General features: G+C 37.2%; 2 protein-coding genes and 1 long non-coding RNA gene across 10 annotated transcripts in view; 1 reads left to right on the top strand and 2 right to left on the bottom strand.

Annotated features, from left to right (window-relative positions):
* Nucleotides 1-24,175, bottom strand: part of LOC127443402 (probable C-mannosyltransferase DPY19L3) — a 57,166-nt gene extending 32,991 nt beyond the window's left edge. For 2 of the 7 annotated variants that reach the window (XM_051701982.1, XM_051702024.1), the window contains exons 1-13: nucleotides 14,645-15,131; nucleotides 13,977-14,067; nucleotides 9,884-10,005; nucleotides 9,634-9,779; nucleotides 9,148-9,271; nucleotides 8,130-8,264; nucleotides 7,913-8,044; nucleotides 5,474-5,575; nucleotides 5,195-5,268; nucleotides 3,110-3,268; nucleotides 2,378-2,500; nucleotides 664-775; nucleotides 1-28 (exon numbers count right to left, since the gene is read on the bottom strand). The exon at nucleotides 1-28 is cut by the window's left edge and continues 29 nt beyond it. In XM_051701982.1, coding sequence (XP_051557942.1) covers nucleotides 1-28; nucleotides 664-775; nucleotides 2,378-2,500; nucleotides 3,110-3,268; nucleotides 5,195-5,268; nucleotides 5,474-5,575; nucleotides 7,913-8,044; nucleotides 8,130-8,264; nucleotides 9,148-9,271; nucleotides 9,634-9,779; nucleotides 9,884-10,005; nucleotides 13,977-14,067; nucleotides 14,645-14,935 — 1,639 coding nt within the window. In that variant the 5' untranslated portion in view covers nucleotides 14,936-15,131. Of the gene's footprint in view, nucleotides 29-663; nucleotides 776-2,377; nucleotides 2,501-3,109; nucleotides 3,269-5,194; nucleotides 5,269-5,473; nucleotides 5,576-7,912; nucleotides 8,045-8,129; nucleotides 8,265-9,147; nucleotides 9,272-9,633; nucleotides 9,780-9,883; nucleotides 10,006-13,976; nucleotides 14,068-14,644; nucleotides 15,136-21,035; nucleotides 21,152-21,558; nucleotides 21,690-23,588; nucleotides 23,839-23,900 lie in introns of those variants that run through there. The other 5 variants (XM_051702009.1, XM_051702000.1, XM_051701992.1 and 2 more) reach the window with 5 other exon arrangements.
* A 5,284-nt stretch (nucleotides 24,176-29,459) lies between these two features.
* On the top strand, nucleotides 29,460-35,049 carry LOC127443623 (uncharacterized). Its single transcript, XR_007897683.1, has 3 exons — nucleotides 29,460-29,975; nucleotides 30,554-30,632; nucleotides 32,378-35,049. It is a non-coding gene; the product is annotated as an uncharacterized LOC127443623 (long non-coding RNA).
* Nucleotides 35,050-35,168: 119 nt separating this feature from the next.
* Nucleotides 35,169-58,819, bottom strand: LOC127443366 (zinc finger protein 507-like). Of its 2 annotated transcripts, none has more exons than XM_051701894.1 (7): nucleotides 58,692-58,819; nucleotides 51,025-53,165; nucleotides 49,310-49,427; nucleotides 48,179-48,299; nucleotides 47,376-47,480; nucleotides 42,359-42,493; nucleotides 35,169-39,025 (listed from the first exon to the last, which is right to left on the bottom strand). In XM_051701894.1, the coding sequence occupies exons 2-7, from the start codon at nucleotides 53,161-53,163 to the stop codon at nucleotides 38,635-38,637; spliced, it is 3,009 nt and encodes a 1,002-aa protein (XP_051557854.1). In that variant the 5' UTR covers nucleotides 53,164-53,165; nucleotides 58,692-58,819; the 3' UTR covers nucleotides 35,169-38,634. The 2 variants fall into 2 exon arrangements, with proteins under 2 accessions (XP_051557854.1, XP_051557858.1); XM_051701898.1 differs by having other exon boundaries at nucleotides 47,376-47,482; nucleotides 48,190-48,299.
* Between the last annotated feature and the right edge of the window lie 13,270 nt (nucleotides 58,820-72,089).

Here is a 72,089-nt window from a genome sequence, read left to right as displayed (position 1 = left end):
TGGGAACTGAGTACCTGATCAGTCTCATCTGTAGAAACAGATTAATAACATAAATAGATAAATAGCACAAATGGGAAGAAACAGGATGTAAATTGTTAGGGTCTAGGGCTGTAACTACACTACCACCTAGTGGGGAAAAATAAATAATCAACTGTGAGAAACACAGTGCTAGGAAACTTAATATCCATTATTAATATTGAGCATTATTGCTTTCAAATTACACGTGATATCTATCCTTGTTCTGAGGTCTTCTATGATTATTTATTGGATTCTATTTCTGTGAAACAGACTCATGTCTCTTGCCATTGCTTGTATACAGTGTCTCTGTGTGTATACGCACTAATGAACCAATGAACCAAAGGAGGTTTTGCAGACATGTGTCCCTACAAATAAAACCTGAAATCTCTGACATTGTGGGGAGCAGCCAAAGGTTCCCAAGAGAAAAACAGCTTGATAAACATACGTAAAAAAATAAAATAAAAATAAAATAAAAATCGTCTTAATTATAATCTAAAAATGCAAAAAGGTTTTCCAAACACTAGGTTTAAGAGTAGGGTTTGGGGATAGAAAATATCATCAGCTCAGTATGAAAACAATAGCAATCAATGGGAAGTCCCCACCATGATAGAAAAACAAATGTGTAAAGCACGTCTCTCATCTCACCGTGGTTTTAGTGTTGCAGTGGAGGACTCTCAGAGACAACGTCCACACTTCTTTGCCACATACCCCAAAGGCAGCAAATGCACACATGTGGCCTGTCCACAAATATTTCATCCTGCCAGCAGCAAAGAGAGAAACCTATTGGTGCATTCTATTTTATGATACAGCTCAGACAACACGCCATCTGCAAATGCAATCCTCAGATAGCATTCATTTTCAACTCCATTACTATTCAAACACCAGACTAAACTTTATGAAGCGATATCGCAATTTTCCACCATAATTCACTCATCATTAAAATTTCGACTGAACCGTCCACTTGGGATATGGACTAATAAGATGAAGAAGATCACAAATCAGAAGCAGCGTGGAGGACAGGAAATGAAAGCGATAGCTGAGAAGAGGTTGAAATTGAGATGCACCTTAGTGGCAGGGAATGAAATTACAGACAGCAAGTGAGGAAAATATAGAAGGAGAAAGTGATATACAGCAATATATACAGAATGTTTGCTTATCAGTGTTTTTGTCTTGTTTTCCAGTAAAATGTCTAAAACTCCTGTGTGATTTCTGTGCCAATAGCAAAACCAAAAAAGAATCACTGTTTTCAAACAAATTCCTGAAAAATCCCCCGGTCTTTCATTGGTTGTGCAAAAAGATAGTCCCGCCCAAAACTCACACCATTGGTTGAGTCAGTGTTGCTGTGTGGGCTGGCTGATATGCTTAAACAAACAGAGGAATGTTTTGGGTAACACTATACAAAAAGATTCCATTTGTTAACATTTGTTAACATGAACTAACAATGAACAATAATTTTCCTGCATTGATTAATCTTAGTTAAAGTTCATTTCAACTAAAACAATTTTAAATCAAAAGTTGGATATGTTAACTTAGTTAATGCACTATTAACTAACATTAACTAACAATGAACAATTGCATTTTTATTAATCAACATTAACAAAGATTAATGCTGTAAAAATATATATTTTTACTTGTTTGTTCAGATACCCAATGGATTAACATAACGAATGGAATCTTATTGTAAAGTGTTACCATGTTTGGATAGCACCACAAAGCCAGTCAACTTATAAATGACTTTTTAATAGTTGGCTCTGCATATTAGGCTGGGATCTAATAATTGTAATTATAATTATAATCTAACATTGTATATGTTAACATCAGTTAATGCATTATGAACTAACATGAAATAACAATGAACAATTGCATTTTTTATAAGCCAAGATGACTAAATACTGTAATCTTATATTGTTCATTTGTTAGTCCATGATATCTTATGCATTAACTAATGTTAACTAATGGAAGCTTATAGTAAACAAGAAACATTTATAAAAAAACAAAATTGCATAAGATATTAAGACTGTCAGTTGTCAGAGAATGTATCATGAATTTAGTTAATGTCTTAAGCCATTGGCAAATTGTTTTTTTCTTGCTTTAATCTTGTTTATACTTCATATAAAGTTAATACTTAAAAAAAAAAAAAAGGCAATGGGGAAAGAAAAGTAATCTCAAGATAAATTCCCTGAAAACAAATCTTATTATCATATGCAATCAGCTTCTCAAGAAAATCTTTCTTGTTTTAAGGATTTTTACATATTTTCTACTGGAAATTAAGGAAAAATACTGATTAAGATAAGTATGTTTTTGCAATGAAAAAATACAGGCTTAAACAACCAAACTTTCAAAATGACAAGTTGTTCACCTCATAGTAGAAAAGGCGAGTAGGCCAAAGAAGACGGTGTGCAATAAATTGTAAGCGACATCTGGCCGCATCCTAAAGGTCCACTCCTCTCTCTCCCTGCTTATTTGTCTTGACCCATTCGCACTGGAATGAAGAATTAGGAATCAAACAAAAGGGAAAAACGAAATAAACATGCATAAAACATAAAGAGGAGCAAGGATCAGTGACATGATGATTATTATTAGGTTTTTTTAATGCACAGAAAGGTGAACAGCCAATCTGATTAGTGTGTGTTTATGTGTGTGGTGCAAACCCTCTGGGTGTTTGTGCGCTACGATGATTCTGATAAGAGGAATGCAAGCAGAACAGAAGAGAGGGCCACAGCAGCCCTAAAGCAACAGTAAATCTGCTTTGAACGGAACATAATAATACATATTCAGAAGCCCTAATAGAAAAAAATATCTAGAGTCCAATTATTATGCACCACATCTAATAAAGACTAATAACTCCAATTATAAGTAGCTATTATGGTCTGTAACATCAAGGTGGTTATTTAACTAAATAAATTAATTGCTCTAGTGGTCATTTTTAGCCCATTTCTGTGCTCTATGGGAGCATTCTAATTAGAAAAATGAACATGAGATAATCTAGCACTAAAATCGTATAAATTCCTAAGTTTGTCTTGCTATAATGTGAAATTCAGTAGTGAAGATGTATCGTTCTTCCAGAGAAGAAGTGATGCGGTAATTTCACCTGAGATTAGAGAGTGCCACCAGAAGCAGTAAAATGAAGAGCACGCTGAGGGTGCACAAGTACGGATAGAGCAGCACTGTGCCAGCCAGCCGCTCATATGTAACCAATGGCAACAAGCCAAAGGCCTCCTCACACAGATATAGACTGGCATCAAAGTCTCTGAAAGGGAGAGAGAGGGAGTGTGTGTGTAAGAGAGAGAGAAAGGGGTGGATATATATATATATATATACAGGTGCATCTCAATAAATTAGAATGTCATGGAAAAGTTCATTTATTTCAGTAATTCAACTCAAATTGTGAAACTCGTGTATTAAATAAATTCAATGCACATAGACTGAAGTAGTTTAAGTCTTTGGTTATTTTAATTGTGATGATTTTGGCTCACATTTAACAAAAACCCACCAATTCACGATCTCAAAAAATTAGAATATGGTGACATGCCAATCAGCTAATCAACTCAAACACCTGCAAAGGTTTCCTGAGCCTTCAAAATGGTCTCTCAGTTTGGTTCACTAGGCTACACAATCATGGGGAAGACTGCTGATCTGACAGTTGTCCAGAAGACAATCATTTACACCCTTCACAAGGAGGGTAAGCCACAAACATTCATTGCCAAAGAAGCTGGCTGTTCACAGAGTGCTGTATCCAAGCATGTTAACAGAAAGTTGAGTGGAAGGAAAAAGTGTGGAAGAAAAAGATGCACAACCGAGAGAACCGCAGCCTTATGAGGATTGTCAAGCAAAATCGATTCAAGAATTTGGGTGAACTTCACAAGGAATGGACTGAGGCTGGGGTCAAGGCATCAAGAGCCACCACACACAGACGTGTCAAGGAATTTGGCTACAGTTGTCATATTCCTCTTGTTAAGCCACTCCTGAACCACAGACAACGTCAGAGGCGTCTTACCTGGGCTAAGGAGAAGAAGAACTGGACTGTTGCCCACTGGTCCAAAGTCCTCTTTTCAGATGAGAGCAAGTTTTGTATTTCATTTGGAAACCAAGGTTCTAGAGTCTGGAGGAAGGGTGGAGAAGCTCATAGCCCAAGTTGCTTGAAGTCCAGTGTTAAGTTTCCACAGTCTGTGATGATTTGGGGTGCAATGTCATCTGCTGGTGTTGGTCCATTGTGTTTTTTGAAAACCAAAGTCACTGCACCCGTTTACCAAGAAATTTTGGAGCACTTCAGGCTTCCTTCTGCTGACCAGCTTTTTAAAGATGCTGATTTCATTTTCCAGCAGGATTTGGCACCTGCCCACACTGCCAAAAGCACCAAAAGTTGGTTAAATGACCATGGTGTTGGTGTGCTTGACTGGCCAGCAAACTCACCAGACCTGAACCCCATAGAGAATCTATGGGGTATTGTCAAGAGGAAAATGAGAAACAAGAGACCAAAAAATGCAGATGAGCTGAAGGCCACTGTCAAAGAAACCTGGGCTTCCATACCACCTCAGCAGTGCCATAAACCGATCACCTCCATGCCACGCCGAATTGAGGCAGTAATTAAAGCAAAAGGAGCCCCTACCAAGTATTGAGTACATATACAGTAAATGAACATACTTTCCAGAAGGCCAACAATTCACTAAAAATGTTTTTTTTATTGGTCTTATGATGTATTCTAATTTTTTGAGATAGTGAATTGGTGGGTTTTGTTAAATGTGAGCCAAAATCATCACAATTAAAAGAACCAAAGACTTAAACTACTTCAGTCTGTGTGCATTGAATTTATTTAATACACGAGTTTCACAATTTGAGTTGAATTACTGAAATAAATGAACTTTTCCTCAACATTCTAATTTATTGAGATGCACCTGTATATATATATATATATATATATATATATATATATATATATATATTATACAGGTAATTGTGGGCAGAAATTCATCTGATTATCTGAAATGGCTTCCTAAACATCTAGTGGATGAGCAAATTTTATTCCATGCCAGATGTTATTTTCCCACCAGTTAATTACACTGGATTAATGGCTCTAGTCTAAAAGTAGATCACACTTCTGAATAAGACACCACGTTATGGCCTTTGACTATTGATAAAAAGGCTTAGATCTAGGAGCTCAGGACCAAAGACTTACCTTGTTGCCCTGAAGCCAAACTTGGCCTTTATGAACTTAAAGATGTGCTCGTCCGATTTCAGCTGCAGAATTTGCTGTAAATTAAAATAGAGAGAGTGAGCGATAAGGCCATTCATTCAGGTGTCTCTGCAGATTGCGGATGTGGGATTTTTATGAGTGGGAGATAAGAAAGAGAATGAGAGGGAAAGTAAAGCTAGTGTCTAGGGAGGACCATGTAAAGAAGCTCTATTTTATCAGTAATGACAGGGCGAAGGATGTAGAATATGATCTATAGCTCACCTTGGCTGAATAATTGATGATGAAAGTTAATGTGAGGACTAGGAGTGTGTGAAGAGCCAGTTTTCCTACTCGTGTAACAAAGCCGCCCGTCTTTAGCCTTGTCTGAAAACCACACACACATAAAGTAGATATTAATAAATCAATTACTACCACATTCGAAGATTCTGTTTTTAAAGGAAACACAGAACTGAGCTTAAGGTAACACAGGTAAAGTAAGGACGGGAAAACAAAAGTGATGAAGTACTTCATATAAACAATTCTTTAGACTTTGCCTTTTTTTTAATGTTTAATTTTTATTTTTTATTTATGTGTTGTATTTATTCTATTGAGTAATTCAGAATACATTTAGAGGTAGCATCCAAGTACATAAATATCCCAATATGTAAGTAAATCAGTTAGACATGTCTTTAAAAAAGGGTTAATTAAATAAAAAGCATCATGCTCTTTTTAAACATTTTTGAGTACAAACATCTGATAATCATCTTTAAAAGAGCAATGCCATGTATCATAAAAGAAAGTTGAACAAATTCAGAATTCCAGGATTGGTTTTAGTTTGACAAAACCCATCGAATCCAATCAGACTTCATTAGGGTTAAGTGGTGTCAAGATGCTTGTTATCAACTTTATCTATCAAATCCTGAGTTTATGATTAGTTTACGAGCGCATTCACATGAATGAAGTGAACAGCCAATCGCATGCAACATGAAAAAGAATTTAAACACAGTTACACAGCACAAAAGGAGATTATAAAAATATGATCAATGAAATACATTTACACAACAGGAATGACAACTATGAAATCATGAAGAATTATAATACATTTACTCAGCACAGAGAATCACTATTAAATGATGATGTAATTAAAGACATTTCCACAGCAAGAAGAAATATCGCTGCTGCTGCTAGAGCATGATGGGGCTCTGAATGAAAAAAAAATCTGAATGTGATAAAAAAATATAAAAACAGATGATATATCGATGTGAAAGTAACTTTAGGGTCCACAAGAAGAACACTCAGGCTTATTAATTTTAAAAGTTTCATTTCTTGATTTGAAATAATAAAAAAGTTTTAGTATTAATTTAAATTATACATTTTATATAATTTAATAATATAAGAAATCAATACACTATTGAATAATAAAAACGTGAGCAATAGGAAAATGAGTAGATAGGATGTACTAATAAGACTTATTTGTCCTTTATTTCTAGCAACATGACACACAAAAAGGCATACTTGGTGTGCAAGTGTGCTTTTACTAAACTTCAAGTAAAATAAATCTTTTCATGTTATCTTTGTCAGCAAATCCATGAAATGAGTTTGTGTGGCATTCACACTTTCTGACAGATCTATATTGGGGAATGTTTAAGTTTTCTATGTTAAACTCGATCGATCATTAATGATATGCATTATATTAATCCATCTTACTTGCAATTATTTTAGGTTTATTTTTTTTCATAGATATTTTATGTCCAGTGTGGGAAAATGTGGTTCGTTCTCAGTGGGGCGCGTTGTGAGTTGAGCGCGGATGCCGCGGTGGATGGCGTGAAGCCTCCACACGCGCTATGTCTCCGTGGCAACGCGCTCAACAAGCCACGTGATAAGATGCTCGGGTTGATGGTCTCAGACGCAGAGGCAACTGGGATTCGTCCTCTGCCACCCGGATTGAGGCGAATCACTAAGCGACCACGAGGACTTAAAAGCACACTAGGAATTGGGCATTCCAAATTGGGTGAAAAAGGGGAAAAATCCACACACACAAAAAAGACTGAAGAAAATGTATTTCTCGCAAATAAATAACTATCATAAACAACTGTTTTGTGGAGTGACTTGTCACTTTGCTCAGAGCCAACTTTTTCAGAATCTGTTTAAGATCTCTGATCTAGAACATAACCTGCGAAGCATAAACCTGAGAAGATTTGCCATTTAGCGTAAGTTACTATGGTAATGAACCTAGCTGAAAAACAATCCATTGTACTCATACTGCAAATTCAATTTACCAAGCTAGAAGCTTAATCCTGCTTTGGGACAAAGGTCAGAGATCATCATAGTTTCTAAACAATAAACGTCACAAAAAAGTATGCTAAATGCTGTCCTAGCATATGACGGTTATTTGAAAGTCTGTCTATACAGTAACTCTGCGAACACAGACAACTAGAATGTTAAAAACAGTAAAATGTCTTGGTGCTGTTATACTAAATATTAGCACTCTAGGAATGGGCTTGCCCAATAACATTAGATGACTGGAAGTAACTGGAACTAACTGTATAATAAATAGCCACATATGTGTGCTGTCAGGGATTTCTGAATTGATGACTATCCATTTCATCATCAACATGCAACATACAAGATAAAAGCAGTGATGATGTGTTATGTGCAGTCATGTTTGCTAATTGATATCTAAGTCAAAGACTGTTTGATAGTACTGAGGTGGACACTGACCTGGAAGTGTTTAATGAAGAGAGCAGACACAATGAAGCTGAGAACCAGAGAGCCCAGAATCATGGAATTACAGAACTGCAGTAACCACACCAATAAAAGACTCAACACCTGTATGAGGTACAAAGAAACCACCTACAGAGAGAGAGTGTTAAATATCCAACCTTGAATGAACTCAGAAAGGTGGAAGGTCTTCAATATTTATTTATTTGTGTGGTACCTGCTCTGATGTGAAGAAGTCCAGGCAGTCCAGTGTAAAGATTATAAGGGCTTGAACCAGCAGGACAAACTGATTGAATTGCCATGTCAAACAGAAGCTGAAGGTTGAGACGAACACTAGCCACAGAACCACCCTCTGTGGTTCAGATCACACACACACAGAAAAAATTATGTTCAATACCAACAGCCCAGAAAACCAAAACCAAGAAAAACAAGTTTGTTTTTTTTTAACTTTTTTTTTTTTCTTCAGAGCTCATACAATGAGAGGTTTTCCAGTGAAGAACCATATGTCAGAAAAGGTATTATACTCTGTGCTGTTCACATACTGAGAGAGAACAAATATGTGCTCAGAAGAGTAAATATTTCATATATTTCACTGGCAAACTGCTAACCTCTGCTCATTATTTCACAAAAGTGTTGCGTAAAAGCAACAAACAGTGAAAAATCACTTCACAACTTTACTCTCTTTTAGATTCTCTGTCTTGTCAGACATGTAAATTGTTCCTTATTTAGTCTGAAAGTAACTGAAAGTGATGAGTTTTTAGACTTGATTACACTTATAAATAAAAGAATACTTTTCAAATTTTGCAGGTCTAACTTTGTTTGTTTTTGACTGTCTCATAACCAAACATAATGACATCAAACATGCACCATATGCGCAAGATTTGATTTGAGAACTGCAGCAGAGGTGAATGTGAATAATGACTTATGACCTAATGTTCGGTCACTTAATCACACAAAGTATTGAATTTAGCGTACTAGTCATATGGACTATTTTTTATGGTGCTTTTTGTCCATTTTGGAGTTCGACAGCTTGTGGTCATTATGAACTGGCATTGTATAAAAAATATCCAAGTAATTCAACATAATGGAGAATAAATGGCAGATTTGAAGAACTAAAACAAATGGCTATGGCTTATAAATGTCTAGGACTGATGTCAGATGATGAAGCATATCTAAAACAATTGATACTGGCAACTAAATAGACAACATCTAAATTTGACAGGGCAGAGAAGTACCTGGTGAATGGGTTTTAGATGTGGCCTCAGGTAGCAAGTTATGGCTGCTACCTGAAGAGCGAAGAAAGGTATAGACCAGTTCTCCCTTAAAGAGATGGTAAACTCCACACGTGTGGTGTCCACTCTGCACACAAACATTTACAACACAATCAAACACATAACACAGTCTTTTGCTGTGAGAAAATATATAAAACTTTGTTTCAATTTTCAAAGATAGCTACTTAAAAAATTGAGGTGGCTCGAAGGGGAACGTCCCATGAATTGGCTGCGGCATGTTGCATTGGATAGAACAGCCCTCTAAATGATGACACATTTAATTTCATTTCATTCTGCCCTTAAGAGACTGAATTCATATTTTGAGCTTTCACACTTATCTGAATTCAGATGACCACTGCATAACAATGACCGTTTGCATTTGCTTACTTCTAGATGGATGAACTGCAAAGGTTAGTTTTGTTTGTATGAATGCTTATAATCTCTTTATACCTGTTGAGAATATACCAGACTCCAGTGAGGGCACCAGCCAGCCAGGAGTCACTGAGTAGCCAGCTAGTGATAAAGAGGGCGATGACATAAACTGTCTGCAAAGAAAACACTGTGTAGATGTAGAAATAAACTGGCTCCAAGTAGGCCTGCAAAACACACACATGCACAGAATGAAGGTAAAAAGGTGGATTCTGCAAAAAGTTAAAGAGAATCTACACATCTCACAAAGAAAATTGAAGTGATTAAATACCTGGATGGGTAGTATTTTGTACAAAATGCTAAGGAACACTTCTTGGTAGATATTCATACGCTGTAGAATGTTTATTGTCCTCTTGGATTCAGTAGTGTTGTCATGAATAAGCTCATACAGACCTGGGCACACACACAAACCTTTCGATAAACTTGTTCAAATATCTCAAACTTTCCACAGACATTACTGGGTGATTCTCTCGAAATCCATCAAGGAAATGTCCTCATCCTATTTTACTCTGAAATAAAACAAGATTATTTATTTATGTATTTATTTGGTATTGATTATGACCAAGGCATTTTCTTGACAGGTTTTATAAGAATCACCCTATTACATATTTAGAAGACTTTGACATAAAGCTCAGGGACAATAAACATACAATATACATGTTCAATGCTAACATGCATTGGATAAAAGATACAACATGTCCTATACTAGGTGAGGAAGCTTGTGAACCTTAATATTCTTGATAGCCAATTTTTACATATCAATCTATGATATGTAAAAGGCTAAAATGAAAAGGACTAGATTAAGCAAATAAAACTGAGATTAGAAAAAAAAACAGCCCCCGGTCTTTACTAAACACCAGTCTTCACTGTCTGTGTTGGAAAAAGCATGTAAACTTATAGGATAATCAGTTATATTTGGATGATTGTGTATATAAAACAAACAAACTTTGACTGTTGCCTCTCTGATTTAACTCAACAAAATTGGTTGATGGACTTAATCATGTCCATTCCATAGTACTGTGACTTTCATAAAACGGCAAGTTGTATAATTCTTTGGAGGTCACTTATAAACAAGTGGCAAATGGCTGAATCCCAAATTTGTTATTTAAGAATAGTCAAGTTAAGAGTACACTTAATCCAGATATTAATTTATATAACTTATTCCAGGAGGTTTTGAAAAAAGGGGCAACAACATCATCAGACCCGCCTAACACAAAGCAATATGTGGAACTGATTTCCATATATAGTCTGCTGTGCCACTAGTCATAAGGATATAAGGTATATGTACTTTTACCTACAAAGGAAATATTAGGAAATACATATCAGTAAATACCAATAAAGACAAGTAATATTTCCATAGTAATTAGGACTTAAAATAATAATAATAAATATAGCTGCAAGCAGCGATTAAGGGCCAAGCACAATTTATGAAATTTAGACCATTATGCAATGACCTGGGGCTACATTATAAAAACAAATGGGGGTTATGGGGCAACCTCTAATCAGTGCCAAATTTAAAAAAAACTTTAATTCAAATGGCTCATGGGGCTGCAATAGTAACCAAGTTAAAACTTGTTTTGCCGATATTTCAGAAAAGAACCCACATACTTTCTTCACTGTAAACCATATAATTTCCATTATAATAACTTTTATTAACATTAAAATACATTTTTACATTCTATTAAGCTTAAAAGATTATTTAAACTGCAGCGCTGCCTATTTCCACCATTGAAATCTGCTGCTCGTAAGAACCCGGAAACGGGGTTTCCTGCGGTGTGACATCAGAGTAATTTCATCAATAGCCAATGTTAACATGAGTATGAAACTAACATAAGTAGGTGAGCTGGGACTCAAACTGGGGACCTTCTTGCTGAGAGGCAATAGTGCTACATACTGAGCAACCAGGCCACCCTAAACTTTAGATTCAGCTCACAAAATAATTTCTGAGTTAATGCAGTTCCTAAGAAAACAAAAATGCAATTACACAGTAAGGTATAAATTGCATGCATGATAAAGTAAGCACAACATGCAGATTCAAAGGTCAATACACGTATAATTTTCAAAAGCACTCTAACTAGCAGTATTAAAATAAAGATCCTTTGGTGTAGTGGGCCAGTGCTTGGCACACTAAGCCATTCAGATGACATGGCTGAAGGATGTTTCAACTGATTTCATTGGAATAGTTTGTTAAGGTAGGCAGGGCAAATTATTTTATAGAAGCTGGATTGGAAAAACATACGATTAGTGCCCTGGCTTGCATCCTTTACCTTTAAACTTAATTAAATTAAAAGAGCACACTTCATCAAAGGGCAGCATGCATCCCACACTAAACACAACTGCAAGTAAGCATAGAGTGGATATAATGTACGATGCAAACTCTCAATGATCCACAAGTTGCCCCAAGCTGGGCTTGAACCAGTAACCTTTCAATCTCCAGAGCACATAGGTATTTCTCACCTACCTCTGCGCCACACTGCCACAAGTTTGACAGGTGCTAAAGAGACATACCAAGCTAAGAGTCAGCACACAAAATTGTTGCTGAGATACTATGGTTGTTCATGCAGTTTTTGTAAAATAATAATAATGACAATAATAATAATAATAATAAAAACATTTTCACTACCATTTTCTGAAGACTTAGAATAAGGAAACAATGATAGATAAAAAGTTTTTGCTTAAATTGACTGAGCATTTTGACCACTATGTAGCACTGTACCCAAACTCTTGAAGTGATCTCGAAGACACATACCACTTTTCTTTCAAATCCAACAAAGTGTTCAAAAGATTCATTACTTTGTAATAAAATTCAAAATGGTGGAGACGCCAGAGAGCCGACGCAGCCGATATCAGGTTCGTAAATACTGGTATCCTTGAAATCCTCATGACCTAAGAAATCCATAGACATTAACCTCATAATTTTCGGACAGACTGTTCAAAAGTTATTGGCAGAAAAAGCCATTTGTGAGATTTTTTTTTTTTTTTTTCATAGGTGGCACTGTCTCCAAACTTTGCATGTACCATCAGATCATGGCCAAATGAAGCATATTAAATTTTGCTTTGATAGAACAAAGCTTTGCTGAGATACAACTTCACTTCCAGTATTACACCAACCTCGTTAACTTCGTAACATTGTAATTCGGTAAAGGTTCCATAAGTCAAAAAGAGTTTGATAAATCTTGTGCAGCTCAGTCTAAAGATCATCTGAGAAAATATTTTTGATAATCGGACAAGATTTGTAGATGAAGAATTTTGTTTCTAGACAAAACCGTTCAAAATTTATGCGCAATATAAAAGTGAATTTTTGACTGGCGGTAGAGCTATAGAGTTTGTCCTAGAGACTCAACATTTTGTGTGGAGGGTAGACTTACCCACCCCTATCATTGTGCCAGAATTCATAACTTTCCTTCAAACTGTTCATGGGGCTGCCATACACTCTCAGCCAAAGGAAAATTAATAATAAGAAGAAACTGAACAGATACAATAGGGGCTTACACCTTCAGTGCTTGGCCCTAATAAGCCCATATGCAGATAATAATGCAGAATTTAAAGGGTTCAGTTGTTGTAGGATGGGCCAAAATGGACTAAATTGCCACTAAAACATATAATACAAGTGGTTCTCGGATTTACACAACATCAACTTTCTTTATACAATTGCAGATATGCCATGACATTTGCTATAAAGTTTTATGGTAATCTATTTCCATGATTACTAAGTAGAAAAGCAATGCTCGGAACATGCTTTTACTCTACTAAAGTACAAAGGCCAAACTGTAGTGGTGTCTAGAGAACAGCGGTTGGCATAGCTGCAGTTCTAACCATTTCAGTCTTAATTGGTAATGACCTAATTGTGATGCTTTTCAGTGTAGAAGCACAAAAGGAATTATTTCCAAATGGAGCTTTTAAGGGAATTAGCTTGTCAGAGACCACTTAGAGCAAAGTTGTGCATTTCCTCTTTTTCCTCTATTTTTTGAGACTGGTCACACTCATATGGTTAGATTACGTAATAAAGCATTCCTTCGATTACTCTCGTATTACATAAGTGATAACAGAAAGCAGACAGAGCAGTTCAAGAAACCTGCCATTACTAAATGGACTGATCTAAATAAATAAAGGAAAGAACAAAAATGAGATAAAAAGTATTTAAGGAAGTAATTGGATATCTCTTACATTGTAAAACATTATAAAAACAGAAAGATCCCATTCTCAGGGCTATATTTTCTTTTTTTAACATAAAAAAGATGAGCCATCGTCAGTGGTCCTTAAGAAAGATGACAGGCAGCAAGAGGGATCATATAACCAGTAAATCTGTCTTTCCAGTTTGTGGGAATCAGCTGCACATACAGTATGTGTGTAAATATCTATACCTTGCTGTATAGAAGGGGCCTTCAACATCTGTTTGTAGTAGGAGTAATAAAGGCCACACTCTGTCCGGAAGGAGATTTCACGCTCGACTTCCTAACAGGCAAAAAGAAAGGGGAAAATTCTGTTAAAATTAAGTAGGCCAAGAAACCCAACATGAGTACACAGTGTTAAAATGAAATGCATTTTCCATCTAAGAAAGAAATCAAAGCTGCTATCTGGCTAGCATAAATAGATTTTAGTCGCAATAAAAGCCTTGAGAAAAGCAGCTGCTGTAAATACGGGTAATTTCATAGAGGAAGTGTTTTTTTTTTGTTTTTTTTTTTTTCATAATTAAAAAACATTCAACCAAAAAAATCCATGTGTTCCACATGGATTAGATTCAAATCAAATTTGGGATTAGTTTGAGGAGACTTGTTTTACACATTCATATCTGTTCATAAATTTTAAATGCTTTAATGCTTATTCTTCTAAAACACTGAAAGACACAGAGTCGATTTTAAGAAGTAAAAATGGAGCATAACACAATTAGAACTGGCTGGAAAAGGAATGACTTGATGACTAAGACCACTTGTCATGATACAAAAAGACACACGTTTACATCTTCTTTTAACAATGTCTGTTAGCAACATTCTAGAAGACAAAAATCAAGACAGACCCTGGTTCTGCTAACCTTTAGGTGTGAAAACCACAGTAGGTTCTCATGTATAGAATTAACACACCATGCATGAAACAGCCCAATAACCCCTGCCAACCTCAAACCCACTGCTATGACAACAACCAGCCAACAGCTTTGTCCTGGAATGTGACTCCATGAAAGCTTTGGGCACCCTTCTGTGTCCCCCTGGCCATTCCTATAATCCCTTTGATTGTCTTTTGCCCCAAAGTTTACCAAAGGCAGACTATCCTGGGAGGTCCCTGTGTTATCATCTAAATTGCTGTTCCTCTTGCGACGAACCCTCATCCTCAAATATTATTATCCTGCGTCTTCCCTGTCTTTCCTAGATGTTCCTCTGTCTCTCCCTGTAGAAGACCGTCAGCTCCCTCATTTGTTCTTGAGTATTTCCAGAGTTTCTTGCCCAAAAGCTTTATAGCGTACGTATTAAAACAATAACACAAAACCTCATGAGATAATTTCTACGCTCCAGTCGGCACCAAACAACAATCTGCTGAAGGAAAATTTTACATGTGATCAGACAGAGGGGCTGAGACAGGAAGGAAAGCATGTGGGCCGCACAACTTGTGACCTCTTGGTATTCAGTGAAAAAAAAAAAAGTAAAAAAAAACAAAAAAACACTTGGACCATAATTTAAAAAGATTGTAGCATTTGTAAAAACAATTATTTGAGCTAAAATTGGAACCACATTCACCTTGAAATGAAGAAAGTGAGGTTCTATAACTGTCAAAGAGATAACTTCACACAAAATGAATTTAGGAGCTTTCCAGTGGCAGCTGTCTCCGCCGCAGGACAGTCTCCCAGAGGAGACACATACAGGACTGCAAATGCCTTTGCTCAAAAATTATGGCAATATCTAGACATCACTGACGAAATTCATGTATACTGTTTTACATTTACAAAACTTCTGCTAAAAAGTTAAGCAAGGATTACAAAAACAACACAGAATTTGCCTGTTTTTAATGAAGACTCTCTGCAGTAACATTTGATTAGCTGCTACACCAGTGAGCATTCTCACAGCTGAAACAGAACAGGCAATTAATTTGCAGTACAATTTATTTTGCCAGTAAATAAAGCACTCGCTTTATGCTCACTCAGTCCTGTAGGCGTTCTTCAACTGCAGACGAAAGAAACATATGGAGAAGAAAACTGTGGTCATCCAGTCCTTGCAAGCATGATTCAGAAGGTACCAGTCACATTTACAAATGCAAGAGTGCAGATGAAAGTATGATGACTCATAAGCAAGCCATAAAATACCAACTGGTGTGCATGTGCTTCCCTTTTTCCACTGCAGTCACACTCTGACTTAAATTTTTTGAAATCTGAGATAACCTGTAGTACTTTACCATGCCAGAACAAAAAGGATACACATACAGTACTGTGCAAAAGTCTTAGGCACATAAGATGTTTCACAAAAGCATTTGTCTTAAGATGGTTATTTATATCTTCAGCTTTAGTGTGTCAATAGGAAACATAAATGTTAGACTCCCAAACATTACTTTTGCAAATAGAAAAGATTAGAATAGAAGAACAGGGAGCCCTGCAACAGATGGCATGGCCCCCACAAAGCCCCCCACTGAACATTGTGTCAGTCTGAGATTACATATAGAGACAGAAGCAGTTGAGACAGCCTAAATAGATAGAAGAACTGGGGCGAATTCTCCAAGAAGCTTGGAACATCCTATCTGCCAACAACCAAGAAAAACTGTGTCCAGGTGTACCTAGGAGAATTGGTGCTGTTTTAAATGCAAAGGTGGTCACACCGAATATTGAGTTAGCTTTTTTATGTTTACTAAACTTTGTATGACATTAAGTAATAAATGAAAACTATTCATGTCATTATTTTTTAAGACATCCTCACTATGCAACATTTTTCACAAGTGCCTAAAACTTTTGCACAGTACTGTATTAGTTCAAATATAGAGTGCCATCTGTAACATCCCTTATAAAAAAATTTAAAAAAGTGAAGTGATTTCCACTGTCCACTATTCCAGTTTACAGTGTCCATTTTGCGCCCTAGAGTTGGGGTACTAGAATTCAGACTTGGACTTGAAGTCAGACTCTGACTTGAGTATGGTCTCAAGTCCAGCTATATCCATAAATGGATAGTTGCGCCCCTGATATTGACACTCCAGTTTAAATCCAAATCCAACTCAGTCCCCCTTTGGACTCGGACTTGACTCAAACTTGATTAGTTCATATGAAGGTAAAATAGTGCCTAAATGATCTGCATGCGCAAAGTAAGATTTGTAAAAGCGTAAATGAAGTAACAAGCGTAATAGAAAAATTTGCATGCACAGAGTAAGATCTGTGAAAGCGTAAATCAAATCACAAGTGTAAAAATAAATTGCAGAACATTTTGTAAAGGTGTAAATCAAGTTGCAAGCGTAAGAAAATGCTTTAATGCTTTGCATAAGTGGAATTCATCTGTTGTGAATCTGTAATTTCGTATTAACACAAAGTATATTTGGTGTGCATTCTTCTGACTCCCTTTTATTCGCGCTTACAATTTTGGCATTGTTTTTACACCTAAACATGGCCAAAAACATTGCAAACCTGCAATCAGCGATATGCAAGCAAAGAAAGGGTGTCATGAACAGCAAAACGGGTTGACTGTGTAGAATCAGTCTGTATGTGTAAAATAAACTACTGCAAACATGTAAATGAGTTGTGTTTGTGGCATAAATATTTTCCAGAAATAATCTGATATACACTGTTCCGTCTTATCTTTGTTGCACTCACACTTTTGGCACAAATTTCTTACTGAAAAGAGTTTTGCAAGCGCAAGGGGGAAGGCGGGTCTACCTGCTTCAAGTAACCAATTAAATGAGATTTTCGTTGACCAGTTTACTCTGACCTGATTGGTTTGATAATGTGACAGGCAGCTTCTTCTTCATATGGCACAGCGTCATTCCTCTGGGTATCTCTCCTCTCTTAAATATTAAACTGAAATATTAATACATACACAATTTAATTATATTCAATATTAATTATCATTGGAAAGGCATTTTGGTGAATAGATGGAATTAGCTGGTATCACAGAACTCATACTAGAAAACAAATTAATAAAGTAAGCCATATAAAACAAAACTCTGTGAACATATAGACAGATAGTTTACTTATATAATTTTGTTTTTTAGAATGAGTTCAATTATACCAGCAAGTTCCATCCATCCATCCACCCATTTGCCATGTCAATGATAATTGAAAGTAATTAAAATATAATTAAAATAATAAACAGCAACGAGAAGAAATATTTGAAAACAAGATTTAGATTTATATCAATAAATGGAGTCAGCTCAACTTTACACTCGCAATAAAAGAATGTGTATGTATTAATATTTCAGTTTAATATTTAAGCGAGAAGAGATACCCAGAGTAACAACGCTGATCCATATGAAGAAGAAGCTGTCTGTCATGTTATTAAACCAATCAGGTCAGAGTAAACTGGTCAAGTAAAACCTCATTTGATTGGTTACTAGGAGCAGGTAGACCCACACCAAGAATACACACCAAATTTACTTTGTGTTAATACGAAATTACTAATTTACAACACATGAATTACACTTATGCAAAGCATTAAATTATTGCTAATATTTTTTTTCTTACACTTGCAACTTGATTTACACTTTTAAAAAACTTTCTGTACACATGCAAAATATTTTTACACTGGCAATTTGATTTACGCTTTCACAAATATTACTCTGCGTGCAAATGTGCCTTCTGGCCGACGCTTCAGAGCTCTGAGCACCAGAACCATCAGGCACAGGAACAGTTTTTTCCCTCAGGCTATCCATCCCATGAACAGTTAAATTGACCCACTGAGCAATAACTATGTGCAATACACAGTTTAGTCTTTTTTATATTTATCCAACACATCCAACATCTTCTGCCATTTCATTCCTCTGGAGAAAAAAAATAAATAATAAAAAAAACATTTGCACTGTACATAACAGATTTGTATTTGCACTGTACATAACAGATGTGAATTAGATTGCACTACGTATGTGTGTATGTATGTATGTACGTGTGTGTGTGTGTGTGTATGTGTGTGTGTGTGTGTGTGTGTGTATGTACATATGTGTATAACTATTTTTTATTATTATCTATGTCTTGCTGCTGTTTTTGTATTGTTTTTGTATTGTTGTACACTGGAAGCTCCTGTCACCAAGACAAATTCCTTGTATGTGTAAGCATACTTGGCAATAAAGCTGATTCTGATATGTTTCTATCAAGCTTGTAACTTCATTTACGCTTTTACAAATCTTACTCTGCGCATGCAAATCATTTAGGCAGTATTTTCACTTTTGTTCTTTACAGACAGATAAAAAAGTAAAAATAAATTTTTATTTGAATCACAAATAGCACGAATGTGCTAAAAACTGAGACTTTTCTGTCATTAATGAACAAATCGAAACAACTGTGTGCAAATCTGTGACATGCATGTTGTTCTCTTAAAATGAGAGTAACCTTTTTAGCGCTTGTCATACAAATGGATGTAAACTTAATGTTATTACCTGTACATTTTACACATTATTTCAAACATTGATAACTCATATCACTATTATATATACAATTTCATGATATTATATTATTTTGGTAGAATTTTTATATTTTTAAATGTGATTATAATAATAATGACAAACAAATTATTAAAAAAAAAAAAAAAAAAATTATATATATATATATATATATATATATATATATATATATATATATATATATATATATATATATATATATATATATATATACACTTAAACATGCCTTTCCAAGACAGGTTCTGTTCAGTTCTATTGCTTGTTCTGCAACTGATCAGCCTGAATGTAGCCCACTATTTTAGAAGGCTTTTTTTTTTTTTTTTGTGATCTTCTCTTATAAAAGTATACTAGAAACTCTTAATATTTAAACTTTGATAATTTATTTTGTGTATTAAAAAAAATATTTTGATGAGAAATGATAACGTGTACTTTGTGCAAAAAATAAATAAAAAATGTTCTTTAATACTTCCTTATTTAAGAATCAAGATTATGGGGGGCCTGGGTATCTCAGCGAGTATTGACGCTGACTACCACCCCTGGAGTCGTGAATTCGAATCCAGGGTGTTCTGAGTGACTCCAGCCAGGTCTCCTAAGCAACCAAATTGGCCCAGTTGCTAGAGATGGTAGAGTCACATGGGGTAACCTCCTCGTGGTCGCGATTAGTGGTTCTCGCTCTCAATGGGGTGCATGGTAAGTTATGCTTGGATCGTAGAGCGTAGCATGAGAATCCACATGCAGAGTCTCCGTGGTGTCATGCACAACGAGCTATGTGATAAGATGCGTGGATTGACTGTCTCAGAAGCGAAGGCAACTAGGACTTGTCCTCCGCCACCCGGATTGAGGTGAGTAACTGCGCCACCATGAGGACCTGCTAAGTAGTGGAAATTGGGCATTCCAAATAAAAAAGATTAAAAAAAAGGAATCAAGATTAAACCGAATCGTGAATATCATATCGTATACCGAACCGAATTGTGAGATGACAATATCGTCCCATCCCTTGTGCATAGTAATTCAGAGCATTTATAAGAGCATTATGTCATGAGAAACAAAATATACTATGTATGGAATGTTCCATAAAAGAAGCTAAAGTTTGAATATTGTAAGGCTTTGATTTAAAAAAGAAGGATGAAACAGAACACAGGCATAAAAAAAAAAAAAAAAAAAAAAAAGAAACTGCATGCCTGACACTATAAATAAATATATGAACAACAAGGAAAAATTGTGATCTATTTCAAAACTAGCGGCTGTAAATCATGCACTGAGACATGCCTATCCAACTGAACATGACATAACTTTTTTGGCTCAGTGATTTCTTCTGTTTTAGCTCTGGAAGTCATAATGTGATCTGCAGCCCAAACTCTGGCTAACAGTTTATGTGACTGCCAAAGTATAATAATCTTTCAGCATAAAAAAATAATCTTTCAGCACATATTGAAAATAATTCTTTTTCAATAGAAAATGCGTGTGAGACTTTAAGATGATAACACCATCACTGACTAAACTACACATTATGAATCTAGAACTCTTGAGCTGTTTTTTGTATTAGGCATGTAGCCTAAGAACACTCAAAAGACCTTTGTCTTTCCTTCAAAGCCTGCAAAGTAAATGTTTGCCTCCCTCTCTAAATACACATATTGCAAAAACATTCTGTCCAGAATTCTTCCCACATAAACCGAACCCACACTAGAAACAGGCCAAAATTAAGCTACATCTTACATGTACTGTATATTTTAACTTTCCCAGGACACTATAAAAAATGTAAATAAAAGATTTAAGCTCTGGGTGTATTATAGAAAGATCCTAACTTAAGATAGGAAGTTTTCTGAAATATGCCCCCTGGATTTTACCTTTATATTGGAGAACCACAGGTCATTTTCATGAAGTGTAGCCACATAGATGCAGCACAGCAGGCCCAGGCTAACTCCCACTATTGAGCCAGTGATTAGACACAATATGAAACCACCTGGAGAGAATCACAGTAATATTACTGTGTACAGTACACTATATAAACAACCCATATGAAAAATATATTAAAAAAATAAATTAAAAAAAAGGAAAAGAGACATGCATGAGCTATAGTTAACATTATATGACTAGCCCACAACTTAAATCCTATGTAAGCACTGGTTTACTTATTTTCAAGTTCAAGCAATAAGCAACAAACGAGTAAAAAAACAACAACAACAAAATTGAAAGAAAAAGGAGGGCTGCACATCCATCAAATATTCTGTCTTGTATTTGCAAAATGTTTTAAACTTGATTCACATGGTCTGTCTTTAAATACTTTTAATCTTTATATTCACATCTCAAGGATCTGGCTCATCTTATCCAGCTTAATCTTAAATTTACTACTTCAGCAACAGAACTGACCTGTTGCAAACCTCTCTGTGGGTTCAGCTATACACTCTGGCTTCAGGTTCTGAATTCTGGGCCCCGGGTCCTTTCCTTTGCTGCTCTTCCTCTGTCTGAGTGCAGTCATACTGGAAAATAGGTTTCGAAACCTGGTGAGACATTGCAAACACATGCTTAATACAGGGTACAATGGGGCTAAAGGCTCCCCGGTGTAAAAGGCTCCTTTGGTTTTATTTTCTCCAAAAACACTAAATGGCAACCAAAACTACCACAGGACTTTCCTAAACACCTGTTTGTCACTATGAACTGCAAAATGTTCCTGTTCCATGAGATCATTGCGTGTAATCTCTAAAGGTTGGTTTTGAGGCAATTAGATCTAACATTTATTTATACTGAATATATATATATATATATATATATATATATATATATACACACACCGATCAGCCACAACATTAAAACCACCTGCCTAATATTGTGTAGGTCCCCCTCGTGCTGCCAAAACAGCGCCAACCCGCATCCCAAAATAGCATTTCTGAGCACAACTTTACAGAGCAGTTATCTGAGTTACCGTAGACTTTGTCAGTTCAAACCAGTCTGGCCATTCTCTGTTGACCTCTCTCATCAACAAGGCGTGTCCGTCCACAGAACTGCCCCTCACTGGATAGTTTTTGTTTTTGGCATTCAGAGTAAATTCTAGAGACTGTTGTGCATGAAAATCCCAGGAGATCAGCAGTTACAGAAATACTCAAACCAGCCCATCTGGCACCAACAATCATCCATGCGATTATCTAATCAGCCAATTGTGTGGCAGCAGTACAGTGCATAAAATCACGCAGACACAGGTCAGGAGCTTCAGTTAATGTTCACATCAACCATCAAAATGAAAAAAAAAAAAAAAAAATGATCTCAGTGATTTGGATCATGGCATGTTTGTTGGTGCCAGACGGGCTGGTTTGAGTATTTCTGTAACTGCTTATCTCCTGGGATTTTCACACACAACAGTCTCTAGAATTTACTCCAAATGTTGCCAAAAACAAAAAACATCCAGTGAGCGGCAGTTCTGTGGACGGAAATGCCTTATTAATGAGAAAGGTCAACAGAGAATGGCCAGACTGGTTCGAACTGACAGAGTCTTTGGTAACTCAGATAACCACTCTGTACAACTGTGGTGAGAAGAATATCATCTCAGAATGCTATTTTGAGATGCGGGTTGTCGCTGTTTTGGCGGCACGAGGGGGACCTACACAATATTAGGCAGGTGGTTTAAATGTTGTGGCTGATCAGTGTATATACTTATATACACACACACACACACACACACACACAGTTGAAGTCAGAAGTTTACATACACTTAGACTAAAGTCATTAAGATCATTTTTTAACCACTCCACAGATTTAATATTAGCAAACCATAGTTTTGGCAAGTAGTTTAGGACATCTACTTTGAGCATGACACGAGTAATTTTCCTAACAATTGTTTACAGGCAGATTGACAAAAATGATGAAGCAGGTCACATGTATGATTAGTAGGCTTATATAATATAGCCTAACATAGGCTATCATAAGACTATACATTGTATATCTTCAATCTGTTACGCTTCAATTAATCACATCTATGAATCAATAACATCTTATATTTATTGGAACACAAATAAAAAAATGTAATAAATAACAGGACTTATAGGCCTAAATAATATAAAGGCTTCAGTGTGTATTTAAATATATTAGAATTATTCCAATCACAGACTTGCATAGCGGGATGTGTTTTAAGTGCATTATTTCAGAACTGTTGATACAGTCCACACACAAAGAAAGATTAAAGCGCACACTGTCAACATGTTTCTGTCCAAATGTGTGCAATGTAATAGACATCCCCATCACATTGCAATTAAACACAATAATTCAACCCGCCTCTCTAGCGGTGTTGACAAACACTTGTCTGGGATATAATCATCTATAACCGTTATCCCAGAAATTCTAGAGCTAACGGCGCCTAAATGTTTCTCCATTCATGTTGCTTCATGATACTTTCACGAACTACGTACCAGTTAAACAGCTAGAGAGCGTCCTGCACACTGCAAACGCAAGAGAGCACTCTAAATTATGATCGCCCGGACAGCGAAACAAAACAGCAAACCACCTCGGCTCGTTCGTTCGTTCATTCATTCATTGGCAGGCCTATGTTTTGCAGCGGCGTTTCCTGTTCTCAGCTCAGCAACAATGTCAAAAGATCTCAGATTGCATCAGCCGCTAATCTCGTTCTCATGCGAGCTGCTGCCCACCTCACCTCTCACTTTCCCTCATGCGCTTTCACTCACTGTAAAACAATGCAAATGAATATTCACTAATCCACTCACGTCTCTCACCCTGTTCAATAGAGCTCGTAGTAGCTCCTCCTTTCTCACGGACACTCGCCTCCGGTCTGTGAGCGCTGCATGAAAACAAACCTCTTGCCCGTACAATTAACAGGAATTAACATAAAGACACCGTATTAGGAAAGAGAGCAGTTATTTATGTCGCCGGCTTGTTTATTTTTCTTCTTGAGTGGATTGACAGCATACAACAGCACACCGTCGCGTAGAGAAATGAATGGCTTTAAAGTGAACAAGAGCGCTTCCTCTGTTACATCCAGCGCCTCATCCTTCCTGAGATACTCTCTACCTTCAGAGTCCCACTAGAGTCCCCACCTGCCCCGGGACACGTGGCTAGCACACCTCTCCATAATTTATATGGTAACTAAACTAATAAACTAAACCACTGAACTAAATTACAACAAGGCAGTTATTGATGTTGGGATGTCATGGGGATGGAAACAAAAAAGAAGACTGTTAAACACTCCCCTACCAAAAATTCCCGATAATAAGTGTCTAAAATACCATTGTTACTGTAGGTTATTATTAGGCTATTGGGTAGCAGTTGACATTACATGTCAACAAGGCAAGCAGCAAAATAAGTTTGACATGATGCTCTCCATCTAAAGGTATTTTAAACAACGCTTTCTATATGCTTTCCATGGCCTAATGTCAATATTAATAGAGAACTTACATGTTTGTACTTTTTAAAATGCATGGGTCACAGTTTGATGTCTATAAAGTTTAGGTCCATGTTATTTGTCAACTACCTTAACCATTAAACGCATACCTCAGGTCTTTAGAGGCCCGGGACCTCATTTCTCCCCCGTACCTCATCCATTTTTTTATTTATTTATTTGAGTTGTGCCCACACCTCTTTAGTATTTCTCAGTCTTTCTCTTATAAATAGCGTAACACACACACACACACACACACACACACACACACACATATATATATATATATATATATATATATATATATATATCACACACACACACACACACACACAAATTACTGTGCAAAAGTTTTAGGCACTTGTGAAAAATGTTGCATAGTGAGGATGTCTTCAAAAATAATGACATAAATAGTTTTCATTTATCACTTAATGTCATACAAAGTCCAGTAAACATAAAAAAGCTAAATCAATATTCGGTGTGACCACCTTTGCCTTTAAAACAGCACCAATTCTCCTAGGTACACTTGGACACAGTTTTTCTTGGTTATTGGCAGATAGGATGTTCCAAGCTTCTTGGAGAATTCGCCCCAGTTCTTCTATCTATTTAGGCTGTCTCAACTGCTTCTGTCTCTTTATGTAACCTCAGACTGACATGATGTTCAGTGGGGGGCTTTGTGGAGTCCATGACATCTGTTGCAGGGCTCCCTGTTCTTCTATTCTAATCTTTTCTATTTGCAAAAGTAATGTTTGTGAGTCTAACATTTATATTTCTTATTGACACACTAAAGCTGAAGATATAAATAACAATCTTAAGACAAATGCTTATGTGAAACATCTTATGTGCCAAAGACCTTTGCACAGTACTGTATATATAGCACTCAGCCACAACATTGAAACCACCTGCCTAATATTGTGTAGGTCCCCTCGTGCCGCCAAAACAGCACCAACCCGATCACAGAATAGCATTCTGAGATGATATTCTTTTCACCACAATTGTACAGAGCGGTTATCTGAGTTACCGTAGACTTTTCGAACCAGTCTGGCCATTCCCTTTTGACCTCTCTCATCAACAAGGCAGGTTAGCACTGTTTTGGTGGCATGAGGGGGACCTACACAATATTAGGCAGGTGGTTTCAATGTTGTGGCTGAGTGGTATATATACAGTACTGTGCAAAAGTTTATAACATATGAACAGTGTGATGGCTATTGTCATTTGTCATTTGGGTGTACACCTGAAATTATGTACAGTAAGTTGTGAGTCTATTTATGACTCAAGAAGGGCCTGAGAAAGTACTTACGTGCAGGGTTGGGGAGTAACTGAATACATGTAACAGGATTACGTATTTAAAATACAAAGTATAAGTAACTGTATTCCACTACAGTTACAATTTAAATAATTGGTAATTAGAATACAGTTACGTTCAAAAAGTATTTTGATTACTGAAGAGATTACTTTGCATTTTATTGTCATTTGTTTCATTTAATATTTAGTCCTTTCAGATGAAAAACATGTATACATATAAATGATGCGATACAAAATGCATTTGAACAGCGGTGAAACACTTTCTTATGATGTGTTACATTCATACGAGCAGACAGACAAGTAAGTTTGAAGTAAGTTTGGAGCATCTTTGCTTAAATTGTCATCTTTACGCTAAGCTAAAATGCTATTTCTAGCCATTTTACATACATATGTTACCAGGCACGGTCAGTTTTGTTTATCAAGAAAATTCACGTTGGATCATAATATTTGTTTTTTTTTCTAGTAAGACCTTTGATATTAGGGCAAAAATCATATTCTGGATAATAATTTTTTTATTGTTTTCCTGTAAAAATATCTAAAAAATCCTGTAAACAAGATCAATTTGATTTATCTTGTTTAACAACACTGCATAAGATATTTAGGTTTTTCAGAGAATGTATTTTTAACATGTGTATTTTGTCTTACTGTACTGGCAGAGTTTTTATAGTCAAAACAAGTGAAAAAATCTACCAGTGCTGAAGAAGTAATCCAAAGTATTTAGAATACGTTACTGACCTTGAGTAATCTAACGGAATACGTTACAAATGACATTTTACAGCATGTATTCTGTAATCTGTAGTAGAATACATTTCAAAAGTAACCCTCCCAACCCTGCTTATGTGTAGCTTATGTGTTATGTGTAGCTCAGTCTGTGTTAGATAGCCTGTTGTGTCTCATGAAATTGTGTGAAAGTAATAAACCTGTTTTAGATTTGTCCTGATTTATTGCATCATCTCTTTGATATATGAAAAATAAATCAGAATATATTCTCTTCTATTATTTTCTGATTGTCTTGAAAATGCTTTGAAAATGTTACACTATCTGGGCATTTTGTGGATCTATTTGTGATAGATATACACTACTGGTCAAAAGTTTTGAAACACTTATTCTTTATTATATTTTTTTTTTCTTCACATTTTAGAATAATAGTAAAGTCATCAAAACTATGGAATAACAGAAATAGAATTATGGGAATTATGTTGTGACTAAACAAAATGCAAAATAAATCAAAACTGTGTTATATTTTAGCATCTTCAAAGTAGTCACCCTTTGCCTAGAATTTGCAGACATGTACTCTTGACATTTTCTCAACCAACTTCTTGAGGTATCACTCTGGGATGCTTTTTAAACAGTATTGAAGGAGTTCCTATCAATGTTGGGCACTTATTGGCTGCTTATCTTTATTATTTGGTCCAAGTCATCAATTTCAAAAACTTTTTTTATTTTTTTTAATTAAATTTTAGTTTTGTAATGAAATAAATTAATATGGTGGCACAATTATATTTTTGTCTACAAAACTAATTTCAAACATTTAAACATACGCCTTCAGATCAAAAGATTTTTAAGATCATGAGAGACATTTCAGTCAAGTGTTTCAAAACTTTTGACCGGTAGTGTACGTGCCGGGTCTCCAAGCACCTGAGTATTTTGTAATGTTTGGTGAAATACCCATGCATTTAAGGGTTAAATAAAACGTAGGTAACTTGATATTATTGTCATCAAAAAATAAATTTAACAAAATGACAGAAAGATTCTGCCCTGTTTGAAAGAGAAACCATAATTTATCCTATTAATTACCCCAAATTAATGTCTTTACAGTAGTGAGAAGAATAAGCAACATGATCTCGCGGGAATTGGTGTTAGTTAACAATTTTTTTCCCACCCAAATGGTTACCATGGTTCATGTTTTAAAGCTATGCCTCCGATATGCAGCACGCTTCTCTAACGGCAGTTTAACTCTAGCAGCAGGAGTCCAGTTACACACCATGCTGTTTGACTGCACCTTGACTACTGTTGCTATGGCTCCCATAACCTTCAACATCAATAAGACTGAATACTCTTGCTGCAAAAAAACAACAATACTCTTTGGCACACAGACATTAATTAAACGACCCCTTTGAAAACATGTCTTGCTCTTCGCCATCTTCAAGTGAAAGCGACAGCAGAGCAACATCGAGGGAAGATTTAAAAGGCAAGTGAAGTGACCCGACTCTAGAGACAGGGGTTTAGAAAGGAAAACAAAGAGTTTTCAAGCATTTTAAGCTTATGTGTCATCAATATCTACATAAATATGCATTATTTGGTCAAACTTTTAGAAGATCATCAATTTCAGTATTACAATATCCTCTGTTTAGACACAAATGTTATCCAAAAGACTGTTTAGTGCCCCATGTTATTTAGTTTTAAATGGGATTGATCAACCTTCTTCATCTCACCTGTCAGTCCTGTTTTAATTAGACTTATCACCATGTACTCTATCCAATGAAGACATAACAACTTCAAAAGCAAAATGGATTAGCAATGAAACTGGCAGCACAGAAACCTCAGGTATGGAACATGGACCAAGAAGTTTAATATGATTCAGTAGGGCACGTTCCTGGATGAACATCCTTGTTGGTCCTGGAACAACATTGGTATCAACCAATCAGATTTTTAGGGTTAGGTTTAGGGTTGAGGGTAGTCACTATTCTTATCAACCTGTCTTTGCTCTATGATTTCAGTAACAGGCTTCAGTTAAAGGCCCGTTTAGGGTTATGATTGTTCAATAAAAATGTTGTTCCATGAGTAACAAAGGATGTTCATCCGGAAACATGTTTTATTTAAATCATGTTGTGCGAATGGAGAGAAATGGTTTTATGTAGGCTACACATTAAAATGTGCATTAAGCACTATTTAATGTAATACTGATTCACTACTGGTCATTACACTACTGACAACATATAATTCTGACAAAGTAAGGATGACTGAGAAATGTAATGTTTCTGGAAGTGTTTGTTTACTTAACGCAAGGAATTTAACGCTTTCGATTCCAGTTCTGATTCCTTGTTCCTTAATCCAGTTCCTTAATGGTTCCATTAACAATTCTTTTAGTAGACTACTTATGAGGAAGAAATATTTGAAAATAAGACATGCAATTCTTATTAGATTTACTGCCCTCACCTGCCTGTTACTAAATGATGAGTTTACTGATTATTTGATTAGTTTATTGATTAGTTTTTATAGAATACCACCAATTACAACAAAACTGCTAATGTGTGTCTTTACACATTGTTATATCAACAACCAATCAATAGGCCTCATTACTCTTATATAAGTCTCACAATTAAAGCCTTAAATACACATTACAGTAACAGTTCTTCATCAGCAGTGTTGCAGGAAATTGTCAGTGTTTTAGCACTGCGTATTTTTTACATCTGTAGATTAATACACGTTCAAGCACCATTAAGTCATGAAAATCATCCGGTTCTGGTTTTTATTTGTTATTTTTATGAAACCCACTCTGAATAAGAACTGTTTCTCACTTCCCAACCCTACCCTACAGTATGTATGGGTAATAAAAGGTTCAACTGAATAGAAATTAAAACAGTTATTGATCTCAGTAATATACTTGTCATATCACTCGTTGTTGTTGGTTACTGTTAAATCTGTTTTCTCTATAGTGCTACAAGTGCCTAGAAAAAATACAGTACAAATCCGTCTATTTATTCATTGGCTGGCTTTACTAGATCATCTCATACACACTCTGGAAAATCAATAGTAAGGAAATCAAGAGCCAGTCTGACACATAAAGGAAGGCTTTTCACCATTCCATATCGTGCACCACATGAACATTCGTGGACACATACTTTAATTTATCATGAAATCAAAATAAAATTGCCAAATGTGGTTGTCTCTAAACTGATGCCAAATAGGTCATGTTTTTTTCAGATGTGAGTCCCAGTGAGAAGCATAGAGAGGACCAATGCTGCCCAAAGCCCAGCAGTACATCAGTGAGACACAGATACAAGACCCATACACAACTGATAAAAGAAAAGTTGGACCAGATTAAAGCTAAGATGAAGAAGATCTCTGAGGTCCACCTGCATCTGCGTCCTGAGAGGTGAGAGAGCTTAGTACTTGGTAATTGAAAACTAAAGTCCTGATTTGTCATCCAGACCTAGTTAATAAAAGTTATAGAGTCCCAGAGGCATATTCTTGTACCTTGACTTCGATAACCTCTACAACTGTAAAAATGTCATTTTAAATTTGTGACAAAAAAAAAAAAAAAAAAAAAAAAAAAATAGCTCTTAGTTAAAGTCATCCAAATTAATTCATGGTTTTTCATAGAGCATCTCCATACCTTTGGTACCTTAACCTAAAAATGACATTATGAAGGCTGTTTTATATAAATTGTTGTATTTAAAGCATATAGAATGGCACAAAAGGTTTATGCCTGGCTTCCAGAGCTTGTATTACACTAATGGAAAATCTCCAGAATAGTGGCAGTGCCTTATTTGCAACAGCTTATATGATGTGCAAAACAAATAGGAACACACACACACACACACACAAACCATCAGACGTTCTGCTTGAGGGTCGTGCCAAATATAGTCAGCAGCATTTCTTTAGATGCTTATTTTGCAGTGCTATGTACACTACATCTGACATGACAAACAATCTCTAAATATTTTTGTGCAGGAAAGCATATCATCCTTTTGTGTGGAACAGTCTGAGTCCATACAGAGACACTACTCAGATTGACCATCTTCTTTCAATGGTAAGCCTGCTTCTCTTCTGTTGATACAGAGTGAGATTGTTGGAATGGTACCTTAGGAACATCTTAACATGCTGCTGTTACCTGTTGTTGTGTGTAAATTAAGATTAGTGTTATGGTCACTAGGGTTCTTACCAAGAATACCAAAACCTATGTTTGCAGCATACCCATTCAGGTTATGAAATACACTTTATACCTCTATTTATAGCATAATTCTTTATTCAGACAAATGAAGTGAGGAAGCAAGATTAATTTGGGTGAGGCGAATCAAATTCTGTGGATTTTAGTAAATTTTGAAGCCAAACGGTATGTGTTGCATGTTATATGTCTATTTTTGTGCTGTTCGTTGTATGTCTATTTAGACTCAATAAGTGCCTGAAAAATAAAACATCAATACAGAAAATATTCTATTTTTTATTTTTTAATTGTCTTGAAAATGCTTAGACATTTTTACAGCATGTGGTCATTTTACAGATCAGTTTGTGATAGTTAAACACTGGCGGCCAAAAGTTTGGAATAATGTACAGATTTTGCTCTTATGGTAAGAAATTGGTTCTTTTATTCACCAAAGTGGCATTCAACTAATCACAATGTATAGTCAGGACATTAATAACGTGAAAAATTGCTATTACAATTTGAAAAAATGTTCAGAACTTCTTAAACTACTTCAAAGAGTTCTCATCAAAAAGCCTCCACGTGCAGCAATGACAGTTTTGCAGATCCTTGGCATTCTAGCTGTCAGTCTGTCCAGATACTCAGGTGACATTTCACCCCACACTTCCTGTAGCACTTGCCATAGATGTGGCTGTCTTGTCAGGCACTTCTCACGCACCTTACAGTCTAGTTGATCCCACAAAATTCAATGGGTTTAAGATCCATAACACTCTTTTCCAATTATATGTTGTCCAATGTCTGTGTTTCTTTGCCCACTCTAACCTTTTCTTTTTGTTTTTCAGTTTCAAAAGTGGCTTTTTCTTTGCAGTTCCTCCCATAAAGCCTGCACCCCTGAGTCTTCTCTTTACTGTTGTACATGAAACTGGTGTTGAGCGGGTAGAATTCAAAGAAGCTGTCAGCTGAGGACATGTGAGGCATCTATTTTTCAAACTAGAGGCTCTGATGTACTTATCCTCTTGTTTAGTTGTACATCTGGCCTTCCACATCTCTTTCTGTCCTGTTAGAGCCAGTTGTCCATTGTCTTTAAAGACTGTAGTGTACATCTTTGTATGAAATCTTCAGTTTTTTTGGCAATTTCAAGCATTGTATAGCCTTCATTCCTCAAAACAATGATTGACAAATGAGTTTCTAGAGAAAGCTGTTTCTTTTTTGCCATTTTTGACCTAATATTGACCTTAAGACATGCCAGCCTATTGCATACTGTGGCAACTCAAAAACAAACAAAAAGACAATGTTAGCTTCATTTAATGAACCAAACAGCTTTCAGCAGTGTTTGATATAATGGCAAGTGATTTTCGAGTACCAAATTAGCAATTTAGCATGATTACTCAAGGATAAGGTGTTGAAGTGATGGCTGCTGGAAATGGGGCCTGTCTAGATTACTTTGTGATGAGTTGAATGTCACTTTGGTGAATTAAAGTACCAATTTCATTCTGAAACAGCAAAATCTGTACATTATTCCAAACTTATGGCTACCAGTGTATGTGCCAGGCCGCAAAAGACCCATGACATGTAATAATGTTTGGCGAAACACCCATGCTTTTAATTACCCCCAATTATGTTCTATTTTTCAGACAGCTGTTCCAGTCAGAAGAAATCGCTGTTCTACAATGGTGTCAGAAAGCACTCGGCTATCAAAATGACATTTCCTTAAATCACTGCATTTAAATAACTTATGTGGATTGTCTGTTTGCCAGTAGCATTTCATGAACAGTAAAGAATTTGCAGGTGTCAGAAGGATTTCACTTTAGATGATAATGATCGTTAAATAGCCCTTGACCTACACAGACCCTCTCTTGTCTTTCCTGAAAACATTGTAATACATAAATATTTGGCACATTTTGTTTTTCTCTGGGTGAGTGTGTTGTTTATTCAATGTCTCAAAAGCCTTGGCCCCAATCAGATGTATGACATGGAAAGTACATCAAACACCAGATCCCCACAGATTTCCACGCAGTGGCAAATGAAAAGAGAATACTTGCTACATAATTTATTGTAATGTATGTCTCCATCATTTAAACATTTGTGCACAGTTGTACCCCTTAAACACTCATTTTTATTTATTTATTTTTTTTATATCCAATGAGTACCTTAATATATTATGATATACAGTACAGCTGTGCACAGACCTTATTGAATTTCTTCTAAAAGTTAGACACCACAATGGGCAACAAGTCTAGACATATGGTATGGTTCTGGTAAAAAAAAAAAAAAAAAAAAAAGTATGATGTGGCTTTTGACATGAAAGGGTTGAAGATTATCAAAGAGATGTGAGAAATAAATTGGAGGCAGCTTATTTTAGAGAAGACTCATCGGGGAAGAAAAGCGTAAATTTTTAATAGCTGCTGCTTTTGTTGTTAAAAGGCCCTTGTTTGTCTGGCTTTAGTCATTGATAAGCACAAAGGAGAAAGTGGGTTGCAGCCATTTTCTTTATTTCAGTTTCTCTTGCTTTTTCTCTGCTTGTGTAAGCCCTGAGAAGTTTCGTTCAAGAATTAAGGGACTTCAAGTGTGGTGCCACAGCCTATTTAAATAAGCTTCCCGATATTTAAGATGACCAAGAAGAAATTCTTAAGCTCATGATAGAAAATTCGTATTGCTTTCTTTTCTGATTCTACTTGCTTGAGCACAAACTGGGCTTTCTGAAATGGGATTGGTAGACTGGAGGTTTGGGATTAATTGGTATAGGAGCACCAATAACCAGGAGCCGCTCAAGTGTCACAAGTGTGTCTTTCAATAATTTTCCCTTCACTCTTGTTTTCCCTCCCATCTCCTAAATCTTCGCAAAGGGCCCTTTCATAAACTGATCTTATAAATGAGGACATCAGTGGACTTTTCAGATGCTGTCAGGGATTCTTGTAAAATGAAGGGATTATTAAAAAGGTAGACTTGTACTACCCAAAAATGAGCTCAATCCATCCGCAGCTTATCGCTGCTTCAACAGCCTTGGGTTATGGTATTTTACAGGAAGTTAAACCCTTATAACTCAAACCTCTTATACCCACTGCTGGGTTTAATTTGCCTTAAATTTCAATTAGCTGGTCATTTTATACCAGCTCAGTTGGAAATTCCTTTACATACTGGGCCTAATATATGCGTCTCTTAATCCGAACCTCATTATGGCCCAGTGTATTTATCTCTTTGGTATAGTAGAGGAAATGAGTTGAAAAGATAGGTGACCTGAAATGTGAGATAAGTGAACACTGAACAATTTCACAGAGTTAAATTTGGCAACTCACATATTTGATTAATTTGCTTTCCTTTTGATATATGTATTCACATAAACCTATGCCAGTTTGTGGGCTGTGATATCAAGTTATATTGGCTTGACAAATGTCACATGAGCCAAAAAAGTTGAAAATTGCTGAAAAGAAAGGTCCAAAAAGGAAGGAGAGTAATTTAGTAAATTTGATCCTGAGCAAGACATGTCTCATTGCACAAGAAAAGACATTGGTTAAACTTATTTTATCCACACCAGTGTGACCCCTAAAAAAAAAAAAGGAAGTCTCACCGGCAGGAAAAACAATTGCAAGATGCAACCATTTATGCGCAGTCTGGAGCCCTATATTTATACTACCTTTGCCAAAGAAGTTATCAGAGTAATCGACTTCCCGCTAGAAGAGGTATCATGTTGGGTCGCCTGCTTCACTGTTTTGTATGTGTACTCACTCGTGAACAGCATTTGATGGGCTGCTACACGATGACGTTACTGTGAATACATGCGTGTACATGGTGGGGTCCCTTTCGCTTCATCCATGTGTCCCATTTGACTGCACGCAGTATAAGTGCACAACTGACTGGTGCTGGCAAGTGTTACGTTGTGTCATAGATATTAATGAACCATGTAAAATGTCAACAGATAATAGTGGTGCTCATAATTCAGCAGGGTCGCAGTGCCGCTCCTGAATGCATATATGGGAAATACTGATAAAATCATGACCAATCACATGAGATGAGGACTCATATCAGTAACCTTATAAAAAGCTGTTTTATTCTACATGGGGCTGGGGCGCCCTCATGGGGGCTGCCATTTAAGAATCACATGACCAGTTGCATACAACTCACTTAATCTCAGTTTCCATCTTGTTATTGGACACTTTCACTCTTGGATTAAATTAATCATAGCTGATTGTGAATAGTGAATTTCCACAATGGCATCTGTAACTGAAAACTATGATTTTGAATGATGCTGCATCCACACCACTAGGTGCCACTGTAAGTCCAAGATGACATGATCAAAAGGTTACTGAGGGCACCTTTAAGTCCTACAGTATGTGCATCTCACCATTTTTGGTGTTTGGCCAATTTAGCTGATTTAAAACTTCAATCTTACAATGACCCAATGAAGTGAAGACGCTTCAAAATGACTTAACTGTTGTTCATCCTTTATTTCCAAAAATACACTGGCAAAAAACAAAATAAATAATTGCGAACAGAACACTAATATTAAAACAGGGCCCTTTATACCTCTGTAATTCAAAAAGAAAATGGCACTTTAGTCTGTAAAATCCAGACGTTCCTTCTCTCCTTTGGCATGGCAGCATGTAACATGATATGCTTGTTTTCAGTTTCAAATGCCAACCATTCCCTTATATACAGTAAATACTTTTTTTGATACTTTGGCTAATGAAAAGTAATTTTTAATGTACTTGATTATTTTTCTTTTCTGTAGTGTTTGTACAAGTTAAAAAAAATTTTAACTTAAAAAATGTCAGTTTTCAACAGTATACATACAATAAAACCATATTACAGTACCACGTGTCTGAATACATTACACAATTCTTGAGGGCACATTATACATAAGGTCTAATCCAAAATGCCAATGCACTTATTACTGGGACACTGCTTGGTTTAAGATTAATAGTATTTTTCTAAACTTGACTGAATAGCCATGAAAGATGAGGCTGCTGAAGTGGAAGGCACGCTTGTGTCTGAGATCATATCCTCAATACTAGAACTGTATGATTACCGAGTCTAGTGACACAATTTTTACACTAGACCCTGCTAATGAATGTGCTGATAACTCTAAACATCTTGTTTATCTTTAGAAAAAATACATTCCAGATATATTGCATTGTGCTAGGAAAAAATCTGAAAAACAACACTACTTGATTTCCAAATAAATCAGATTGCTGGCATATATAATGTGAACAGAATGACTGCCAAATCCTGCTTTTAGACACAGGAAAGAAAAAGGAAAATACTAAATGGTAGGTTCTTGATTAATTTGCACTACATCAGCTTAGTTAACACCAAATAAAACGCAGTAGCTAAAATGCAAAATGAAGCTTCTGAAAGCTCAGTTTATCTTTGCTGAAAGAACAGTACTTTTAATAAGACTTGGAAAGTAACAAGTGTGTATTATGCAAATAACCACCAAATGCGGTCTCAGACACGAAGTATCAATGGATGATTTTGTATTAAACCATTGGATTGAAATGAGAAAGCAATTTCAAAACTGACAATGATTGTGTATTCACATCAGTTTGATTGCAAGGTTTATATGCAGACCACGTTACTATTTTGGTGACACTTGAAGTCTGAATTGTAAATTAGGCTCAAAATATAATAATCTGTTATGTAAATTCCAACAGTTTAATTCCTAAGATTTAATTTCTCTGATATACCAGGCAGTGAGAAGTCTGCATGAATTATGGATGTCCTTTTATCATCCCAAGTTTGCATTTTAGACTGTTGACATACAAACATTAAGTGCATGCAAATCATCCCTTGGTAAATATGATGTATATAAAATCCAAATTGAGGGAGGCTAAAGTTAAAGCCAAGGTTGAAAACAAATTGCAGTCATTAATTTGAGAGGTAGTGATCAAACAAAAAATACAAAATATCAATGCCAAAACCACATCATATTTTTCAGGTTAAATACATCACAGATGTTTTTGAACCCATGACCCAGTTATGAATTGTAAAAGCTTTCCTACCAATACAGCACTAGCTGTAAAAAAATAAATGTACATCAGTCATGTGTGCCCTACTGCAAATACATGACCTTTGTGTGTGTGATATGTGTATATATATATATATATATATATATATATATATATATATATATATATATATATATATATACATACATACATACATACATACATACACACACACACACACACCACTGATCACATACACTGATCATTTAAAACCACTGACAGGTGAAGTGAATAACATTTATCTCGTTACAATGGAACCTATGAAGGGGTGGGATATATTAGGCAGCAAGTGAACAGTCAGTTCTTGAATTTCATGTGTTGGAAGCAGGAAAAATGGGCAAGCGTAAGGATCTGAGCAACTTTGACAAGGGCCAAATTGTGATGGCTAGCCAACTGGGTCAGTGCATCTCCAAAACGGCAGGTCTTGTGGGGTGTTCCCAGTATGCAGTGGTTAGTAACGTTTCGCATGGGGAGTGAAGGCTAGCCCGTCTGGTCCGATCTCACAGAAGAGCTACTGTAGCACAAATTGCTGAAAAACGTACTGCTGGCCATGATAGAAAGGTGTCAGAACACAAAGTGCATCGTAGCTTGCTGCGTATGGGGGTGCGTAGCCACAGACCAGTCAGAGTGCCCATGCTGACCCCTGTCCACCGCCAAAAGCGCCTACAATGGGCATGTGAGTGTCAGAACTGGACCATGGAGCAATTGAAGAAGGTGGCCTGGTCTGATGAATCACGTTTTCTTTTAGATCATGTGGACGGCCGGGTGCGTCATTTACCTGGGGAAGTGATGGCAGCAGGATGCACCATGGCAAGAAGGCAGGCCGGCAGAGGCAGTGTGATACTCTGGGCAATAATTCTACTGGGAAACCTTGGGTCCTGGCATTCATGTGTAAATCCAGGAGATCAGCCATTACAGAAACACTCAAACCAGCTCATCTCTGTATATATACATACACACACCGATCAGCCACAACATTAAAACCACCTGCCTAATATCATGTAGGTCACCCTCGTACCGCCAAAACAGCTCTGACCCATCAAGGCATGTACTCCACAAGACCTCCGAAGGTGTCCTGTGTTATCTGGCACCAAGACGTTAGCAGCAGATCCTTTAAGTCCTGTACAGGCATTTTAGCATAAGGCTGCAACATAAAATGTGAAAAAAAATGAAGGGGTCTGAATACTTTCTAAATGTACTGTATATATACTTCTGATGCATTTTTCACATATTTAGTTCTTTTTACTGGACCGATTTACACTTGTTAAATTTATAGTGTACTGTTTATATACAATTTTCAAAGACATTCCCAATGATGACTTCTCTTCCACTCATTTCTGAGTGCAAGACTAAAAGCACCAAAATAAAGACAATATTCGAAACAAATTATATAAATTGTTTGAACATAACGGAGGGGAACATGCACAAAAATAAATACGTTTGATAAATATCAATGCAAACATGGACACACAGAGGGCAAGAAGGAAATTTGCCTCTCTACGCTCAAACAACATGGCAAGTGCCAACTTAAAGGTAAACACCCAAGTAATATAGATATAAATTAGTACAATTATACAGTGAATAAGAGAAGCTGCCTTGTTTCATAATGTGTGGACTCAATGGTGCTTATTCTAAATGGATGAGGTATAAAATGCCTTTGAAAATCACAAAAATCACACTGAAAATGTCTTTTTCTATGCAAAAATCTGAAATCCACTTAACATGCACCTCTCTGAAATCACATATCCATGTTTGACAAAAGTAACGGAAATTAACTGTGACATCAGTACGGAGATAGAGCGAGAGGAAAAAAACAAAAAGAAGGTGCATGTTGCTTGTCCAAGCAGAAACTAAATACAAGACCAGTATGTATAAAAATGCGTGCATCACTGGCTGCTGCTGCTGGTCTCTGCTGGCTGATTTCCCTGTTGCTCCTTGCCAAGTATGATGCTAATCAAGTCTCCATCATGGTGCTTCATGTGCTCCATCAGCTGCTCTTTACTGGTGGACTCAAAGCCACAAATACAGCAGCAAAAGAGCAGCACACAGTATTCCATACCTGCCTGTGCCTGCCCAGAGCTGCCCTGACATGCCATGGCCCCACTGGCCTGCTCCCTGCTGGAGGATAAGCTCACAGGGCTGCCCTCTGATGAAGCTCTGCCAGTGGCCCCTGTAGCAGAACTCACCTCAGATGACTGTTGGTCTTTTCTGCTTAAGACAATATAGGGACATTCAACTCCAGTCTCAGGTGTTGACTTCAGAGACATAGTAGGCGATCTTATGGAGACAGGAGAAAATAAACAACAAAATTACGTTAGTATGGTAGCTAAAATTTTGGTTGGCAGGTCCGACAAGAAAAATAAAGTCGTGAGAGATTAGCTTAGTACTGACTCAACCTGGTATGCCAATGACCCCCAAATACGATCCCATTGTGAAGGACCCCCTTCTTAAAATATAAAGGCAGCTATATATTTTCATGTATTTTAACCTTGTGTGACCCCGTGTCCTTCTGCATGGACATTGTGTTTTGGTTTCGCTATACGCAATACATAATTTAGTTCAGGACACTCTGGGCTGTCAGTAAAGGGATAACCTTTCGACGTAAGGAGTCGTGTGACAAAACAACACTGCACTGATCACAGCGGAGTTTGTCTTTGGGAGAAAAGCCAGTAAAACTACATCTGGTAAGAAACATAATTAAATGTTTACACTGAAACCTGTTTGAGTCAAAAGATTAGAGTCTCTAGTTTCCTCCAATATGGCTTTATATGAAGTTAGGATGAAAATAAGGTGCATTTCAAACTGTTCTGAGACCAGTGTAGACAGACAGCACACTGGAGTATAACTCATTCACTAAATAGGGAGCATCCTATAGCTTTCCTATGCAGCTAAGTGCAAACACTCCTAACATCCGACCAAAAGTTCAGTTTCAGGCTGCAGATGATTTTTGGACCACTCAACATGTTTGGCAGACACGAGACAATGGCAATCAGCACATAGATTCAGAATTTATCATGTATAAATGTTATTGGCAATGATTGCATGATGCTGGCCATTACTTTGAATCAGAATTATTTATGCTAATTTCTGATTGGTAAAATGCTTCAGCACTGGCTATCACTTGTTTGACAGTACAGAGAGAAAACATTGAGATTTTGTTGCCAAAGTAAAAACTAAAAAAATAAATTTTATATATATATATATATATATATATGAAATACTCAAACCAGCCCATCTGGCACCAACAATCATGCCACGGTCCAAATCACTGAGATCACATTTTTTTTTTCCATTTTGATGGTTGATGTGAAAATTAACTGAAGCTCCTGACCCGTATCTGCTTGATTTTATGCACTGCACTTCTGCCACATGACTGGCTGATTAGATAATCGCATGGATGATTGTTGGTGCCAGACAGGCTGGTATGAGTATTTCTGTAACTGCTGATCTCCTGGGATTTTCATGCACAACAGTCTCTAGAATTTACTCCGAATGGTGCCAAAAACAAAAAACATCCAGTGAGTGGCAGTTCTGCTGATGGAATGCCTTGTTGATGAGAGAGGTCAACAGAGAATGGCCAGACTGTTTCGAACTGACAAAGTCTACGGTAACTCAGATAACTGCTCTGTACAACTGTGGTGAGAAGAATTGCATCTCAGAATAGGTTGCCACTGTTTTGGCAGCACGAGGGAGACCTACACAATATTAGGCAGGTGGTTTTAATGTTGTGGCTGATCGGTGTATACAGTTGAAGTCAGAAGTTTACATACACCTTAACCAAATACATTTAAACTCAGTTTTTCAAAATTCCTGGCATTTAATCGTAGAAAACATTCCCTGACTTAGGTCAGTTAGTATCACTATTTTAAGAATATGAAATGTCAGAGAATGATATATTTCAGCTTTTATTTATTTCATCACATTCCCAGTGTGTCAGAAATTCGCATACACTTTGTTAGTATTTGCTAACATTGGCTTTAAATTGTTTATCTTGGGTCAAACATTTTGGGTAGCCTTCCAAAAGCTTCTCACAATAAATTTCTGGAATTTTGAAGTTGAAGTATATATATATATATATATATATTCTTTTAATATTCCTTTAACGCCACTACTTTTTTAACACTGTAAACGCACGTCCTTATATGACCCTTTTAATAACCATGCATTGACCGTCATAAAAGCAGATGGTGGGAGACATTATGCTGAGACCTGTGCCAAACATGTTATCGATGTAGCAAAGCAGGGGAACATTTATAATGAAGCACACAAAAAACACAGTTAGTGCCCGTAACATGATTGCAGCGGCCATTTGAACACCTGCTTTGCACTGCACACCAGTTTTAGTGCTGGCCAACATGTCCAGGAATGAAAAACGTTTGCCGGATAAATTGGAAAAAATCTGCTCATCTCATCTCTAAGCATGCACATTTTGAAGCTCTGTTAATTCAGGTATTACACTAAATTACTTCGAATTCTGCTCATAATATCATGTTTGTGCTTAGATTAAATGCAAGTATAATTAAGAGAAACAGTGCACGTTTTAAGCGCTTTCTTTTTCTTCTTTGTATTATTGCATGATATAGTGCAAAAAGTAACTGACATAGGCCTAATGATTAATGTGTCATTATACCAGAGTCTCTCCCGTGAAATCCAAAAAAAGCATAATACAGCCAGTTATAATGGTGATGTGTCTCGTTTGTCCACTTCTGATTGAATCACCCAAACGGGTGCAAGCCATTCTGTTATGTTGTGTATTTACATGTTATGTAAACATGTTGAGTTTGTGCATGAATTTTGTGATCTACTCACATGTTAATCAACCGATGCGCTAAAGCAAGAGTTTTAAACTGTCACGCGAAACAGGAATAACGCAGGTTGCTTTTGAACTTCGCAAACTGTCTGGAAAGTCCTCCGCAGCAGCGCAATTTGTTTTTACATTTGTCTGACATTTCCAGCTAACGGAAACCCTGCTGCGCACAGTCTCCAAGGTTCTGTCACAGTGTCTCTGCATAATAGTGCGTTTGATAGTACACTAGCTACTGTAGAAAAGCAGAAGATCCTGGAACCTTGCAGATAATCTACACTGTCATTAGCCCATTTAATCCCACCGAACGGGGTGAAAGGTGTCTAAAAGGAGTTGATGTATTTTACACAAGAGTTGTCAATTGTAAATGACAGTACAGATTCTTTTTTTTTTTCGCATGAGTGGTGCAAAGTCACATGACCAGATCTATTTAATTCCACTGTGCTCCTCTAAACATTATGTCGGTCAAAACACCTATATATATGTTGTACCAACATTGTTGGTAGGGTAGGTTGTATAAAAGACTGAAAAACAATAAATACATGTAATGAAGCATATTTTGTCACTCATGAGATATTGCAATTAATTGTGATTAACTACAAGAAAACATAGTATATATATTTGCATGTTTATTAGGTGCTACTAGTTACAAATCAAAATGAAAACTAAAAAAAATGCACACAGCAGTCAAGCTTGGATCTCAGAAGTTTAAAGACATATATTTTACATATTTTATACTGTGTGTGAACATTTTCTAAAATATTCACATTTTATAAAGTGTGATGTACAAAATGTCCCCTTCTCACCGGCTGCTCTGTGAAATGGCCTCATTGATGGCTTTGTTCACTTGCTCGTAGTTGTAATTCTGATCTCCAGCATGTTTCCACATGTGGGATTTGAGAGATGGTGGGTGGCTGCACACATATCCACATAGGGAGCACCTGTGACAAGATGAAAATTCAATTATGCCCATTGTTCATGCAAAGTCAAGTTTATTTTATTTTATTTATTTTTTTGCTAAAGAAAGTGCTAAAATTACAAATATAACAAGATACAGTCTTTAGAATTTACTCCGAATGGTGCCAAAAATAAATAAATAAAAAAATACATCCAGTGAGTGGCACTTCTGTGGACAGAAATGCCTTGTTGATGAGAGAGGTCAACAGAGAATGGCCAGACTGGTTCAAACTGACAAAGTCTACGTTAACTCAGATAACCGCTCTGTACAATTGTGGTGAGAAGAATTGCATCTCAGAATCCTATTGTCGGCACGAGGGGGACCTACACAATATTAAGCAGGTGGTTTTAATGTTGTGGCTGATCGGTGTATATTTTGTCAAATAAAGTGCTGCATAACAGAGCATCACAGACGTCAGATACTGCTTAAGTATAATACAATTATTACTGATTTATTATTATTATTATTAATAGTAGTAGTAATACAGAACATATTACACAACTTTACAGCAGTGATATATTTCTGTCATACCTTTTTCCTATTCATTTACCTATAATTTTGATGGAGCTTTTATTTTGAAGTGTGTTTCTGTGTTGTTTTGACCAAGGAAATATGATGTCGGCAGCTTCCCACTCTGGAAAAGCCGGTTGCTATGTGACATTAATTATTAAACTGCAAAAGGCTGCTATTTAATTAAATAAGTATGTACTCTGTATGTGCCTCGTGCTACAACGTGAATTTGCACTCTGTTTACTGTCATCTGCAACAAACAGAGTGTGCGATGCTCATGACGGTTTTTTCCCTGTATGAGCCTTAAAAGGTATGAGCAGCTGGTGTCAGCACAACACTGTCTTCACACATTCACGAGCGCTCACATTTGAATTACAAGCAAACTATACACTGATCAGCCACAATATTAAAACCACTGACAGGTGAAGTGAATAACATTGATTATATTATTACAATGGCACCTGTCAAGGGGTGGTATATATTAGGCAGCAAGTGAACAGTCAGTTCTTGAATTTCATGTGTTGGAAGCAGGAAAAATGGGCAAGCGTAAAGATCTGAGTGACTTTGACAAGGGCCAAATTGTGATGGCTAGACGACTGGATCAGAGCATCTCCAAAATGGCAGGTCTTGTGGGGTGTTCCCAGTATGCAGTGGTTATTACCTACCAAAAGTGGTCCAAGGAAGGACAACCGGTGAACCGCGACAAGGTGTTGGGCACCCAAGGCTCACTGATGTGCGTGGGGAGCAAAGGCTAGCCCATCTAGTCCGATTCTACAGAAGAGCTACTGTAGCACAAATTGCTGAAAAACTTACTGCTGGCCATGATAGAAAGGTGTCAGAACACACAGTGCATCGTAGCTTGTTGCGTATGGGGGTGCGTAGCTGCAGACCAGTCAGAGTGCCCATGCTGACCCCTGTCTACTGCCGAAAGCGCCTACAATGGGCACGTGAGCATCAGAACTAGACCATGGAGCAATGGAAGAAGGTGGCCTGGTCTGATGAATCACATTTTCTTTTAGATCATGTTGACGGCCGGGTGCGTGTGCGTCATTTACCTGGGGAAATGATGGCAGAAGGATGGGAAGAAGGTAGGCCAGCGGAGGCAGCGTGATGCTCTGGGCATTGTTCTGCTGGAAAATCTTGGGTCCTGGCATTCATGTGGATGTTACTTTGATACATACCACCTACCTAAAGATTGTTGCAGACCACGTACACCCCTTCATGGCAACGGTATTCCCAGATGGCAGTGGCCTCTTTCAGCAGGATAATGCGCACACTGCCACACTGCAAAAATTGTTCGGGAATGGTTTGAGGAACATGACAAGGTGTTGACTTGGCCTGCAAATTCCCCAGATCTCAATCCGATTGAGCATCAATGGGATGTGCTGAACCAACAAGTCTGATCCATGGAGGCCCAATCTCACAACTTACAGGACTTAAAGGATCTGCTGCTAACGTCTTGGTGCCAGATACCACAGAACACCTTCAGAGGTCTTGTGGTGTCCATATCTCGACGGGTCAGAGCTGTTTTGGCAGCATGAGGGGGACCTACACGATATTAGGCAGGTGGTTTTAATGTTGTGGCTGATCAGTGTATATTTATCTCATTAAATCGCAGCATTTGCGGTTAAATAATCTCACAAGGACATAAAGTGATCTTAATTTGTGGGCTGAATGTTTACTTAAAGAGCACTTATTATGGTTTTAAACATGCCTAATTTAGTTTTAAAGTTCTCATACAATAGATTTACATGCATCCAAGGTCAAAAAACACTTTAATTTGCTCATAATTTAAATTGCAGCATTACTTTTTTCCCCAGTGTCAAAAACGACTCGTTCAATGATCCGTTCTAAAGGATTCATTCTAAACTCCTCCTTTCAGAAAGCCTACTCTGCTCTGATTGGTCAGACATCCTAGTCTGTTGTGATTGGTCTACAGCTTAGTGTAGTGTTTGAGGGCAGGTCAAAGCTGTTTGCGAGCAGCCAATGAAGACCAGAGGCGGGGTTTTTTGTTTCCAAATTAGGTAGGTTAGTAGAGGAAGTAAGTCTGGAATTACTAACGACTCATTTGAGGTGTTCAGAATCGGTTCTTTCTTTTGGGAGTCAATAACTCCATTTGTCATGCACTTTGATTTTTGAAACTTTGCAGAATTTTTTACATTCACAAACAGCTATATAACACACTACATGAAAGGTAATATTTGAAAAACCATAAGAGGTGCTCTTTAATGACATATTATGGTTTTTTTGGTATCGGAGCATTTTTTCAAGTACCAGTGCATGAGCGCATCAGAACATCCCTAGAAGTGACAACCGCATTTTTAAAAATTCCACGCAGTGTACGGAACCGAACTGAACAACTAGTTGTTAATGATGTGATCAATGGCGCATGTGAGATGTGTCCATCTTCTCCTGGTGTAAATCACACAAATAGAGGTACACTACCGTTCAAAAGGTTAGGGTCACTTATTCTTTTTTTTATTTTTTTCACATTTTAGAATAATAGTAAAGTCATCACAACTATGGAATAATACAAATGGAAATATGGAAATTATTTTGTGACTAAAAAAAATCCAAAATCAAAACTGTGTTATATTTTAGCATCTTCAAAGTGGCCACACTTTGCAGAAATGTACTCTTGGCATTTTATCAACCAACTTCTTGAGGTATCACCCTGGGATGCTTTTTAAACAGTATTGAAGGAGTTCCCATCTATGTTGGGCACTTAGTGGCTGCTTTTCTTAATTATTTGGTCCAAGTCATCCATTTCGAAAAAAAAAATATATATTTTTTTTAAATAAAACTTTAGTTTTGTAATGATATAAATTAATATGGTGGCACAATAATATATTTTTTAATATATATAAGCATACGCCTTCAGATCAAAAGGTTTTTAAGATCATGAGAAACATTTCAGTCAAGTGACCCCAAACTTTTGAACGGTAATGTATGTGTCTTCATTCATTAATATATTCCAGTCAGTCTCTCCACTGTAGTTTCTCTCATCAGCCCTGAGGTTTCGGAGTAACCTGCACATTACAATCCAGCGTGAGCGCATGCTTTTTAACAACAGCTGCTTAAACGTGCATAAACAAAACACAGCGATTCTGTTGACGGCAGCTAACTAAACATTGCCAGATCTGTGGTGGATAATCTCTTTGCTCAAAAACAGGGAACAAAAAACAGGTTAAACTGGTGGCATTCATGTTTCATGTTCACAGGCACGAGACGCTGAAGCGTTGCTATGGAAATAACTTGTCAATCATCGCAATTGCGGGAGTCAGTCCTGTATTCCGTACACACATGGAACAATCATTTAGGGGATTCACAAACGCATTAAAATGCAGCTGTCACTGCCGAACAGAGCAAAGATATTCTTCAAAAATTGTTTGTTTTCTGCAGAAGAAAGAAAGCCATACACATCTGGGATGGCATGAGGGTGAATAAGGTGGTTTTCACACTGGGCATGTTTGCTGTGGTCCAAATCAGAGCGTGATTGTTCCCGGCGCCCCCCGCAGCACTGATCTGGTTTCAGACTCATGTATGATTCTGTCGAACCCGGTGCTTTTCCATCATCCACTTGTGTTTTCACAAACGTGCACATGATGGAAAGCACAACGCGGGTCGCTATTTTTGTGTGTGTTATTAATTTTGTGCCATTATGCACACCAGAGTGAATGACACTTGCGCCTCTGTGCTTTGCATGCTGTAATTCAGCAGTTGTATATGTCCAGGGAAAGGAGTCTATATCTGATGCTCACAAACAATCTTTTTTCAGGACACAGCAGGTTGCACACTCACTCACTCACATATATAAAAGACACCTCACCTTTTCTGTGTCCTGCAATGTTTCCCTGCCACTCATGATGCGTTGTGTGTGTTTCTTTTTGTGCAACTGATGTCATCATGCTTAAATCGGCAAAAACGAATGAGCAAGTCATTTTACTTCCTGAACAAGTGCGGACCCGAGTAAAGGTTGCTTTCACACTCATGCGAACCGCGACACAGTCCCAGTGCAACCGAACTCAGACCAGCTCCTACAGGTAGTTCTGGGTTTGGTACTGCGGTCCGTAAAACAGCTTTCACATTACCAACTTTTCATATGAACCGTGTTCTGTTTCAGACTAAACTGCCAGTGTGAAATCCCCTTAAATGATGGGAGAAATTGAATTGTTAGGTGAACTATTCCTTAAATATAGTTAACTTTCAAAATAAAAGTATTTCAAAAGCATATTAGCTTTTGCTGTGTTATCAAAATTGGTATGAAGAAGAAAGTTCACTGGTATTGTATAGCCTATTAAAATGTTGGTATCTTGACAACCCTATCTGTACTGTATGTAAGAGCTGTTTCTCACCTGTACTGCTCCAGCAGCTGCATGGCTTGGTGTTCCTGTGGATGTCTCTTCATGTGGCACTTCAGGCTATTCATATTAGTCGTGGCAAAGTCACAGCTGCAGCACCTAGAGGGGTCGTGCCACACAGGATAAACAATTAGAGCAGCACAAGGCCGCAGTTTGAAGCGAGACCTTCTGGAGCACCTGTTAAGTGGGGTCAGGCGTTGTTTGTTTGCACGCTTATTTGCATTTTATGCATGCGGCTGTTTGTTTGAATGCTTGGAGAACTGCATCTGAAGTGCAAAGAAAGGCTATTTGTAGAGAGGCTGAACTCAAAGTGAGGCTTGCGGCAAGCGCAATACACAGCAGACCTTGAATGGCTTGTGCGGCTGTGTTAAAAGGACCTTCCTTCAGAACCTCTGTTTGAAATGATCGTGGGTGAGCAGAACTGAAGCAAGATGTGTCGGCACACACAAAGAGACCATAATGGGAGCCTAAGGTGTTTATGTGAGCTTGCATGTGATCAGATGTGCATATGTGTGCTTGTATTGAAGAGAAAAATATATTTTGCATACAGTACAGTATAGCAAAAGGCCTTTGCCTTTACACAATGGGTGAAGGCAGCAGCAGACTTATACTGAGCACCACTGCACCCTTGTGGTGATTACCGTTAATACTTTCATTTCATTTAATTTTCACATTTAATTTTTAAATATTTACACTAGCACATATCTGATGCTTTCTTATTCATTCTCCTTAGAATGTATAATTTACAACAAAACAAATGGCTAAACATTTATCCTTGTTTAAAATGGAAAACTTGCTTTTCAAATCTGTATGGCTTATCAGAGTTGTGGATTCGACGATGGTTGCGCACCCCAACATATGTGGAACTGGTGTAGTCACATACATCACATTTGAAAACACTCTGCTCACTGACAGGATCTGAATGAGAGAGAGAATTACATGGTTAATAAAAAATAAAAATAAAATAAAAAAATAAACTTTTCTAAATCAGAAAATATAAAATTATTTTAAACCTAAAATAAAGCAGATTTTTACATTTTGTAAAGAAAATGTGAGTTGGTGCTTGCTTGTGCATGATGCCACAATGCTAGGGTGTTGTAGGCAGTTGCCAGGGTGATGCAATTTCTATGCGGTTGCTAAGGTGTTCTGGGTGTTTTTAGCATGTTGCTGCTATGTGCTAGGGCATTGCTAGGGTGTTCTAGGTGATCCAAGTCAAAATTATACTGTGATCCCTAGAAGTGGCTTAGATCCCTCATTTAATCCAAGTCTATGGGATTTTTATGCCAGTTGTATCGTCAGCCAAGCAAAAATGGTGAGCAGAAAACCAATTACATGTCTCTCCTCAATAAATCACATGAATTTATATTCCTGTGATAGCACAAATGGTTTAATTTAGTTTAATACTTTTGGTTAAGGAATTGATGTTAACCCCGAAACCTAGGTAAAAGTAATAGTTATGCATCCTGTAATATAATAATTTGTTTTAAAAAACAATATATTGTGTTTGTTCCAAATCAATCACATCCTGTGTCATATTTGCTTTAATTATAGTGCTTGCAAAGCAACTCTGTATTGACATTCCTCAAACATCCTTATTTGCAGCTGACAGAGAACAAGACATTTGGTGAGTATCATGACAATGGCAGTGTCTGATGCAGCTTTTCAAAACACAGAACCAAAGCCTGAAACCTAAGCTTACCTAAAACTTCCAACACTATTCTTTTGCTATCTGGCAAGCACTGGCATTTTCTTCAGGAAATGAAAATCTAGCTTTTAAGCCCTATTAAGCTCAAAAAGTACAGACACCATTCTGAAATCTATGTTTTGTAGAGAACAAAAAAAAAAAAAAAAAACATTGTGATTTTGGGACACACTTTCACTCCGCTTTAGCAGCTTGTTTCTCATTGTGTGGCTCACTTCATACTCACCCTCATCAGTCATCCTTCCCGATTCCTCCACAGCTACAGTGCCTTCAGCAACATGGGTCAGTGTGCCGCTGATGTCATCTATCCCATGCTGGTCTCTCTCATGGTTCCTCAGCTGACTCTGAGTGAGGTATTAATAAAACCATCATCAAATCTTCATTAGTAAGTTTATTAATAAAGCAGCAGTGGAAGGGAGAGCATCGTAGTCCAGTATTAGAAACTCTGAACTCCAGTGCAACAATCTACTGAAAGTAAAATTAATACTAGCGCTCTATTCAGAAAGATTGAAACCTGCTCAAATACAGTGGAAACAAATAGTATTTAGGCTCTTAAAGGGGTCATGACATGCCATTTTTATTTAAAATAGTTTTTATTATTTGAATATGTTCCTTGAGTTTCACTTATAATATTAAAGTTTTTTGTACATATATTTGTAAAACTTGACTTGTTATGACCCTCTGTCAGAAATACTCAGTTTTGGTTTGCTGCTTCTCCTTTAAGACTTGAACAGTAAACTCTTATTGGCTCTCTGGTCTTGATTGACCTGCTCTCTACATTCCATCTCACTGCTCACCACTACTGGGCAGGGCTACGGAAGTGATAAGGTAAAATAAGCATTGATGTGTTGTCGTGGAGGCAGTCAGATGCAAATGTCTACCACAGTAAGACATCACAATGTGTAAGACGTAGGCAATGAGTCGTTTTGGCAGCTTGGTTTCAAGAAATGCTCTTTTTGTTGTGAGGAGAAAAGTTTTGAGTTCTGAAACGTACAATATGTTTATATAGTATGATGAACTCTTACAAAAAGATCAAGGAAATTGTAATTCCTCATGTCATGGCCCCTTAAAGGAATATTCCTGGTTCAATACAAGTTAAGCTCAATCAACAGCATCTTCCCATCTTTTCAAAATTACAGTGAGGTACTTAGAATGGAAGTGAATTGGACCAATCTGTCAACATTAAAATACTTACTGTTTCAAAAGTACAGCCACAAAACGTAAACAAAATACATGTTAAAATAATTTTAGTGTTATAAAACCACTTACTAACCTTTTATGTGTAAAGTTATATTCAATTTTACAACTTTGTTTTAATAATGACATTTATATCATGACGACGAAATAAAATTATAAATATAGAATCAAAGTTATTATTTCTCTTAATTTTCAATGTTTTTCTTTTTTTATGAAAAATATTATTTTTGGCACATCTGAAAATACATTGATAAAAATAAAAGCTATAATTTTTTTTTTTTTTTGTGGTTGGGCCAGTAAATTTGTTGGTAGGGAAGGTAAAATCAGAACTATGGTCCCAAAACAGGTCAGAAGAAAAAAAAATCCTTATTGTTGAGACGTGCAGAGCTATGCGCTGAAGGAATTTTGTTTAAATTAAAAATTACCTTTAATTATGCACAAAGAACACTGAATATAACGAAAAGAGGCCCTTCCACTGATGTTTTTCAAGCATAAATGGTTTGGCCTCATTTAATTAAAAATATCTTGTTGTGGGTCTCAAGCTTTCATATGAAGGTCTAAGAATGTGGAAACAAGACATTAGTGCTGCTGCTTAAAGTGTTTAAATAAATTCAGAGTAATTTACTTAACGAGTGAATACAATTATCCCAGCCCAACCCAGTTGCTAGTATCAATAAGCACATTAGTATAAAAGGCTTTTCTATGCTTCTTTCCACTACACAGGTTTGTGTCTGTTTTCCTCACCTTGTTGTGGAAACTCTCGTTGCACTGTTTGCAGCTGTACATGCGGGCCTTGCAGTGGTGGATCATATGACACTCCAGGTCTCTGCTGTCACAGGCTATGTGCTCACAGATGGGGCACTGGTAAGGTTGTCTATGTACACGGAGGTGCTGCTTGATGTAGCCCTTGTTCCCACTGCTGTAAAGGCACAGTCGACAGCGGTAGGGCCTCTCACTCCCAGCAATATATTCAACCAGACCCTCCGTAGTAGAAACAACCCCAGACCCAGCAACACCCCTGGGGACTCCACTTCCATGTTGACTTTGGGTGATGTCCTGCAACTCCTTTAGAATGTCCTCATCCGAAGTGTTTTTGTCTGAGCGCTCTTGCAGTCGCTCGATGACAGTCAAAAGAGACATACTGATGCCAGCTTTGGAGGGTCCCTCAACAAGCACATCTCTCGAACTTCTTGGACTCTGAAGGCCGAAGTTAAGAAGAGCAGCTGGAGTTCCAATTGCACCAGTAAGCTCCCCAGAGGATGCCTTAGGATTGGCAGAAGTGTTACCGATCTCTATAATTCTCTGGCCTATATCAGGGTTTTGCACACTCAGGCCATGGATGCCTTTAACAACAGTTTTGCTAAGCTCAGGGGCTCTCATGGGCATGGCCACCAGTGCCTCGGCGGCCAAAGAATGCAGCCGAAGAGACTCTGAATAAGTCCTCCTCCGAACTGGTGGAACATTTTCATCTGGTGGAGAACCTGAAGGCACCATCTCCTTCTCCAGTTGTCGATCACCTCCATTCCAACGAATCACGACCTCCTTCTCTTGCTTGAAGTATATGTGGTGGTGTTGGCTCTCTAACTCTGGCTCCTCAGAGGCAAGGAGGGTCTTGTCTCCTGCCACCTCTGGACTGAGGAGCAAAGGCTTGCTTGACAAGGCTTGTTCTAAGGCACAGGGGAGGCGTTCTACAATGACGTTGACATGGCCGTCACTGTTGACGTCGGAGCTGATGATCTTCTGCGCAGAGAACAGGAGGCTGTCAGAGCTTGCCTGCTGGCTCTCCGTCTCCAACTCCAGTTCCATCTGTGCTTCTGGTGTCACCGGGATCTCCACTAAAGGCTCCTCAGAGTCTTTAATAGACAAAATGTGGTTCAGGACAGGGATTTTGGTCTCCATCGTTTTCACAGCGACAGTCTCCCCATGACAGTTCACTTCTGGTGAGGCACACAGCTCTAGCTTAAGGTTAGATGAGCCATGCATCATTTGAGATTTTCCTCCTACAGCCACAAGGACTACAATAGTAACCTCCTTTCCTGCTTGAACCAAAGGAGGGCTGAAGCTATCAGGACAGTCCACCTCATCTTCAAATATAGGGTACGAACAGTCAACGAGGCCAGCATGTTTCCATGCGTGGGTCTTCAGATTGCGCTGTTGTCTGCATTCATAGTTGCAGATGAGACAATGATACCTACCTTGCTCAAAGCTGTACCACTTTTTCATTATAGAGTTCTCCTCTGATTCAAAGTTCTTAGTCATCCTGTGCTGAACGCTCCTTGCTGATGCTGTCCTTAGCTCCTCAGTGAAGATCTTGGCATGGTCCCCTTCCTCCAGGTGGAGTCTTACATGTGCCACTAGTTCCTCTTGGTGGTCGGAGGTAAACTGACACTCTGAGCACGTGAGGATGAGGTCGCTGTGATGCTTGTCGTGATGCAGCAAATGCTCTTTTAACATCTCCAATGTGGGTGAGATAAATCGGCACATATTGCACTGGTAGCCAGTAGCAGTCCGAGTGCTTAGACTTGAAGGCTCTTGTTCGTACGCATTACAAGATGTGCAGCTATATGCTGGGCATTCCTCCCTCTGCTCTCTGGGTCTCTTACAAGGTGTAGGCCCACCAGTCCCACCCCTGCTGTCTGGAACAGGTCCAGAAGCAAAGGTCATCAAGGGCCGCTTTTTCCCAGAGACTGTGCATCGCCGGGGCTGCTTCTCCACAATTTTGCTGAGCTTCTCGATGACCTGGATGAGGGAGTCAGCAGCGCGCTTTTGCTGCTGCCTGTGCTGGTCCTCGCCATCATGGAGATGTGGGTCAGGGATGAAGACAGCATCCTGCTGAACCCTAGAATGAGGCACAAGGACAGCAACACCACTGCTGTCCTCCATACCTGAAAATATAGAAAGCATGATAAAAAAATAAAATCACAAAATAGAAATAAATTAAACTTCCAATGTAAACAAGCACAGTAAACAATAGTGCAATAGGGGAAAAAATAAATTTTCAGCTCACAAAAAGTTAAGAAATGTTGAAATATTTAATTATCTGATATTTGATTTAGGCTAAGCTTTACTTTATGTCTATGAACTGGCAGCGGCCCTTAATACTCATTCACAAGAATAGCCATTACTTCACAATCCTATAAATATAACTTATTGGTAACTGTCTATTAAAGCTGCAGTAGGGAAGATTTTTTGGTTAAAAATGAACAATTTAATCGCTGATTGAAAAACAGTGTTCAAAACAGTGTGCTTACCTTACCATGATTCACTACGATAAGCCTACAAAAGTTATTTGTATTTTGAGCTGTTGGGTCAGATTTGGCGCAAAATTGCAGGCTTAAGTCGTTCATCTTTATGTGAGAAGAAATACTGGCTGGGGAAACTACTCTGTTTAGTTCAGTCAGTTGCTGTCACACAGTTCCGCACAGCATCACTGCAGTCTGGATGGATGTTTATCTGTTAACTGTTAGGCACTTGCTATAAGTGGTAGTCCGATATGGTTTTTTTTTAATGGTCAATGCCGATATCCAGAGAGCAGGGTGGCCGATATAATGCTGATATATCACAAAATGTAATATAGTAAATACAATTGCTGAAAAAATTTATTAACTTTTATTTAGCACTACAACCTCAATTTCACACACCTTTGACTCTTTAATAAAACAAAATCTTTAAAATCTTTTTCTCAAAAAATCTTTTTGTGTTTTAAGTGGTATATAGCAGTTTCTGTTCAGTCATCAAATTTTAGTAATTTATCTGCACATAAAGCAATTGCATTTTGTCACAAAAGACTGAATCAAACAAACTGTACATATAGTGCACATTGAATATGGCATTAACTCATAGCGCACGTGAAACGCTTTTAATTTGAAGTTGCTCTCACGCACTCCTGACAGCTTTCAGTTTACACACGGCCTCGGATCGCCTGCTTGGAACATCATAGATGACTGTCTTGCAACATTTGTGAGTCAGAGGGACACAGAGTTGATCCAGGCTGATTGTCATGCACTCTTCAGAGGAATTTATAAGCGCTCACAAGAAAACTGGATTTGTTCACAAGTTTTTTGTGGTTTGTGAATTACATCGGTTTAAACAAGGTATCCGCATATTTGCAGACAGTATTTAATAGAAGTTTTATTGATATTTGTCTTCATATCATTAGACAAGACAGTTAAAAGTTACAGGTAACTGTTGCCAAGATACTGATAGAATATGTGCTTCAGAGGACGATAGACGAGCGAGCGCTCCACAGGACGCTAAATTTGCTCATGTTTTGTGAGGTTTGTGAATTACATCCATTTAAATGAGGTGTCCACATATTTGCAGACAGTATATGATATTAGTTTTATTGATATTTGCCATTTTATCAGTAGACAAGACAGTTAAAAGTTATAGGAAAGTGTTGAGGAGAGAGAATGAAACGCGTGAGCACTTTAAACATCATATGCGTCTGTCGCAAAACTGCCACAGCGTGCAAGAAATGTGCACTTCATTCTATTCACGTAACACGTACACGGTACACATTCTGTCGGAGAAATGGAGGAGGAAGGCGAAGCGGCATTATGTGAGACTGAGAGAACTGAAGAAACAGGGTTTTTCAGGTACTGACCATTTTTCGGCAGCCGCCCAAGCTAAATTTCAGAAAAGTTCAATGACATTATGACATTAACTGAATATGCTTCTCATCAGACACACGTAGCTATGTTTCACGTGATTTCTGCGCACGCTGTCAGCAGGCATCCAGTTTGGACTCCGCAGATAATGGGCTACTACTGGTTTCTCCCTATTGCAGCACAAATTTCAAAACTAGAGTGATCCATTTTAATTCTACTGAGTTTTGAGTTTTAATTACCTTAAAGCCAGTAGTGTAGTCTAGGGCATACGCAGGTATACGTCGTATGCCCGCCTATCTTTCTTAGGATTTTGCATATGCCCACCTAAAATAAATGATGACATGTATGGCCGCCAGAACAACGAGTAGGCTTTTGACCCTTTTTCAATCTAATAACACGATGCTGCAGCACCGTTGAGAGGATTGTGTTTTTTTTTTAGTTTTTTTTTTATTAGTATTATTTAAAAAGTGTACAGAGATTCTCTCTAAACGCACATGGAGCAGCGAGAGGCGGGAGCGCAACTGATGGCACAGGCAAGACAGACAGTCCGACTAAGCTGATCCACCAATCAGAACGTTCATTTCAGGCACGAGTGGATATTTACTAACCAATCATATTTTCTGTTTCAGTAAGGGGTGGGACATTTACAGCGTCTAATGCTGATGCACAAGCATCCCTGGAGTAACCATAATTTGCCCTGTTAATTTATTTTCCTGCTAAACTTTGTGAAAATATTGCATGTTATGGCACATGTGCTAGTTTTTGATGCTCTTTGCAGATGCTGGACAACTGTGTGGAGGAAGTCAAACATCACAAAAGGCGAAAGGGCCCGACATTCTAACCAACACTGACAAGGAAAACAGCTAAAACGTGTCATGCGCCAACAATTGTGTCATCTGTCATGCAGATTTTTTAAACTACACTTCATCACCTTTAATAAAATTCAGTTGAATGATGTTAGATATTAGAAAATAAACCAGCTTTGCTTTCTGATTTTCAAATATTGTCTACAGAGATGACTTAAACCATTAAGAACCTAATGAAGTGTTCTATAATAACAATACTAGTCAACAACATCTGACTGAAATGTGAAATTTAGGATTGTGGTAAGGTTGATTACCACTTTTTGATAATAACCAATGTTTTTTTTTTTACTCTATGTTTTTCAAGTTCCAAATAAAGAGAAAATTATATAAGAGGAAGTAGTTTACATTTATAAAGTATTTAATTAAATGATTGGATTTTTCAAAAATAGGCATTACAATATGGTTATTTAATATATAAACCAATTTATTTATTTGACAAATTTAACTATATCGTGATTTAATCGTTATCGTAATATATAAAATTAGTGATATCGTGATAAGATTTTGGTCATATCGCTAGGGTTGGGAATCGTAAGTAATTTTATTACTTAAAAAATCATTAACAACTTAATGATTCCGGTTCCTTAGCGGTTCCAGTAACGATTCCACTAATTCTTTTAGTACTTTTAAAAAAAATTATTATTTAGAAATGAGAAATGCAATTCGTATTGCATTTACTACCCTCTGCTGTCTGTTACCAAATAATGAGATCATTTCAGATTTGTACAGAGCAGAAATAACAAATCAGAAATAAATTTAATACAGTTCTTGTAAAAGCTGTGTTTGCAGACTTTTTAGAGACATAAATACAATCCAATAATAGATCCTTACTCTATTTTAAATAAAGAAATCTAAACTAACACAAAATGTGATGGCATATTTCATTAATTTATTATTTTATAAAATTCCACTTATTACAACAAAACTTGTGTATCTTTAATTATACACTGTCATGTGAACAATCAGTCAGTAACTGCACTGCTTGATCTAATAGGTCATCATTAAATAAATAGAAAAAGTTCCAGAGACAGTTTAGACTGTGTTTTGTAGCCTATTGTTGTACTTCAGGCTTGAGAGACTTCAACAGTTCTTATTTAATTTCGAGTTGGACATTCATATCTTGCACATCAGTATAAGATTATTTGTATACTGGAAGCGTTGTATGTTTCGCGCTGTAGATTCAAAAGAACCGGCGCATTAGAATGGTTCTTTCGGGATCGGACTATACCGGAAGCACCATATGTTTTGCGCTGTTGATTCAAAAGAACCAGCTCATTTGAATAATTATTTCGGGAATCAAACTGTACCAGAAGTGCATAAGTTTCATGCTGTAAAAAGAGCCGGCTCGAGACTCGTTCGATTGGGAATTAAATACACTGGTAGAACTGTGTGTTTTTATGCTGTAGAATCAATAGAGGTCAGCACTGCTGCAGAGATGCGCTGCTGGAAACACTATCAGAGTATTTGAGGACGGTTTTCCAGCCACATCGGTGGAAAATTTCACGCTGGAGAACCGTTAACGGAACCGAAAGTCATGAAGATCATACGATTCTGGTATTTTTTTAAAGAATGGAACCAGTTCTGAACAAGAACTTGTTCTCGGTTCCCAACCCTACATATCACCCATCCCTACTGGTAACTGTTGGAGGTTGAGGAGAGTCCCCATTCTCCATGTGAAAGTGCATTGAATGTAGTGTCTGAAAAGCACTATAAGTGTCAAATTAATTATTTCATCTTTATCAAATCAAGCAATTTTTCGGTTTTAAATGTTTAATAGAATAACATAATATCAACATGAAAAGATAAAGAGCAATGCCAAAACACAACTTGCATAAAGTGTTCTTCCGCAAACTGCTTACAATTTAAGTTTCAACCACAGATGTTGCTAGAAGGCACAAAGTTCCGTAGTGCAGCTTTAAGCAAGCGATTTCTTTTTTCATGACCATTTCGGTTGTTTCTGACACTAAAGCTTGGTTGGTTGGTTTTTATCAATGCATGTTTGTACTTTGAAATATGCTTTTAACATTTATGTGAAATTGAGTCTGCTGTATTATACTCATATCACTGCCATAACTATGTTTACACAAAGTAAATATTTCAATGATATCTGAACACTACCTATGCCTTTTCCAATAATTATTATAATAAATATTATCTATGAATAATATGAAGTACTTGCATTTCCACTTTCAGCTTGGAAGACATTTTTCCTCATAGTACTTCTACATTTTTTTTACATACAGCTAAAGGGAAGAGGATTACACTGAATCAAAACAAAGACACGTGGAGTCACATGTAAACACCTGCAATTATTAGGCAATATTTGGTCATAAGAACAGCAAAGAGACAAATAAAGGCGTTTTATGCTTTTGACCATTTTTTTCAATCAGTTAAAGCCAATTATACAAGATGATAGTGAAATATTCTCTCTTGTGTGTGTGTGTGTGTGTGTGTGTGTGTGTGTGTGTGTGTGTGTGAAGCAAGGGGGGGGGGGGGCTCTTTCTTTTTTCAAAGCAAAAAGTAACAATTTGACGGCAAAAATCGACAGGAAAACACAATGATGATGAACGGGTTAAAAAACAAAAACAATCTCAAACACGCTGCGTTCCTGTCCTACTGACGAGCTGACAGACGTTTAGAGACAGAAACCTGGTGACAGATAGCCTAACCAACACGTGCACACTGAAACTCACTAAATCAGTGCGCGAGTCTGAAGTTGAACTGAAGTTGTGCAAGAGGTGTGCTTGAGAACATGGTGTCCATAATAACCGTGTAGACGCAACGTGAGAAAGTGGCAGGACATTACTGACAACAGGAGACACATGCACACACACATTACACACACTCCAACATGAGCTGTAAAAAGCAACAACTGCGCCGTTAAATTAACAGCTCAGCGTCATGCGACTGTCACATTCATCGGAGCGCTACTTACTGATGCAGCAGTTGTGTCTGATCTTTGGCCTCAGTGCTCGTGATGCACAGCTTTTATCCCTGGGCTGTAAAAGTGCTTCACTCTGGACTCAAAATGGCAAGAATGGAGCGCCAGTGAAGCACTTCTTCTTTGTGGTTTTGGCGTATTCGCAACTTAGGCACATACCGCCACCTACTGTTCTTCTTTTTTTTGTTGTTGTTGTTGTTGTTTTTTTTTTTTTTTTTTTGCAACCAACATGGGCGATCTTTCTACATTTTTCTTATGTTTGTTTTGAGTTCCAACAATGGTGGGCTCAGGCTGCTGCGTGTTCAGATCCCATGCCTAAAGCGCCAAACACGCATGCAGCGACTTCCAGCGACAAAGCATCCTCATCTCATTCATGGTCAATGAGAGCTGGCAACTTCCGGTGACAGAGATCCTCGTGATAAGCCATTTTTAACTGCTTCTTTGTTGACTGCCCACCCAAAACCTCTGCCCTGATTCCTCTGATATTCCCAGCAATCTTCCAGTACTTTCATAGTTTGATGTTCTTGCTTACTGCTCTTAAGTCTACTCCAATATGCTACAGATAGTTTGCTTCTTCTTAAGTCTAATGGAAGTTCTTCTGTTGCTTCCAGTAAAGTATTATTTGGGGTATGATGAAGTGCCCCAGTACATAATCTCAAGGCCTTAGTCTGTATTGTATCCAGTTTACTGAGGTTTGATTTTGCCGCTACTCTATATATTAGACATCCATATTCAGTAATGGGTCTTAACATACCTCTGTATATATCAGTGATTTTTTTATCTGCACCCCATCCAGAACCTGATATGGCCCTCATCAAATTTATAACTTTCTTACCTTTATTCTCTATCATATTTGTGTTCTCCATGCATACTTGTTGTCAAACCATAATCCCAAATACTTAAAAACTGTAATAATATTGGACTAATCACACTTCCCTGTGGTACCCCACACTCTATATTATATGTTCTATTATTATCTATAGATTAGTATATATTAGTTAAAAACTGCAGCATCCAGTTGTACATCCTCCCTTGTATCCCCATTTTCTGTAGCTTGATTGATAATCCTTCTTTCCACACTGTCATATGCCTTTTCATTATCAAAATACACTGTTATACATTTTCCTTTAGGATAAATTCTTTTTCTGTTTCATTACTAAATTCTGTTAGTGCATCCAATATAGACCTTCCTTTCCTAAAGCCACACTGATATTGTCTAATCTTTCTATTATATTCTAGATAAAATGATATTTTATATACTATCGTTTTTTTTCCATCAACCTACACAAATGGGATGTTAGGGTTATCAGTCTGTAAATTTTGGGACTATTTGGATCTTTTCCAGGCTTTGCAAATGGAAGCATAAGTGCCTTTTTCCAGTTTGCTGGTATCTTACCTTCTTTCCATATTCTATTAAATAGTATACTTTAGTATACTTTTAAGTATTTCTGTTGGCATATTTTTGAACATGATATAGCACATTTGGCAGTGGCGGCTGGTGTTCAAATTTTCAGGTGGGTCTCTGAGCCAATGCACATGTGGAAAAAAAACATATTTTTATTTTTTATTTTTATTTTTGTTATGGAGGCAGATGGATTTATAAATAAATCCAAGTCCAGACATAAATAGCATTTTACACTGAATTCTCTTTTTCTAAATTCTTCTTTATATTATTTAATGCCAATATTAAACAAATTACAATTTTACAAAAATGTGTGTGTATGTGTGTGTGGGCAGGTTTAAGTGGTTTACAAGGACTTTTTAGGTTAAAAACTGGTAATTACAAGGGTATTATGCTATAAATGTGGTTTATGAGGACATTTCTAGTGTCCCCATAATTCAAATCGCTTAAAAAAAGTACTAAATGATGTTTTACTGAAAATTTAAAAATGCAGAAAGTTTTTATGTGAGGGTTAGGTTTAGGGGTAGGGTTAGGGTTAGGGGATAGAATCTATAGTTCGTACAGTATAAAAATCATTATGTCTATGGAGAGTCCTCATAATGATATGCACCAACATGTGTGTGTGTGTGTGTGTGTGTGTGTGTGTGTGACAGACATCTTATTTGCACAGGAATTTTTCCCCTCTGTCGTGTGGCAAACTTCTCAATGACCCTATTATTGAAGTCAGGAACACTTGATAAAATGTGCCTATTCTTATCCACCTCTTCATTGTGCATTCTTACCCCAATTCTGTGACCTTCGTCCATTTGTGTAGCTATGTTGACTCTGCCAAGGATTGCTAGATTGACACTATTGTCCATATGTGCTCTTGTAGACTCATGTTTCTTTGTCCTCTCTGATAAATGTTTTAGGTCCCTTAATCCTAAAACAGTTCATGTTCCATCTGTCCCCGTCATTTTAAAAAGTAGACATGGAAAGCAAAATAAGGCATTTACATGACTACATCCAGCTAGCCAAGCCTTTCTGTTGTACCAGGTACAGAAGTATCGTGTGTACATTTTGCTCTTTTCGCTAGCCTGTTGTTTGATGTTGATGTCAGGTTGATCTGAGCCAAGCTCTTTTACTCGTAGTTTCTCCACCAATGTTCTCCTCTCAAATGGATTTTGCTGAAGAGATCTTATTGAATTTGGGTGCAGACTGGGCAGCTGAGATCCTGCTCCTGTGTCCACGTTCATCATTGCTATAGTATTACAATATATTGGCAGAGACTGTCAGTCATCCAATGAGACGATGGTGAGAGGGAACGTGACTATGTCAAGAGTTCCGACTGAGCATGCTTGGGGCGCTTCTCTCAGCGCCCCTCAGATCATAATATTGAGGCCGCTGATTGGCTAAATCTCTATTGCACATTTGAATATCTTGTGTCAGCATTGGCTGGCACTGCTCCACCGAGGGGTGCTGGAAAAAGCATCCCAAGCATGCGAAGTCGGTGGTGGTCGTGAATCTTGATGAGAGAAGGGATAAAAAGCTAATTTTCCCCCACATAATGATTTATGTTTTATATATTACATGTTGTTTTGCATTTTAAACACACACATACTTAAAATAAGTTAAAAAAATTACTTTAAAAATGTTTATTTAAAAAGAAAAAAAACATTTTCCACCAGGTGGCGCCACTGATATCACTATGTAACACAATTTTTCTTCCTGGGTAGTAGGTGTTATTTCTTAATTGCTTATGCCTCAAAAGTAATAGAAAATGGCTATTATTCCCCACAAACTTTGCTTTTGTGACCAGGACAGTGATATTTTGAAATTTACCTATTTCCAATGAGAAAACGGCCAAATTTGTGTCTTTTCGTTCACATAAAGTCAGAAAAAACAACATATTAGTCCAGTTGCGTAGCTATGCTGACTCTGCCAAGGATTGCTAGATTGACACTATTGTCCATATGTGCTCTTGTAGACTCATGTTTCTTTGAATATAATTAGAAATAACACTTACTACCCAGGACCAAAAATAAATAAATAAATTATTACACAGTGTGTTTGGTCTTCTCCTGGTGCTGTATATTTGCATCCATTAATTGCCAGGTTTAGTTCATCCAAACTAAAATCAACATCTAATGTGTCCTCGGATGGTTTTCTTGGCATATTATCATCTGGATAGCTTTTTAATATTTCTTCTCTTTTATTACAATATTCACTGTCCTTATTCATTGTGTATACTTCAGCAAATGTCTTTCCAGTTAAATCAGCATTTGCATACAGATACATTTTCTGTCATTACTGGTATAGGCATACACTTTCATTTACCACACATTCTCTTTAGCATTTAGCATTTACTTTGCTTATATTGGTCTCTTTCCCAATGATTAAACAAAATTTTCTCCAATATTCTCTTTTAGCTGTTTTAATTGTTCTTGCTTTTAATTTCTGATATTCCAATACATTTTCTAAACTAAGATTTTTCTTTAGTGTTTTAAATGCATGATTTATCACTCGGATTGCCTTAGTACACTCTTCAGACCATCATGGTACTATTTTCCTTTTTCTTTTGCCTGTGCTTCTGTGGATGCTATTTTCAGCAGCATTATATATACATGCTACCATACTTTCAGCCTGTTCATCTATAGATCCATTTTCATTGATGATATTACTATTTGTTACACATAATGATTTAAATAACTGCCAGTTTGCTTTATTAAAGCACCATTTTCCCCACATATATTTGCTTATATTGTAATACCCTTACATCTTTTGTGCAACACACTGGGAAGTGATCACTACCCATGGGATTTTCTAGTGTACTCCATTCACTTCTGTTTGCTAGGGAGGCAGACACTAGTGTTAGATCTAGACTTGAAATTTTACCTGTCATTATATTTATTCTTGTGCAAGTTCCATCATTCAGACATACCAATGTTCAATCTTCCATGAAGTCCTCAAATACTTCCCCATTTGTGTCAGTGTTTATGCTACCCCATAGTGTGTTGTGTGCATTAAAATCCCCACACCATATTTCCATCCCTTTAGATTTATTGATTTTCTCAAAAAAATTCATTGATAAAGACTTACATGGATTATATACATAATACTTCCTTCTTCCCTATACATCTCCACAGCAATGCACTCTGTTTCCTTGGATACTCTTTCTTCTCTATAAATCAAATTATTTCTGATAAATGTAATCACTCCTCCTCCTCTTCCTTGACTTCTATCCTTTCTGACAGCACTATATCCATTAATTATTAAATCATATATTGGTTGCAACCATGTTTCTTGTAGACATATTATATCTGGCTTGCTAATTACATCATTAATGTCCTTTTTAAGTTCTTTTCCGTTTGCAAAGATACTTCTAATATTCCACTGTAAGACGTTTAGCACCATTATACTATTTAGACATCAGAGATACTTCCTCATTAGCAGAATGAATCAGTAAGTTATGAATGCTTTCTTCTGACATATCCTTAATATTCAGAAATTCAGCCACAGTTTCAACTATGGTCTGATCTGATCATCTCTTCTGGTTAGCAGTAAAGTTAACAACCTTAACTATAAATGCCACAAATTTAGACTTGTCAACTTCCAGTGTATTTTCAGGTACAACACATTTATGTGAACATTTTGTCTGTTCTTTGATGTTATGTTCTTTTGCTATACCTGTATATGATTCTCTCAAGGGTTCTTCTACCATGTTATTTTGTTTCATTCATTTCATTTTGCTGCTGACATCTCAGTTGCGGGTTCCGCTGTAAAATGTCCTGTCATGCTTTCACAGCTTCTGCGTATGTAGTTTTGTTTACTGTCTTGTATTTTTGCATTTCTTATGCTTGTTTTTGTACAAAAACATCCTCTGTATGCTGCACTGTGTTCTCCACCGCAATTACAACATGTCCTAGTCATTGTCTTACATTGTTCGTATTCATGCTCATCTCTGCATTTTACACATCTTTGTTTCCCTCTACAGATTGCTGCTACATGCCCTATTCTTTGGCATTTGTAGCATCTTAATGGTGGTGGTATGTATTCCCTTACTTGATAGCACATCATACCAAGTAAGACCCGATTAGGTATTGGATCTCGAAAATGTATCATTACACTGAGACTGTCCTGTTTCTTATATATGTGATATGAGTTGTTTAGCATCTAGTACTATCCCCCCTTTTAAGTTTGCTTTGATTTCTTCATTTGAAACTGATGTTGGAACACTTAAAATTACTCCTCTATTTCCTTCACTTTTTCCTATCTCTTTCACTGTTAACTTGCCTCCATTTATTGTTTTACATTTCATAATTTTGTCTTGTTGTTTTTGTGTATTCATTACCATGATCACTCTGCCACCTCTCAAACACCTGGCACTTTTTACTGCTCCAAAACTATTTTACTATGGCCTACGACAGTCTTAACGGATGCAGATGTCATCCTGATTTTTCCTCAAACTCTAGTAAGACTTTGCACTCCTTCTCATTCTTCTTCTGTTCACTTGAGATGCCTGATTCGGCCCTGGTCTTTTTCTGTAATCTTAGTGTATCATTGCTGTTCATTAGTGGTAATGAGCTGTTTGATCCTTTGCGCATCATATTATATCTCACTTCTTGATATCCTAACTCTTCTTCATCTGCCCATTCAATACCATCAGAACTATCACCCATGTTGTTTGCACTTATCTCTCTGTAAACTGCATTTCTGTTACTCCTCCTCATGTGTCTGTTGGCATATGCTTCGAATCCAGCGTTCAATTCCATACCCAAGCATGAGGCTGTACCCAAGCACGAGGTTGTAGCCACTCCCGCACCAACAGGTGGTCAAGTGTCCATTCCCCCAGTGAAGCAGTGATCCACGATGTCATTTTAAGTAGCCTAATGTGACCCTTAAATATAGCGAATTTCACAATAAATTATGCTGATACACATTTTTCTAATTCTATTAAAATGTTCTTATGTCTTAATTTTTAATTAAACATTTTATTTGGAATTTCAATGGTTTAATTAATTTAGATTAACTTGAGATTAATATATATAATTTACTGTTATAGTATGGAAAAAAACATGCAATGAAAGTGAAAGGTGACTGCGGCTAACATCTCATTTTGTTTTTCACAGACAGAGGAATATCATACGGTTTAAAAAAAAAAAAAGAAAAACATAAGGGTGTATAATTGACAGATTTTTCATTTTGGGGTTAATTTCCCCCTTTTAAGTAAAAAGTGACACATCTAACCCTGCTTTCCTCACTGTACATTTCCTATAGGCTTCCTCAAAGGCTTCCTCAAAGGCTTCCACAAACTATACAACTATACAATAATTTGTCACTTTTTTCTATCATTTCTTGTCATTACTCAGTTCTGCCTACTCTTAAACTACAATAGGTAAAATGCTCAGACTTTGTAAAAGCAACATAGCCTACTGAACATTTAAAAAAAAATGTTTAGCCTGTTTTAAAGATACAGGCATTTCAATTTCATAAAATTCCATCAAATTTAATTATGTTTAACAAAATTATTTTTTTAAAACTTAAATTAAAAATTTAGTTGTTTTATTTTACTAAAGATAACTCAATTTAATTTGATGGAATTTTGTTAATGAAACTGAAATGTGTAAATCTTACAATTATTTTTTGAGTGCACAAGCACACAGTCTTTCCTAATTTGATAATACATTAAATCTTCATTTGTTTAGGCTATCTTTATAGTAGGCTAAGGCTGTCTTCACAAGTCACAACTGACTAGTAGCCTATAACAAACATTTTAGAGCTCCTTGATGACAAAATTGTAGAGAACAGTAAATGGCATATCCAAGGATGTATCAGGTTGCAGGGCAGATGAAGTGAGCTGTGCTGGTGTCACCAGCTGGCATGCTTGGAGGCTCTCAAGATAGCATGGCCATGTTATCCAAGGATTGTAACTTAGGGTTGCTCATGTAACCCTGGTTCTCTGACAACATTAAGTGAGGTATCTCACTAAGGCAGTGGCTCTCTACATTTTTTGGATGAATTTTTGGATGAGTTTGTCTGGCAAGTTTTTTTTCTATTTCACAGCGCAATTAGTCCCACCTCAACAAGATTCCCATTGATAAAGGGATGCCTACACCAGAGGCGTTGCGAAATGTTTTCAACTTTTGGTCACGTGACGGAGCATCACTTTTGGAAACCCTTGCATTTTCTTTGAAATCAACGCATTTGCAGTATTCTCTGACGCAGCATTTACTCTAGTGTTTAGGCGCCCAGAAACTGAGTGTTCGTTTGTTTGCGACAACGCATTGATGCTGCGATGATCCGTCACTAGGCTTAACAACATCTGCACAGCGGACGACACGCTACAATAATTTTCAGTGAAAATTGAAATAAAGATTGCGATGTATGTATTTGTATATCAGATGTTGTTTAAAAAAAGCAGGACCTCGTTGCAGGGACATTTTTTCCCTCTTTTTTTCATGGGCATTTTTGTCAATTTCTGTACTGTTTTTGCAATTTCCGAGGGCATATGTTTTTCGCTCTCCGTGCTTTACTGTACACACCAACATTTTCAAAACTATGATGCCATCAATTGATTAACATACTAACAGTTGACTGGACATCTACTCTCAGTAGAACATTGACCCATGGAAGACACAGGCAGAGCATTTCCATCTACAGAGCAATACAGAGCATATCCATCTACAGAGCCATACTTCAGATGTGTCGCTAGATTTCAGATGAACCACGGTACAAATGCATACCAAACCGTGTAATGGAAAACTGGTATATTCCCAGTCTAGATAAACGTTTTATGCAACAAGGAACTTGATATTTGATTAATATGACTGATAAATGCCCCCCATTTGTGACCTAAAGCCCCCCTCTCTACTGATTTGCTCTCAGCAACCCCCTGGCATCCTTTGAACGCCCCCGTTGAGAACAAAATTTGACAGACCAATCACTGCAGCGATTGGGGAGTCCCACCTCCCTTATATAAACCACAGCTACCTGCGGCTGCCTCATTCTCCGCATATTTCTTCTCTGTTTGAACTGCAAGGAGGGCAGTGATGTGACATACCTCACTTCATTGTTATCAGAGAACCGGGGTTACGTGAGCAACCTTAAGTTCTCTTTCTAACATTCGTTTGGTATCTCACTAAGGTATAGAGTAGGGGTGTGCAGCGAAGCCATTATCTGTATTTGTATCTGTATCTGTTCATATGACAAATTTATCTGTATCAGTCTCTGTATTCGAAAAGAACCGGGTGTGGGCAGGGCTTAAACTGGAAGTGCATCAAAACTAAATGAAATGCCCATTTTTAAATGTTTCAAAATGTTGGTATTTCAGATATTAATATCTGCATGAAACAGAATTTTCGTTTGTCTGTGCATGTATAACAACATTATTCTGGAGGCATGATGTGTCAAGCAAAATGTGAAATGTCAAGCACACATTTTGCTGTGAATAATAAATACAAATTCAAACATTAAAAGAAATTAAAATAAAATCAATATAGCCTACAAACAGGTGAAAGTCCCATAATTCTATCAGGATATTTAAAGATAAGGCACCATTATTTAGTTAAATAATAATAATAATAATAATGTTAAATTCATATTGTGCCTTACCAGAGAGTAGCACAGTTTAATGAAGAAGAAGAAGAAAAAAAAAAGACAGAGCATGTTTCAGTTTCTTCGTTTTACGTAAGGAGGAATATTCCTAATAGATGAATACTCTATGGAGCATTTAAACCTTTATGGAGCATTTTACAATTTTTTCGAAATAAAGCCTTAACCAGTTAATAACCTTAATCGCTGATGTGGATATAAATGTGGTCAACTTTAAAAGACGGATAGATGGGCTCCAATGTGAAATCATCATTTCAGGTCAGGAATTTAACATCGTGCTCAGGTTTAGGCTATAAATGAATACATGGGAATCACGTGTGAATTGTGTGATACATTAACATAGACATTTCAAGAAGTGGAAAGTGTATATGATGTCGTATCTTAGTTAATGATACACTTGATAAGCTCCAGACACGCACAATTAACAGAGACCGCAAATGGAATTAAGACCGCACCCATCTGATCTGAAATCACACCGTGCACATTTTTATTCATAAGGTTTACACTTTATAAATATTGGCTGCACAGATTCATAAATTATTTGTAATTTTGTATATGTTTATTTAAAATGTCACTTTGTCCTTGTGCCTCTTGGATAATCAGTCAAACGAATATTATTTATATTATTTGGATGAATCTGTTATTCGTTTTGAAGTCATTATTCGTGCCTTTCTGAATAAGGTATTCGGATTCGGGCACATCCCTAGTAAATAGACAACTTCCATATTGCAGATACTGTATGCTGACAAAAGGCTCGCAGTACAAATCTCCTGAACTGAAATACTCTTGAACAGCACCCAAGACCTAGCCATACCCCTTGTGGAATGGGCACGTAGACCCCTTGGAGAATCCATGCTATTATAACATAGCACAATCGCATCCACTTGTCCAATGGGACAAGCGTTGACAAAAAATGGGTTTACCGTTGTGAGAGCTAGAACAAGAACCAAAGAGCTGGCTGCTCGTACACTGATCCCTAGTCCTTTGCACATACAAGTGCAATGCTCTTACAGGGCATAAACAGTGAAGACTCCTCAGAGGAGGAGTGAGGCAGCGGGTGAAAAGCCAACAAGTCCACTGACTGACACGAACCCGAAGGGTCAGCTACTTTTGGCACAAATGCCAGGTTTGGTCTAAGACACACTTTCAACCCATCAGGAGAAAACAGCATACATGAAGGGTGTACTGATAATACTTGCAGCTCATTCACCCGTTTTGCTGTTGTGAGAGCAGCTACAAAGCTGTCTTCATGGAAAGCAGTTTCAGAGAAATGCCTTCTAAAGGCCTTTGCACACCAAATGCAGTGATTAACATTTTGAATTGAACAATTCGTTACTAACGAGATATTCTCACCTGGAGCAAACATTCTCGCCTAATCGAGCGCCAACAAAGGGACGTTTTTTATGAGCTTTGGATCACGTCAGGAGCTGCTGCAGTTACCAAAACCAGCGTAACAGATGGCGCTAAAGCACAGAAAGCTGTTTTGACCACTGATGTGAAATGCTGAAGGAACTCGAGGAAGAAATCCTGATCCAGCAGTAAAGACTTGCATTTCATTTGCATCAAAAGCCTTAAAAATTTTGTTTTTTTTTTCCACATATGGGTTCTCTTTACATGTAAATTAAATTACTGCATCAGTGCCTTGCATCCCCTTAAAAAAACTCTCTGATCTTACGTGGATTGTCTTCATAATGTTTTTCATATTGCTGCAATTTTTGCCTTTGCATTTAATCTAACGTGAGTTCCCTTACATCTCTTTTTTAATAAACAACTTTAATGATCTTATGTGTTTTTATTTGCCAAATATTAATCATATTAATACTATTGCTGTGACTTGCAGTGCACCGTTTGTCTTTGTATCAAAATGCCTTTGAATACCAAAAATGTGGTGGTGTCTCCACAAAAGCGTTATTTATGTGCAATTGTTAATAGTAATTATCAGCTGTGCTGTAGTTGGCAAGTATTAATGTATCTAATAATGGGTCAGACTGTAGATGGATTTTGTTGGATGAGATGTTTTATTTTTATATTATAGGAGCTTTTAAATGTTGTCACGTTTAATTAGTAACATTAAGGGTTTTGAGCAAATTGTCATGTGTATTCTGTTGATGCATGTCTTTTATTTTGAAATTCTAGTTCCTGTTTCATGTCATGTGTTCCTGTTTCCCTTGTCATGTGATTTCTGTTTTCCCTCCATGTTCATGTGTCATGTTTTCATTGGTTTATTGTTTAATTAGCTTGTTATGAGTTCTGTTTGTTCATTGGTTTATGTTCTCCCATGTCTTGTATTTAAGCCCTCATGTTTGCATTGTCTAGTATTGAATGTGAAAGGGTATGTGCAAAGTCTAGTCTAGTCTAGTCTAGTCTAGTCTAGTCTAGTCTAGTCTAGTCTAGTCTAGTCTAGTCCAGTCCAGTCCAGTCCAGTCCAGTCCATGTTCTGTTTTGTAGTTAGGGTTTTGGATTTCACATTTATTTAATAAACTGCACTTGGGTTCTTCATCTCATCATCATCTTCATCATTGCCAGTTCCAGCATACGTTACACAAATGTAAAACACAAGTAGAAATACATGCAATAAGATACATTCAGTACTGTTCAAATTGACAACATCTATAACAACAGCCATTATACTGTATGTGTGTGCATTACGCAGTGATTTTAAACAAATGCACTTAACACAAGTATATAGAGAATGCCTGTGTGACACAGGGCTCTGTCTCATGCCATGGCAACAACTCCCCATAACACACACACATACTCATTCCACTGTTTCACATTCTCCTCAGCTTATAGTGAGGGTTGTGGGTACACTGTTTCTAAGATGGCGCCGGTGTGTGTGGCGTGCCATCTACCCTCCTCTCTGATGTTAGTACTTCTTATGTCTTTCTTAATCAAGAATAGCTACACTGCTGGTTTATGACTGTCAAATACTGCTTGACATCTGAAGCACATTTGCTGAACTATCTAGGTCTGATTTGGGAGGACCACGCCTTTGTCCTCCCCCCTTCCCCACAAACATTCCTGATTACCTGTGCTGGCAGCCTTTTGATGTTCCTCAGAGGAAACGCCGTAGGAAACGCGGTAAGCAGGGAGGCCCTGCTGTCAGATTGAAATCCGGCTTGGTCTCATGGTCCGCATTGCAGCCTTTCTTGATCTTCCCGGCACTCAATCTGGATTGTGTCCGCCGTGTTGTCTGGTGCTCGCTGGAGGTGCCTCATCAGTGGATTCGACCCATCTCCCCTGGCTCTCCTGTTGAGCCCCCTCGGTGTATATCTCCCCGGATTCGTCAAGGTGGAGTGAATCACCAAAATTTTCGCCCACCTGAGTCGAGTAACAAAGCTAGTCAGTGATTCATTGCTGTCCAGGATGGCACTGATCAATGCATGGTTGCTGGTAAATAAGTATTTTATATTGAATGATTTTTTCACTGCACGCAGTTTGGACCTTTCATTCGTGACTGAGACTTGGCTAAAAGCGGGAGACTACAAATTTTTTAACTCCCCCTGGACTATTGGATGCGGTGAAGGGCTAGTGGCTATTTTAAAAAATATATTTCACTGCCGCACTCTACCAATTGATGCCTACTGCAGCTTTGAAGTACAATTGTACCAAATGGGTTTGGTTAACACAGTGTTGTTCACAGTGGTGTGTTTACCACCACAACCAAATAAGGACATTATTATTGAATTTGCAGACTTCGTGGGGGGAATTGCCACAAATTATGACAGTATTTTAATGTTGGGTGATTTTAAAATTCACATGTGTTGTGCTTCTAATCCTTTATCTAAGGAGCTTTTAAATCTTATTGACTTTTTCAACTTCGTTCAGTGGGTGAAAGGCCCCACATACATACAGGGTAATATTTTAGACTAGGTTTTATCACATGGCATATCTGTTAGTGATATTGAAATTTGTTAAACAAACTTTTCAGACCATAAACCTGTGTTGTTCACCACGTCCCTTCCTGATCTACCTGATAAACCACCATCTCTGGTTCATTGGAACCATATTTTTTCCTCTCATTCTTGCGAAGACTTTTCCACAGCATACAAAGAGGCTTGTAAACCCTTGGCTTTGGAATCTTCTCTATCATCTCAATTTGTTTAACTCTACTTGTTTGAATATTTTAAACTCAATTGCTCCACTTAAGGCTAAACATACCAAATCTAAACAGGAGCCCTGGTTCAATGACACAACCCGCTCACTTAGACAGATTTGCAGAAGAGCAGAATGCAAATGGAAAAAAGACAAACTACAGGTGTCCTACGAAATCTTTAGGGACTCACTGTTTGCTTTCCAGAGAGCCGGTAAGGCTGCAAAGTCTAAATATTTCTCAGAAATCATTATAAATAATTGTCATAGACCTAAAATTCTTTTTCCACTATAAATTCTGATCTTAA

Source organism: Myxocyprinus asiaticus, chromosome 1 (assembly GCF_019703515.2).
Source record: "Myxocyprinus asiaticus isolate MX2 ecotype Aquarium Trade chromosome 1, UBuf_Myxa_2, whole genome shotgun sequence".
Classification (NCBI taxonomy): Eukaryota; Metazoa; Chordata; class Actinopteri; order Cypriniformes; family Catostomidae; genus Myxocyprinus; species Myxocyprinus asiaticus.
The sequence above is the reverse complement of the archived record's forward strand: the minus strand, read 5'-3'. Positions and strand labels throughout refer to the sequence as shown.

Bases quoted from the DNA above. Each gene is read 5' to 3' on its own strand.
- LOC127443366 (XM_051701894.1), bottom strand. From the start codon at position 53,163: ATGGAGGACAGCAGTGGTGTTGCTGTCCTTGTGCCTCATTCTAGGGTT. The intron at 42,494-47,375 runs GTGAGAAACAGC...ATCTTGTCACAG, and splicing joins CAGCTGCTGGAGCAGTACAG to GTGCTCCCTATGTGGATATG. The intron at 39,026-42,358 runs GTGAGAAGGGGA...TGTCTCCATAAG, and splicing joins GCCATTTCACAGAGCAGCCG to ATCGCCTACTATGTCTCTGA.